This window comes from Fomitiporia mediterranea (genome assembly GCF_000271605.1).
Source record: "Fomitiporia mediterranea MF3/22 unplaced genomic scaffold FOMMEscaffold_1, whole genome shotgun sequence".
NCBI lineage: Eukaryota > Fungi > Basidiomycota > Agaricomycetes > Hymenochaetales > Hymenochaetaceae > Fomitiporia > Fomitiporia mediterranea.
In genome coordinates, this window is record NW_006760386.1 from 1,328,715 (window position 1) to 1,379,752 (window position 51,038).

General features: G+C 44.0%; 9 protein-coding genes across 9 annotated transcripts; 5 read left to right on the plus strand and 4 right to left on the minus strand.

The window, feature by feature from the left end:
- The first annotated feature begins 14,411 nt into the window (after positions 1-14,411).
- On the plus strand, positions 14,412-15,463 carry FOMMEDRAFT_16182 (ubiquitin-domain-containing protein). Its single transcript, XM_007261426.1, has 6 exons — positions 14,412-14,564; positions 14,622-14,705; positions 14,766-14,919; positions 14,982-15,116; positions 15,170-15,232; positions 15,286-15,463. The coding sequence occupies exons 1-6, from the start codon at positions 14,545-14,547 to the stop codon at positions 15,310-15,312; spliced, it is 483 nt and encodes a 160-aa protein (XP_007261488.1). The 5' UTR covers positions 14,412-14,544; the 3' UTR covers positions 15,313-15,463.
- A 358-nt stretch (positions 15,464-15,821) lies between these two features.
- On the minus strand, positions 15,822-17,033 carry FOMMEDRAFT_130698 (NAD-binding protein; the record flags this gene model as incomplete). The annotated part of the gene is made up of 7 exons (XM_007261427.1): positions 15,822-15,930; positions 15,996-16,207; positions 16,282-16,337; positions 16,364-16,554; positions 16,613-16,705; positions 16,794-16,889; positions 16,951-17,033. 7 exons carry the CDS (start codon positions 17,031-17,033, stop codon positions 15,822-15,824), a joined length of 840 nt encoding a protein of 279 aa, XP_007261489.1.
- Positions 17,034-18,177: 1,144 nt separating this feature from the next.
- FOMMEDRAFT_16184 (GDP-mannose transporter) lies at positions 18,178-20,433 on the plus strand. The gene is made up of 9 exons (XM_007261428.1): positions 18,178-18,610; positions 18,674-18,729; positions 18,782-18,979; positions 19,048-19,104; positions 19,165-19,233; positions 19,286-19,462; positions 19,539-19,684; positions 19,786-19,902; positions 19,962-20,433. Exons 1-9 carry the CDS (start codon positions 18,469-18,471, stop codon positions 20,167-20,169), a joined length of 1,170 nt encoding a protein of 389 aa, XP_007261490.1. The 5' UTR covers positions 18,178-18,468; the 3' UTR covers positions 20,170-20,433.
- Positions 20,434-20,797: 364 nt separating this feature from the next.
- Positions 20,798-26,340, plus strand: FOMMEDRAFT_137820 (pyruvate carboxylase). The gene is made up of 25 exons (XM_007261429.1): positions 20,798-21,184; positions 21,286-21,384; positions 21,437-21,549; positions 21,612-21,736; positions 21,800-21,895; positions 21,955-22,392; positions 22,455-22,702; positions 22,797-22,907; positions 22,979-23,047; positions 23,103-23,219; positions 23,279-23,641; positions 23,698-23,780; positions 23,832-23,875; positions 23,926-23,967; positions 24,022-24,026; positions 24,087-24,292; positions 24,355-24,712; positions 24,768-24,807; positions 24,866-24,900; positions 24,950-24,967; positions 25,033-25,466; positions 25,528-25,560; positions 25,619-25,865; positions 25,941-26,001; positions 26,091-26,340. The coding sequence occupies exons 1-25, from the start codon at positions 21,020-21,022 to the stop codon at positions 26,135-26,137; spliced, it is 3,597 nt and encodes a 1,198-aa protein (XP_007261491.1). The 5' UTR covers positions 20,798-21,019; the 3' UTR covers positions 26,138-26,340.
- Positions 26,341-26,345: 5 nt separating this feature from the next.
- On the minus strand, positions 26,346-29,263 carry FOMMEDRAFT_16191 (2-nitropropane dioxygenase). Its single transcript, XM_007261430.1, has 9 exons — positions 29,076-29,263; positions 28,931-29,011; positions 28,787-28,878; positions 28,562-28,710; positions 28,381-28,482; positions 27,862-28,251; positions 27,265-27,761; positions 26,872-27,199; positions 26,346-26,793 (listed from the first exon to the last, which is right to left on the minus strand). Exons 4-8 carry the CDS (start codon positions 28,587-28,589, stop codon positions 27,110-27,112), a joined length of 1,107 nt encoding a protein of 368 aa, XP_007261492.1. The 5' UTR covers positions 28,590-28,710; positions 28,787-28,878; positions 28,931-29,011; positions 29,076-29,263; the 3' UTR covers positions 26,346-26,793; positions 26,872-27,109.
- On the plus strand, positions 29,246-30,391 carry FOMMEDRAFT_115847 (Sm-like ribonucleo protein). The gene is made up of 5 exons (XM_007261431.1): positions 29,246-29,290; positions 29,353-29,661; positions 29,755-29,815; positions 29,885-30,041; positions 30,108-30,391. Exons 1-5 carry the CDS (start codon positions 29,288-29,290, stop codon positions 30,127-30,129), a joined length of 552 nt encoding a protein of 183 aa, XP_007261493.1. The 5' UTR covers positions 29,246-29,287; the 3' UTR covers positions 30,130-30,391.
- A 69-nt stretch (positions 30,392-30,460) lies between these two features.
- Positions 30,461-30,855, minus strand: FOMMEDRAFT_150075 (uncharacterized protein; the record flags this gene model as incomplete). The annotated part of the gene is made up of 3 exons (XM_007261432.1): positions 30,461-30,625; positions 30,782-30,803; positions 30,845-30,855. The coding sequence occupies 3 exons, from the start codon at positions 30,853-30,855 to the stop codon at positions 30,461-30,463; spliced, it is 198 nt and encodes a 65-aa protein (XP_007261494.1).
- Positions 30,856-42,495: 11,640 nt separating this feature from the next.
- FOMMEDRAFT_137822 (uncharacterized protein) lies at positions 42,496-45,277 on the minus strand. Its single transcript, XM_007261433.1, has 2 exons — positions 45,087-45,277; positions 42,496-45,022 (listed from the first exon to the last, which is right to left on the minus strand). Exons 1-2 carry the CDS (start codon positions 45,138-45,140, stop codon positions 43,820-43,822), a joined length of 1,257 nt encoding a protein of 418 aa, XP_007261495.1. The 5' UTR covers positions 45,141-45,277; the 3' UTR covers positions 42,496-43,819.
- A 313-nt stretch (positions 45,278-45,590) lies between these two features.
- On the plus strand, positions 45,591-47,121 carry FOMMEDRAFT_137823 (uncharacterized protein). Its single transcript, XM_007261434.1, has one exon. It carries the CDS (start codon positions 46,483-46,485, stop codon positions 46,648-46,650), a length of 168 nt encoding a protein of 55 aa, XP_007261496.1. The 5' UTR covers positions 45,591-46,482; the 3' UTR covers positions 46,651-47,121.
- The last annotated feature ends 3,917 nt before the right edge of the window (positions 47,122-51,038 follow it).

A 51,038-nucleotide genomic window follows, 5' to 3' on the forward strand; every position in this document is an offset into this window, starting at 1 on the left:
CAACTATTCTGGTTTAGGGTTCTGTCTGTATTGTATACTAGGATTGGAAGTGGAACACATTAAGTAGGGAGGTGGTGTTCTTACACAAAGGCCTTATTAATACACAAACTAGTACATTCACTATTTACTAGAGCTGTTGTTTGGATCTGGCAGGATCCTGAGAAGGGAGCCAAGAGGACAGGGATCTAGAGCTAGTGTCTAGAACATCCTTAGATGAACTACTACTTGTTCTAAAGGGAATGTACAGCTTGCACAGCCTTGTTGTCCAAGAGGGTAAGTATATACACTAACATTTCCTTATTAACCTCTCTCCTTCAACAAGGACAGACTGAAAGGATTTGGAAGGATTTGTAATGGTACACAATCAAGGAAACTAGAATTCACTATAAGACACACAGAGACTATACTAGAAATGTAATTATGTGACACAACTTTAAGAATGTGTACAAGTAATAATGACATATCAAATGTGTTAGAATCAACAAATCTGCAAAACAAGAAGTATACAAATAGAAAGAAATACTATGCAAGTAGTAGCATATCAAATGTTATTCAATCAACTGTAACATTGACTACAACATGTGATACACAAAGGAATAAAATGAGAAAGGAAAGAAGCATCATTTAAGATGCATATATACAAGATATATGACTCAACAATACACAAGGAATGTGAAGTAGTGCAATTACATCTATCAATGAAAACACACTGAGAATACAAAGAAAACACAGTACAAATATTTGCTTCAATATAGAGTACTATCCAAGACAACAGAACACACAACTGTACTGTATTTACAACCAGTCATCACAAAGGACCAACAAAACAATATAATATTAAAGTAATATACAGAGACCACCATCTGATAATACTAGTAGGACACAAACACTGTGGATCTATAGAACTTAGATCTGAAGACTCCTATGTACTCAACAAATGGTGTAAAGCAGGCAAGCCTTATACAAAGGTCATTATACCACACAGACACACAATGACAGAGCCACCCAGAACTCAGAACTAATAGCACTAATCATGAAAAGGCTAATTAAGCTTAGCTAAGGAAAAGAAGTACTACTAAGGAAGTAAACATAATGGCTGTGTAAGAAGCATGTGGTGCAAAAGATCTAACACAGATTGCTACCTCAAAACAGAAATGGCTAATGCCTCAAACACACAAAATCACTAATGCACATCCTATAGAGCATATGGTGACATACTAAAAATATTGTGACATAGTGTACAGACTATCTGATAAACAGAACCACTCAACTTGTGAAGAAATAGGAGGATAAAGGAATAATTAGAGTAGTATAAAAAGCACTTCATGTATTGTGTAAAGAGCATTGTACTCAATAACAGTTTATTTGAGGACAGCTTGTGAACTAGCTGTAACCTACTCATCTCTCCTAATAAACTCTTTACACAAAAAACACTACTCTATTCACTTTGAAATACAAATGTGTTAAACTACTCTTAAGAGCATTAACTCCCCTTCTGCTGAGTGTAAGTACTATCAATACTCCTAGAGATATACTCTTAGTTGAGTGAAGATAGAGGCTACATTTGGGACTAGTAGTTATGTGGTTAAGGACCTGCCTGTTGCTTGTGAACCTACAACAAGAGGTGTAATCCCTATACAGAAATATAGTCCATAACAACAGTTATCAAGTACAATCACTTCTTGTGTAAAGTATTACACTGTTGTGGCCTGTTTTGAACAATCTGCTAGAACATAATAGTAATACATTAAGAAGTATAACTAGCTTCACAAAACTAACAGGAATATACTGAAACAACTATCTTTACAATAGTACACAGTAGTATAGACTATCAACCTCTTTACTTAATAGTAACTATAAGAGAAGGCCCACACTACTATTAAGAACTACTCCTGGATCAATACACTGTAGAACTATTCTAATAGAGATTAGATCCCTACCTCTATCCCTAATCACTACACTACTTAGTAATGTAAGAATACCTAAGGAGACAGTAGGAGGAATGGAACAACAAATAAGGAGACTGGAGCAACAGCAAAATCTGGAACACACAGAGACACATAGAAACTTAGAAAGGTACAGAGGATTGATAATTGACTAGCTAGGCATATCAGAAAATTATGAACTAGGAAAAGTATATAATATGGTTTACAGGCTCAAAGGGGCACTCAAAGACATTAAACTAAAGTTAACAAGACAAGGTTATGAGCACCAACTAGAAAGCTAGAAACAAGTACAAGACCTAGAAGAAAAAGTAGCATTGTATGGTTAGAAGGTTATAGAAAACATAGTACAGTTTTGTGTTAATACTTAACAAGTAATGTAGAACACAAGACTAGTTGAACAAATGCTGGAGGCATTTCTATCAGTAGTAAACTTAAGGAATTCAATACTCATGACAGCAACCTTCAGACCAGCATTCCAAATGAATAAAGTCTTAAGACTAGTTCTGCTAGGAGAACCTATCAAAACACTTAAAACAGTATTAGAAACTATAGCTGAGGGACTAGCTACAGAACAAACAGTAGAAGTAATCTATGAAACAGTTACAGAAGGAACTAGGACATCCTTGCAAGATTCATTAGCAGACACTTAATGACTAGTACAAACCCACCAGCAACCACTCCCACCCAAACTAGTAACATACTGTCAACAGTACTAACATTAGTAACTATGAATGTAGCAAAATTAAAACTGGTATATTATTATGGAAAACTGAACAAAGGATTTGATTCTTGGCTCAGCACAAACATGATTAGACTAGAACTAAATGGAATAACAAATGAAGCTAAACAAGCATATTATTTGGTATCATCACTAAAAGACACAGCTTTTGATTAGATCCAAAGTTATGTACAAATTAAGGTAGAAAGTAATAGAACAATAACCAAACCACAATCATTAGTACTAGGCACGTTCTCAAACTTAGGAAAGTTTATAGCATTCCTGAAGAGTCATCAGACAGGTACAGTAAGAGATGAAGATACAGCTAACCTTCAGAAACTAGTAGGAATTAAATGTAAAGACTATTACTTAGAGAACTTAGCAAACTTTCTACTTGAATTCTAAAGATTAACTTTATTAGTACTAACAACTACCTACCCTAACACAGCTAGGAAAGCAAAGTTCATATCTTCCTTACTAGATTCAGTTTGCTATGGAATCATATTTGTAACAGACAAACCATACAAAGAAAATCTTAGCTGGTGGATAACAAGGATTCAAAACTACCTCCACACAATAAAAGTACAAACTCTTATACATCCTACCAACTACAAACCAAAATATAAATAGGGAGACACCTATGTTTATCAGCCAACCATTCAAGGGAATCATAGAAACCCAGATACAATGGATATTAATGCTCAAAGCTTCAGCCCAAAACCAAAACAAAACTGGAAAAATCAAAAATCAAAAACAGATAGGTAACCTTTAACATCTACAAAATACTACAATTGTGGACAACCAGGACACTAGGCTAGAGACTGCAGACTACCAACTATTTATTTAAAAGATAGAAACTAAGGAGGGAAACTACTGTATCAGAAAGGACAGCAACCAAATAATTGAATTCAAAAAACAAACTTTGATAAACAATACAATGTATGTAGTCAATACATACATTACAATCATACAAAATGGGTAGCAAATGGAGGTGACATACTAGGAAACAACTGAGGATACACTTGCCAATATAAAGGACAACACTCAAATGATTCAAGGAATCCACCTTTTGTTCAAGACTGTTAGTGATAGTCAGAACTAGAAAGGTCAAAGGAGAGTCTAGCCTACTAACACAGGGAAGACACTCTCAAATAGTAATATGGATATACAATGGAACCTAATGAATACAAACACTCACACTCATAGACTCAGGGAGCACCTGTTCAGTAATGGATAAATTATTCCAAACAGGGAATGGATTTAAAGCTCAAAAGTTGGACTAGCCTAGAACTGTCACCAATACTGATGGATCAACCAATTCAAATGGAAAATTAACCCATACAATTAAGGCAACAATCCACACAGAGGTGGATGATTGGGAACAAACAATGGTTATTACAAACATAGTATTAGACAATGTAATACTAGGAATAGACTACCTACAAGTAAGAAACCCAGAAATCAATTGGAAGGGAGCTAAACTAGAACAGTAAGGAAAAACCATAGGGATAACTATTAAACAAATCTGAGTAAACCAGAAAAGGAAAAGGAAAAGAAAGCCTAGAAAGAAGAAAAAGCTTAAAGAGGAAGAAATTAAAGTACTAGTGCCTAATGAGTGTAGGGAACCAATCCTGGAAAGAAGCAGACTATAGACAAGGACAGTTACTAGAGTTAGGAGACTAAGATCTGAAAGTAGAGAAAATATACTTATGCTAAAAAGGATACACAAAGTAGAAGAAAACACCAGAATGTAACTAAGAAAACCTTAGGCACAAACATTAGGAGAAAATGATCCAACAATATTAGTACCAGACAATTATAGAAATATACAACCCCTTAACTATTAACATAAACTAATAAAATCAACATCTACAGATGTCCCTATACACTTGTCTCCAACTATACTAATAGAACCACCAATTATTACTATGCCTGAAAAGGATGAAGAAATGAATATCAAAATTAACAATCCAGTACAACCAGTTATAACAACTTATGACAAGGCCTCTATAAAATCCCAAATCTATAACCAAATGAAAATAAAAAACAAACAACAGAATACCTCCTAGAGAGAAAAACTGCTGAACAAAATTAAAGACTTTACTAATGTCTTTGACTCAGATAAATCAAGACAATTACTAGAACATACAATATGGGATATGCCTATCAACTTAGATCCAGACAAGCTATTACCCAAAAGGCAACCATCCATCCTACTTGTACTAGATAAAGAATGAGTAGTAGACAAATATATAAAAGATATACTACAAAAAGGATGGATATGTAAAATTCAACCAGACAAATTATACCCAGTAGCTACACCCATATTCTTTGTAGGAAAGAAAGATGGAGGAGCCTGAATGGTGACTGACTACCAAGACATTAATGAAATAATAATACTAGACATATACCTAATACTAATCATGTACAAACTACTAGACAAATTACTAGGAGGAAAATATTTCTTTACATTAGACATACAGTCAGAATACAACAATTTACAAATATGAAAATCAGACAAATGGAAAGCAGCATTTAAAGTCAAAAATCAAATCTATGTACTACTTATAATAATGTTCAGAATGAAAAACTCACTATCTGTATTCTAAAAATTTATGAATAACAACTTCAAACAATGGATTCAATCATGTGAGATATTAATATACTTGGACAACATTATAGGGAAAGTAATCACCCCTCAAGATTATTAGAAACTCTTACAACAAGTCCTACAGAAATGCTGCAAACTAGACATTTATTTAAAAATCAACAAATACTATTTCTTACAACAAGAACTCAACTACTTAGGATTCATTGTAGGAAAGGACAGAATAAAAATGGACCTATACAAACAATTAGCAATAAAGGAATGGCTGACACTAACAAAATTGAAACACATAGAATGATTCCTTGGATTCTACAATTTCTATTCATGATTTATTAAAAAAATGCAAATTATTACTATACTGTTATCCAAACTTAAAAAGAAGAAGTAACCATTTAAGTGGGAGGAACAACACCAAACAGTGTTTGAACAACTAAAGAAAGCATTCTCTGAAGGAGAGGCACTGACTGTACTAGACCCTAACAAACTATATACAATAACTACAGATGCCTCAGTAGTAGGAATAGGAGCCACTCTAGAACAAGAAGATGAGACAGGAGTACTACAACCCATAGCCTTCTATTCAAAAAAACTTACACCTACAGAATGCAACTGGCAAACTCATAATTAAGAGCTATAGGCTATAATTGTAGCATTTAAGTTTTGGCAGTATCTAGTCTAAGGAACCAAGGAACTAGTAACTATTCAGACAGACTACTAGAACCTAATCTACTTCAGGAATGCTTAGGAGATGAACTAAAGGTAAACACAATGGATACATTTCCTCAGCCTTTTCAATTACCAAATAAGGCATATTGAAGGAAAAAAGAACTTAGCAGATGTGCTATCTTAAAGACCTGATCACAGATCAGAAGAAGAAATGGAAACAAAAGCTAAAATTATGATCCCTGAATCTGTGTGGTCCACCAAACTTTGAAACACTAATGTTGACAGAGAATACTTACATATCACAGAATCAACAATAATAGGCACAGCCTTGGGCAACTCTATCAAACACACCTATAAACAGTAACTGGCTGAAGAAGAACTTAAAGAAATTGAACAAACACAGTCTGACTGGAAACTCAATCATAAAATTGTAAACAGGCTCTATTATTATCAAAAACACATATGGATACCCCCTGACAAAGGAGGAATACTCTGAAGTACAATCATACAGAAGAAACATGACAATAAACTTGCTAAACATATGGGAATCAATAAAACATTGGAAAAAATACTACAAGATTATTAGTGGCCCAATTTACAATAGGAAGTAACAGAATATGTTAATACATGTGACATATGTCAACAAACTAAAACACTGAGGAGATATACACAACCTCCATTACAACCACTAGATACTCCTGAACATTCATTCTAATCAATATCATACAATCTAATTACAGATTTACTAGTAACAAACAAAGGTTTCACTACTATATTTGTAGTAATAGACAGACTTACAAAAATGGCTAAATTTATACTGTGCTAAGGAGTACCAGACACTCAGACAGTGGCTGATATGTTTATATGCTACATATTCAAAGACTAGAGAACTCCAAAATCTATTATTTCAGACTAAGGAACTCAATTTGTTTTAAGATTCATACAGAAGTTATTAGAAAACTTAGGAATCAAATAGAAGGCTAGTACAGTATACTACTCACAGACAGACAGACAAACAGAATGAGTAAATCAAATTCTGGAGTAATACTTTAGATGTTACACAGACTCACAAAAAACAAACTAGGCTAAACTGCTACCAATTGCTGAATTTGTGTATAACAATACACAAAGTTCAGCCACAAAGAAAACCCCTTTCAAACTAGTACTTAGAAGGAGTCCAACAATAGAATTAACACCTTATAAAGGTAATATCTTAATAGTACAGGATTATCTAGAAGAACTAGAAGAAGTGCAAGCTGAAGCCTAGGATGTACTTAAACAAGCAAAAACCACTATGGCCCTATATACAAACCTTAAGCAAGGGCCCATGCCTAATTATAAACTAAACAATTTAGTTCTCATTAATATGAAGAACTTCTCAATAGTATTACTCAAAAGGAAATTAAAAGTACAATACACTAGACTCTATCTAGTAGAATGAAAAATAGGGAATGTATCATATTGACTGAAGCTACCAAAAACAGTTACAGTCTACCTAGTGTTTCATACTTCCCTCCTAATACTTTACAAGAGTAAATCTTATCTAGGACAAGAAGTAATCACACAACTACCCTTAATAGAAGTTGACAGAACCCCAGAATATGAAGTCAAGAAAATTGAAGTAGTACAACAAACAAAACCAAACAAAATTGAATACTTGATCAAATGGAGAGGATACAGAGAGTATACTTGGGAACCAATTGAAAACCTACAAAACACTGTAGAATGACTCTAAGAATACTATCAAAATAACTCTCAAAGTATTAAACCTAATCTAGAACCTGAATGGTTCTGTAGAGCCCTAGGGAAGTGCTAAATGTCTAACCAAGTAATGGAAACACAAGACTAAACAACTACAATATAAAACAAGGGCAAAACCAATAATAAAGAGTAGTAATGAGCTACCCTACAATCTACAACTTAGTGTAATCATTAACATACACTACTAACAACATGCCTTGTCTTGTAACTGTCTACTGAGACTATCACCTCCCCTTCTCTGTATGACTCCCTCACCTACATTATGAATGGCTGAACCAAACTTATCTCTACCTGCTAGGCTAAAACTACATAGTGAATCACACAGGACAGTACTATGAATGACAGTTTGACACATTTGTAACTGTATATAGTGTGTCTTCAACACTAAGGTATTAATATCTACCACCCCCACACAACAGAGGAGAACACTTTCAATTTAGTATTGAGTAGGCTTTGACATTAAACATGGTAGAAGAATCAGACTTTCTATACCTCACATACAAACTTAGTCATCACTTACAGTATAGAAACATTCTTAACATTAACCACAACTATAGTATTAAGGTCTGCTTCAAGATCACATACACAGTACAGCAAATCTCTTTGTTCAGGTTACAATTCAGTACATTCATAGCCTTACATATGACTAGTGTACAAGCTACTCAAACAGTGTTGTACAAAATGTTATGCTACAACTAGTACATTCAAGATACAACAACTACCTACTAGCACACAGTTAACTACTACACAAGTATGATACAAGACATAATACAAAAATGGTACAATACTCATCCACTCATGCAACCACTCTAGCTACCCCCTCTAAACAAACAAAGCCCTTCAATTACAGAAATACAGGACTCAGATTAGGAACCAGAAGAAAACAAGTAAGAAAGGACTCTACACACACTAGCACTACTATACACCTTGCTACCACATATCCCACTGTCACCAATGAGTGTGCTACTTACAATATTACACTAGGAGCAGGATATTAGAATGCTAGAAGCTCTACATTTACCCACTATCCCATTACCTTAAGTACTACAATAAAATCTTTTTGTTGTAGAAGATTTGTCAAAGTTTGTTTTGAAAAAGACTATAGTAACTAGGTTCTCAAATACTTTGTAAAACAAAAAATACAAAGCTTAGAGCACCTAGTATGAAAGTCTCTCAGAAATGGACTTACAAATCCATATACACAAAAAGAAATTATTATCCAACAACAACAGCTGTCAAATACAATCACTAGAGTAATACCAAGAGGAATTCCCTACAGTTCTTGTATTAGAACTACTGTAACTCCAAATCTGTCAGTTGTATGAAAGTAGAAATTATTACTACCTACTACATTAAAGGTATGCAACCAGCAGCTGTAATATTACCAATCATACAACAGACCAAACTTAGGAATCAAGAGTATATTCTATTCAGATCTATGGTACACTCTATCCAGAACCCAAACCTCAACCTCAGTCTCAACTGAGAACTGCCAGAACACTAGTATTACACTGTCTGTAGTATTCATTACATTCAAGCTTAGACAGGGACTCGAATGCAGAAACATCCTAGAAGGGAAATCTTACAACTGATCAAGCTGTGTTAGCATACTTCAAGACAAGATCAACACCAAATACCTACTATATAAGGCTTGTGCTACTCTTACTTACACAAAAATATTTCAACTGTTACAATAGCTATCCCTAATAGGGCAAGTAGACTAATGTACAGGAATAGAATCCACAATTGTATGATGACACCCTAAAGCAGTTGTAAAGACTTTACCAACTGTGCTATTAGGGCTAACATCCAAACAAAACATTCTAAATGACATTTGTTACCTTAGAAGTAATGAGAGAAGTAATAATTTGCAAAACAAAAACATCTTTACTCACAAATACAAATCTGTCCTTATTAGGTGATCAACATTAGTTAATCACTTGAGAAGGGGGCAGTGAAAGGATTCAGAAGGATTTGTAATGGTACACAATCAAGGAAACTAGAATTTGCCACAAGACACATAGAGACTATGCCAGAAATGCAATCATGTGACACAACTTTAAGAACACATACAAGTAATAATGACATATCAAATGTGTCAGGATCAACAAATCTGTAAAACAAGAAGCATACAAATAGAAAGAAATACTATACAAGTAGTAGCATATCAAATGTTATTCAATCAACTGTAACATTGACTACAACATGTGATACACAAAGGAATAAAACAAGAAAGGAAAGAAGCATCATTTAAGATACATATATACAAGATATACAACCTAACAATATATGAGGAATGTGAAGCAGTACAATTACATCTATTAATGAAAACACACTGAGAATACAAAGAAAACACAGCACAAATATTTGCTTCAATATAGAGTACTATCTGAGACAACAGAACACACAGCTGCACTGTATTTACAACCAGTCATCATGAAGGACTAACAAAGTAATATAATATTAAAGTAATATACAGAGACCACTATCCAATAATACTAGCAGGACACAAACACTACAGATCTATAGAACTTAGATCTGAAGACCCCTATGTACTCAACAAATGGTGTAAAGTAGGCAAGCCTTACACAAAGGTCATTATACTATACAGACACATGATGACAGAGCCACCCAGAACTCAGAACTAATAGTGCTAATCATAAAAAGGCTAATTAAGCTTAGCTGAGGAAAAGAAGTGCTACTAAGGAAGTAAACATAATAGCTGTACAAGAAGCACACAGTACAAAAGATCTAACACAGATTGCTACCTCAAAACAGAAATAGCTAATACTTTGAACACATGAAATCACTAATGCACATCCTATAGAGTATATGGCAACATACTAAAAATATTGTAACATAGCACACAGACCATCTGATAAACAGAACCACTCAACTTGCAAAGAAATAGGAGGATAAAGGAATAATTAGAGTAGTATAAAAAGTGCTTTATGTATTGTGTAAAGAGCATCATACTCAATAACAGTTTATTTGAGGACAGCTTGTGAACTAGCTGTAACCCACTCATCTCTCCTAATAAACTCTTTACACAAAAAACACTACTCTATTCACCTCAAAATACAAACATGTTAAACTACTCTTAAGGGCATTAACTCCCCTTCTACTGAGTACAAGTACTATCAACACTCTTAGGGATATACTCCTAGTCAAGTAAAGATAGAGGCTACATTCAGGACTAGTAGTTATGTGGTTAAGGACCTGCCTGTTGCCTGTGAACTTACAACAAGAGGTGTAATCCCTGTGTAGAAATATAGTCTATAACACAGACCCATGTCCTCAGCTGTAAACTCAGCTGAGACCATCCCTGCTTGATACTATAGACAAACTACTGAGTAGTAAACAGGGCTGGGTAACATTCTGAACATTCTGAGATCTTAGAATGTAAAAGTAGTAGGTTAGATTGTACAGATTTAGACTCAGATAAAGTACAAAGAGAAGAATCAAAAGAATCAGAAGAAATAGGAGAACTATCTACTTTTGTTTTCAACTTTTTTCTTTCTAATAAATAATTTTGTTGATTTATTTTTTCTACTTTTTCTACTTTTTCTACTTTTCTTACTTTATTTACTTCTAATCCTATAGTGTTCATTGAATCAAAAGTGGCTATTAAAAAATCTGAGTCATAGCCCTTCAGTGTTACATTCACTGTTAGGCCTCTACAAAATCCTAGAGTATGTAGTTAGAGTCTAAGAGTTCTAAGGTGACTTCTAGATTTGTAGAAAAGGCTTCTTACTACAAATCCTGCTCATCACTCATTATTACTCTAATGACCTGACAGATATACTGTCACTTCTGTAGGCAGTCCTTAATTTAGTGCCCTGACTTTCTGTAGGCAAAGTATGCTCCTTACTTTCAGGCTTCTCTAATGTCTATCAGAACAGATTGATTACAAATTACAGGTGGATCAATCCAAGGGCTCAGAACTGTTAGAGCTAGATGCATGTGTAAGTATTCTACACAGACTTGATACATCCAAGCTGTAGCTTAGTCAAAGGAGATGGTGTATGTCTTCCACTCAGTGTAGGTGACTAGTTCCAGCATTATTCTAAGAATCTTATCAACCAGTTCTGAGTAAAGAGCTTTTTCAAGCATTCTGATGAGGACATTATCAAACCCAAGTATGAATCCTGCCTTCCAGACTAGGATATTGAACTCCTGAAAGAAGGCATTGGCAGAATGTTTGCCCTGTCACAGAGACACAAGCTTGTTCTACACATTGTGCTTCTCATTCAGATTAATAAAGGAAGTACAGAGCTGCCCTATGAATTCTGAGTATGACTTGTTGTTCCAAAGTCAGATCAGGCTTCCAATCTAATAACCTTCAATCCAGTTCTAGGCCCAGGTGGTTGTATTACCTTCCTTCATGAAGGAGAGGACAAATAGGACACAATCAAGATCTGAGAATAGATTGGTTGAAGCAGTAGCCACATATAGTTTAACTTGGTGCTGGAAGTCTTCAAAGTGCTGCCCATTGAAGTCCAAAGGGTGGGCTACATACACTTTCTTTCTAAAACAGGTTGTGACTTCCAGAACAATCAGAACAGGTTCTGAAGGGGCTGGGGGCACATGGTTGGCAAAAGCCTCTTAGATAGAGGTCTACACATATTGAGCTAGTTCTGCTTGTAACTACTGATCTGGCAGGACAGTAGGGGTGGTAGTTAGCATAGTAGGGTCTATGTCTACACTATAAAGGGATCAGCACTAAACTAAAAGGGGTAATGAATAGAAGAAGGGTGGCAAAAGTTTAAAAGAGTTTAGAAAGTTTAAAATTTAAGAATGTAAAAGGGTTAGGACAAAGGAAAGAGATTGACACAACAGTAAGTGCTAATGCCTGAAATGTAGGAGAGTTGTAGGGTAGTAATGGGTAGTCTTGATCTGATGTCAGCAACAGTGTAGAGGGGACCTAAAGGCTCAGCAAGGGGACCCAGGCTACAACTATCCTACACAACAGAAATATAGAACATGAACACTAGAACATAGTCAGAACTTGCAGAACAGGCAGAGAGAGAGAGTGAGACAAGAGTAGAGTATATAGAGTGAGTCTAAGAGTACAGGACTACCTAGAGTAAACAAGATCAAGACTACAGGACCAGTCTAATCTTGTACACCTATATATACTAAACTACACAAGAGCACTCAGGGAGTATGAGCCCCTAAGAATGATAAGCCATGAAGAATGAAAGAAAGGAATGTCAAAGATAAAGGTACAAAGAATGAAGGGATGGACAAAGGGTAAGAGACTATAGAATGTACAAAGAATGAAGGAGTAGCCAAAGGAATAGAATGATGAAGTAAGGAAGAGTAGTAGTAAGAGTCAGCACACATATAGTCTATAGACAGCACCTCTGAGGGATGGAAGTCCTGAGTTCTGGTACAGAAGGGTGCAGAACCCTTGGAACTGAAGGTAAGAGAGTAGAGAATCATAACAATTAGTACAGTCCAACCATCAATTATAAGATACACATTTCTTACACAATTCTAAATGTATTTAATTAGATGTAGAAGGAAAAAAGTATATTTGTACTTACCTTGAAGTAGTTCCTTACTTGAATTGACAAGCTAGTATAAATAGCTTTAATGTTGCTTGAAACAGTGTCAGGGCTCAGTAGAGATACACTAGGTCAGAGTATTACAACTTTAAGTACATAATAGTAATCCTTCACAAAATTGAAGGGCTAGTTACTTTTTACACAGTAAAGAGTAATGAGAGTACAATGAGTAGCTTCAGAATAAATAATAGGTGGTTGGGTAGTATTTGTTGTATGACCTCTTGAATTAGTACAGGCAATAGTAGAATTAAGGAGTAGTAATGTACTGTTCTTTGTACCCATTTGTACACACTTGATTTCTTAGTAGTTTGGACTGCCATACATACAATTGAAGATAAAGAAGATTTTCCTCATTCCATTATGCTTAACATGTCTGACAGAAATGTTATAGTGCTGATATGTTAGAGAAGTCCATTTGACACAGTAGGGAGCTGAATATACAAGAAGTTATTATTATTTGACCAATATTAACACATATACATTTAGAATAATATAATCTACATTACTAATAAAAGAACTACAATACAGAGTAAGAAAAAAGATAGAAAGGAAGAAAGGAAGAAAGCATACTAAGTATTTCCTCATTATTCATATCCCAAACCTCCTCATCTGTCATGTTATACACTGAACCAGTAGCCTTCCTCTTCCTTTTTGGAGCTAATAGAATAGTTGCTAGGGCTAGTGCTTCTACCAGACGTTTATGAAATTCAGCTTAATGTGCTGATGGCATGGATAGTGTGGGAGAAGAAGTACTAGGGGTAGAAACTAGAACTCTGGTACAATTATAATGAAACTGAGCATAGATACTAGTAGGAGATAGAGAAGAATAGCTTTGAGACATTTTTTTTAGGCTTAGAGTATGTATTGGAGTAAGATGTAGCAAAGTAACAAGTTCAAATGAGTGTCTTTGGTTAGAGTATTTTTTTTCCCTCAGCATCGGTGGACACACAGTAAACCACAGTAACCATGGGAATCCTTACCGTGGTACGGTTACTGTGAGAGTTTCCTTACCGCGGTATGGATCCACGGAAAACCCCATCCATTCTAGGGCCTAGCGTGTCATCTTCATCTCGTGACTTCAATTGTGGGACTAGCTTATGTACGCAACTGTACAATCGAGTCTGACGAATTTCGTGTTACGCGTGGACATCATCGACGCTTGTCAACGACTCCAGAGGTAACACTCGTTGGATAGACAAGGTCACCTCCGTCCTCACCACATCTGCATCAACTCGTACTAGCTACACTTCTTAACTGCTTTATCGCTTTTTAGCGATGCAGATTTTCGTAAAAACGTACGTTTTTGCATATGCAGAAACGCGCTGAGGGTACGTGCTGACTCGAATCCGCAGCCTCACGGGTAAGACTATCACCCTTGAGGTGGAGTCCTCCGACACCATCGATGTTGTCAAGAACAAAATCCAGGATAAGGAGGGGTACGTGAGCTTCCAACTGCAATCTGGGTCGAGGGCTTATTCAGATGGCTGTACATGTAGCATCCCACCTGACCAGCAACGTCTAATCTTTGCTGGTAAACAGCTCGAGGATGGCCGTACGCTTAGCGACTACAACATCCAGAAGGAGTCCACCCTTCATCTTGTGCTCAGATTGCGAGGTGGTGCGAAGAAGAGGAAGAAGAAGACCTACAATGTGCGTGACTCAGCCTTTGACCTTGATTACCAGACCACTGATAGTCATGTTGCGAACCCTAGACCCCGAAAAAAATCAAGCACAAGCGCAAGAAGGTTAAAATGGCCATCTTGAAATACTATAAGGTGGACTCCGATGGGAAGATTCAGCGTCTGCGTCGTGAATGCCCGAATGCGGAGTGCGGCGCTGGTGTTTTCGTACGTGCTCTTATACAGCTTGTGCTTTTGCATTGTGCTCAATCGTTTCATAGATGGCCTTCCACAAAGACCGCCAGTACTGTGGGAAGTGCAACCTCACGTACACCTTCCAGCCTGTATGTCGTCTCAATTCATCGAATTCTTTTACCCACTAATGGTCATAATGCAGGGTACCAAACCTCCAACTGCGAGGTGAACACCTGTCTCTTTCGCGCCATTTCCATACGCTTTAAGCTTTTATGTTATGCATCCACTCCATGTCGAACGATATGTTTCGCAATCAAAATACATTTGTAGCACTGGACTTTGTAAGACGAGTCGGATGAAGATCACCGTGTGAAGCAAAAACCAATTAACGAGAGTGAACGACTGATGAGATTTGTTGTTCTGATCATGTTCATTTAAGCTGAACACCCCGTTTGTTATTTGTGTAAAGTGAATACAATGCCCTTGCACTGCTGGCCCACTTCATTGAAAATGTCTTGCTCACAAAACGACACGATTTATAAGTCATCCGTCCAGTAACGCTAAACCTAAGAGATGATATTCCTTCGTCTTGCCATCAAGATTCTCCGGAAACATTAGGACAAAGTAACTGAACTCATACGTCAGATACACGACAAAAAAAAGCCTTTATTCCACTTTCTTTCAAGTACAATTATGGACCAAACGATGTGACTATCGAACCTAACTAGTCCCATAAACTTAAGGGTTTACAATAAGCAAACCACCATCAATGTTGATCTCCTGTCCATGGAGATAGGAAGAGGCCGGGGAAGCTAAATAGACAGCCAGGGATGCTATTTCATGTTCCCTTCCATCCAGGTAAACAATATCAATAATTTATAAACTTTTCAAACACAGGAGACAACTTCTCACCTTCCGGGACGACGAAGTGGAATTGGCTGCAAGCAGACCATAGGTGTCTTTGTGTATTCCTCGAGTTCTTCCAGAGAACAGTGGTTGAGCTGGGAGGGGAAGACGCCGGGAGCAATCGCGTTTACGCGGATCGGTGCACGCTTCAAGGCCAAGTCTGTGGCTAGTAGACGAGTCAAGTGAGCAGTGCCGGCTTTAAGGCTCGCGTAGGCGTACTTTAAGAGTGACACCATGCGGCATAATGTATTAATTTAGTTCGGGGTACAGAATTTCAGCTTTGTAGACTCACGTATCCGAATGGAAGCTTGGTCTGACCCGCACCGCTGGTGATGTTGATGATGCTCGCTGTTCACCCTCCTTACCGTATGTACTTTCGACGAGCAAATCTAGGAAAGCCATCGTGACGAAGAAGTATGAGGCTACATTGGTCTGAGCGAGGGAACCCCAGTCCTCAAATGACTGAATGTCGAAAAGCTCTCGTCCGTATGCACTGATGGATTGGTTCTGTGATGCATCTTCGCTGTTGAACGATGTGCGCAGTCTCGGGCCGTCAGTGGCTGCACTGTTGAATGAAAAGTTCGTCGGGAACTAATTGAAGTGTGTTTAAATTATATGCTTACTTGTTAATTAGGACATCTAGTTTTCCGTCGGATTCCTTAATCTTTTGGACAATGGAAAGAATGCTCTCCTTAACAGTGACATCCATTTGCAGACTTTTTTATAGTGTGACGAGCTTAAAGTGAGCTCATACGAAAGGAAGAAGGAAGGGCCTACGGCACTATATGACCTGCGCCTTCAAACTTCTGTTCTGCGGCTTTTTGAAGTACTTCGAAGCGACGACCAGTGATATAGACTTTAGCACCATTAGCTGCCAAACCTTTGGCCATCATGAAGCCGCTACACGAGAAAGTCTGTCAATATCTACTCAGGATATTGTAATTTCAATGAAATTACTTACATCCCGGTGCCACCACCAGTGATTAAGGCGACTTTACCGGTCAAGTCGGAGAGCTTGTCCATCTTCAGATGAATGTTTGACATATTGAGAATGGTCCTACGATGTCGATGTATGATGCTTCAAGCTGCTTTTATAGAATATCCACCAATATGTTTTTTGTGTATCTTCGTCATCGATGTCAGCTCGACTTCGTAAAAAGGCGTGTGTAAAGTGCAAGATGATAGTTCCTTGGTAAGACGCTGTACAACTGTTATATTTGATCAGATGAACAGTTGCGTAAAAGAGCTCTTGACGAGTCACTACGGTGACCTGCGGAGGATCTGAGCAGTGCAGAATGAGAGTGGGGTAGAACGGCGTTGTGATATATATATATATGTCTTGCAGCTCCGCGAGCAAGTATGCGAGCAAAACAGGAAAAGGCTATAATACGATTCAGAAGCACATCTGCAGCTACATGGGCGTGAGGCATAGAGTTAGGACATGGGATTGAGCCACCCTTCAGCATCACGAAGTGCTCACCAGAACTCGAAGACTGATGTCTAGCATAGGCTACATGCAATGATCCATTCAACTTCCACACAAGGAGTGACATAATGGGTATCCCGTCGACACAGCATATACCAATCTCTACTGGCATGTTTACTTCTGCGGAGCCGAGCTTGGTTCATGATCGTGTTCCGGATTCAGTCCAGCGGCCACCGTCATAAATCTAAGCAGTCCCACACGAGTCAGAGTTACGACGGCACCGAGAATCGGTGACTTACTGAGCTGCGTGAATGCCCGCGAATGTTCGCATCGCGTCAAGGTCACCCTGTAATCCTTCTACAAGGTCCGTAGTGCGAGCTGAATGCTGCTTAAGCAGCTGCAGATTCGCGGCGAATTGACCATAGAGACGGTCCTTGCGTTGTGTTGCGCTCATTGGCACGAATTTAAAGCAAGCAAGAGCAGTCGATTAAAAGCGCGTATGCTCTCTTGTGTGTTAGACGCGCACTAAAGTTGCCTTTGGGCCAACGCGTGATCTCGGAGCACGTGTGCCAAATCCCACAAGTCCGCGCCGACGCACTGCGGATAACCTCTCCAATAGATACACTTATAGAATTCCTCCAGCTCAGCAGCAAGGTGAGTGGTCTGCTGTCCTGTTGCTTCTGGCTGCGGATTCCCATTCTCTATGTTAATATCAACTCATGATATGTTTTGTTTTCCTAGCACTTTCTTTTTTCTTTTTCTTTCCAGCGGCCTCCGTTCGCCGACTTACGCCCATCCGGTGCGGCGTGCAACCTTCGACGAATAACGAATCTGCCAGCAGTACATTTGTCTTCTGCTTTTCACCAAGCTTCAAGACTCAGAGACACTCGCTACCGATCCAACGTCGGCAAACAGTTTGCCTAGTGACAACACGGCATTCCGCTTTGGACTTCACCGAGAGTTGAAGACTTTGCTATCGGTACCGCTGGTCCTTATCTGTGCCCAGTAGCCCTTGTTGGTTTGTTCTAAATCGGCCAACTTTTTGGTTAAAGGATGTCTGGACCAACGCCTCAACGTTCACCGTCTGCGTCGTATAAGCAACTGCCACAGGATGAACGAGGAGAAGAGGATATGGCGCAGTACAAGAAGGCTTTAGCTACGGGCGCTTCCTCGAAGGAAGGTGTCTCTACAGCTGGTAAGTGTCAAGCTCGTATGGAAGCTATTTTTGTCTGTTGAAATGTCTCTACTTTCCATTAAGTCCTACCTATCGTTTCCTACTGTTGCGCCTCGATACTCATGACAGTTGTCAACAAGGTATGTGTCTGTGACACGATTATTTCTTGGAAATTACTTATGGGTCTTGTAGTTTGTGGTGTCCGGACGAGACTTTTCTATGAACTTTTTGCTTCTGACGATCCAATCCACTGTCTGTGTTGCGTGCGTCATGGTTGTGAAGAAGGCGGGAATTATTTCTTTTCGAGATTTTGACATGGAGGATGCGAAGAAATGGTCTCCTATAAGCTTGCTACTAGTTAGTGTGATATACACGGGATCAAAGAGCATAGTACGTAGCCATTTTCCTTGCCTAACCTTGCTTCCATAATTTTGATGCTGATTGGTCACCTTCTCTAGCAATACCTCAGCATTCCAGTGTACACCATATTCAAGAACCTGACTATCATTTTAATCGTAGGTTACGCTTTTGAGTTTGCAGAGAGTTTGCAGAGAGTTTCTGATCGAGATTGTCAGGCTTACGGGGAAGTTATCTGGTTTGGCGGACGGGTGACAGGCCTCACCTTCTTGTCCTTTATAATAATGGTAACTCACCCTCTTAATTGGTATGAGGTGCACCTCAACCGACATTTCCTAGGTCATATCTTCAATCATTGCCGCATGGTCCGATATTGCAAATGCCTTGGATACGACCTGGTCTTCACAGGATCCAGCCGCGGCCATAGGCGGTTTACACGCTGTCCAGAGTGCGCTCACGAAGCTGAACATCGGATATTTCTGGATGTTCTTCAACTGCATCACATCTGCGGCTTTTGTGAGACTTTTCTTGGCAACCAATATGGGTGTCCTGTCTTCTGCGATGGGAAGTTGGCTGAACGATTTGCTGTTAGGTGCTTTCGATGCGCAAACGTATCAAAGTCATGAACTTCGGAGACTGGGAAACGATGTTTTATAACAATCTGCTGTCCATCCCTGTTCTTATCGTTTTCTCTTTCCTTGTGGAGGACTGGAGTTCAGAAAATCTCACTAAAAGCTTGTGAGTTTTAATTGAAATTACATTTTCTAATCTTTCGATCCAACTCACGCGCTACCTCTATACCCTATTTAAATCCGATACCAAACGATTCCAACGTCTAGCCCTCCAGAGACCAGGACTTTCTTGCTGTTTGCTATTGCCTTCTCCGGCGCGGCCGCGGTAGGAATTTCCTTTACAACAGCATGGTGTATACGAGCGACGAGTAGTACGACGTACAGGTATGTGATGAGTTCCATGGTGGGGAAAAGGCACACAACTGACTTGTATTGGTACCTAGTATGGTTGGTGCACTGAACAAGCTTCCAGTCGCGGCATCAGGCATGCTTTTCTTTGGGGATCTGGTCACTCTCGGTTCCGTGAGCGCAGTACTAGTAGGTTTCCTGGCAGGAGTTGTCTATGCAGTGGCAAAGAACAACCAAAAGAAAGCAGAGAGCGCACGGAAACAAGCTGACAGCATTATTCCACTTACACAACGCAAACCTTGATAAGACGCGTTGGTGAAGCTCTTTATATATTTGGTTAAGGAGTGAAAAGGTCGGATAATACCACGCGGGTGATATAATCAGTGCAAGATGAGCATGATTTTTACTCGGGAGACGTGTTTTATTTTCCGCGGTGACATGTGTTCATCGAAACGGCGGTGTATTCATAAGTATGAATAGCTTTCGGGACTGCTTTCGATGGTTTTTATCTGTTTAGATCGTTTACATAGAGACACGTTTTTTTATCTGTCTATATAATCACACGGCCTCGATTGGCGGATACTTGATTATTGACAGCTGTCTGATACTCAACAATTTTCCGTATCATTGAGCATGAAAGCGCGGTGCGTGGACAATCGAATCCCCAACGGGCGATACGCCTACGGCATGGCAGGAACAACGAGGGAGAGTGAGATAGAGCGGAAGTCCGCTTTATTCCCTGCGGGTGCATATAGTCTGCCATTGGCTAGTGACGTCGATAGAAACGCGACTGCCCGGGTTCGTTCGCTCTTCGCAAGTTTCCTACTCTTCATCGATACTCTAGCATCTACGAACATCGAGCACATCGTTCTCCAAACCGTAGACAGCGGACGACGCGTAAGACACTGAGATTCCATTGGCCGCCACCCCCAACCAGTATAGCACCAGGCGCACGTGTGGACTCCATAAGAACAGCCTCTGCTATCCCCGAACGAAAAGCACTCCGTGTTATCGTACCCAACTCACCTTCTCCAGGTTACTTACTACATTTCTCTCAACCCCCATCACACCTGCTAGCACACATAACGACCTGCTAGACGCGCTCCTGATTCCAAACCCGTTGCTGTAAAAGTCGAGAAACAAAGGTTCGACCATGTCGTCAAGCCAGACTGCGGGTCTGCACCCGCCACGCCTTGCGTCGATGTTCGCGAAGTCGCCGAGTGCACCGGGAACACCGGTGCATTCAATCCAGACGATGCGTCGCAAAGCTGCAGGCCATGGTGGTCCACTCACGAAGATCCTTGTCGCGAATCGAGGTGTAAGTCTCTTCTTTTCGTTGACTCGTCGCTCTATGCGCCGAGAACGCGTCAAAAGACGATCGCGAGAGACTTGTCAATGCTGAAATACCATGGTTTCTAGGAAATCGCTATCCGAGTGTTCCGTACCGCCCATGAGCTTGCGATGCATACTGTTGCTATCTACTCTTACGAGGATCGGTTGTCCGCACATCGTCAGAAGGCGCGTTCATGCACATTGATGTACGTGTGGCGACGTGCTGACTTTCCTTCAGGCGGATGAGGCGTATCAGGTCGGCAAAGGCTTGACCCCGGTCGCTGCTTATCTCGCACAAGATGATATTATCCGAATTGCTCTTGAGCATGGTGTAGATATGATTCATCCGGGGTGAGTTTGGCTTGCACAAATTGCTGTGATAGCATATATTCAATTACTAAATGTCGGTATAGATACGGATTCCTATCTGAAAATGCGGAGTTCGCGCAGAAGGTCGAGCAAGCTGGGCTCGCTTTCATCGGCCCCTCCCCAGAGGTCATCGATGCTCTTGGTGACAAGACCAAGGCTCGTACCATTGGTATTCATATTTCTCGATCAAAATCGAATGTGCTACAATACAGCTAAACTCATATGTCTCTAGCAATGAAAATTGGCGTCCCAGTTGTACCTGGTACACCTGGACCGGTCGCAGCATATACTGATGCAGAGAGCTTTATCAAGGAATACGGCTTCCCAGGTGAGCAATGCCAAACCTTGTATTATCTAGAAATTAGAAGTCAAGGTTCATATTTATAGTTATCATCAAGGCTGCTATGGGCGGCGGTGGACGTGGTATGCGTGTCGTCAGAGAAGAGGGCGAGTTCAAGGATGCATTCTCGCGAGCGGTCAGCGAGGCCAAATCCGCATTCGGAGATGGTACAGTCTTTATCGAGCGCTTCCTTGAACGCCCTCGCCACATAGAAGTCCAGCTGCTTGCAGATGGACAAGGAAATGTTGTCCACTTGTTTGAACGTGATTGCTCCGTCCAGCGTCGCCACCAGAAAGTTGTTGAAGTTGCGCCTGCGATGAACCTTCCGGAGGAAGTTCGCCAAGCCATTCTCGGAGATGCTATCAAGCTTGCTCAGAGTGTTGGCTATCGCAATGCGGGCACTGCGGAATTCTTAGTTGACCAGCTTGGTAGACACTATTTCATTGAGATCAACCCGCGTATCCAGGTTGAACATACCATTACTGGTGGGTGAATGTGTCCGTCTTTCCCGTTTTCTCGTTATACTTATATCCCTTGTATTACGCAGAGGAGATTACTGGTATTGATATTGTTGCCGCGCAAATTCAAATTGCGGCTGGCGCGACGCTTGCTCAGCTCGGTTTGTCACAAGAGGCCATCACAAAACGCGGGTTTGCAATCCAGTGCCGTGTAACCACTGAAGATGCGGCCCAGAACTTCCAGCCCGATACAGGTAAAATTGAGGTGTACCGCTCTGCTGGTGGAAATGGCGTCCGTCTCGATGCGTCCTCCGGCTTTGCTGGAGCACAGATTACCGTGAGTTCCATTTGACCAAGGATTATTCTACATTACTTAGCCGGATAACCCAACACACTCTCAACCCATCTTCCATTACATTGCATTATGACAGCCACACTACGATAGTTTGCTGGTAAAAGTCTCCGTTAGCGGAACGACTTATGAAGTTGCTCGTCGAAAGATGCTACGCGCACTCGTTGAGTTCCGCATTCGTGGCGTTAAGGTACGGTGTAGAACTCAGTATCCTGCACTGCTTTAATTTTGATATATGAATCCGTATTAATCCGAATTCAGACAAATATCCCATTCCTGTTCCGCCTTTTGACCCATGACGTCTTCATTTCTGGAAAGACCTGGACAACGGTACACTACTATCTGACCATTCTGCAACCGTGTTTCGCTCATTTTTCCCTCCCAGTTCATTGACGACACTCCAGATCTCTTCAAGCTTGTGCAGTCACAGAATCGCGCACAGAAACTTCTTGCGTACCTTGGGGACCTAGCCGTCAACGGTAGTTCTATCAAAGGTCAACAGGTAATTAGTATCATTGTCAACTTGATGCTATATCCAGCATACTAACATGATTTCCGAAGGGTGAACCAGGCCTTAAGGACGAGATCGTTATTCCGAAATTAGTAAACCGCGATGCTGGTGACGGTGGACCCCTCGACACCTCCGTGCCATGCCACAATGGCTGGCGCAACATCATTATCGAGAAAGGTCCAGAGGCATTTGCCAAAGCCGTACGCGAGTATCCAGGTGTACTAATCATGGACACAACTTGGCGTGATGCCCACCAGTCACTGCTCGCCACACGTCTGCGTACTGTTGACATGGTCAATATCGCGAAGGAGACGAGCTGGGCGCTCGCGAATGCTTATTCTTTGGAGATGTGGGGAGGCGCAACATTTGATGTTGCTATGCGTTTCTTGTATGAGGATCCTTGGGAGCGTCTGGTGGGTTGGCAGTTAAGTAGTTTCCATGAGTTCAGAGCTGAGGTTTGTCTTTGCAGCGCACCCTACGGAAACTTGTTCCGAACATTCCTTTCCAAGCTCTCGTTCGTGGTGCTAATGGTGTTGGTTACACCAGCTATCCGTAAGTTGGCCATTATGCAGCGAAATAACTGTTACTGAACGTGTCTGGCAGAGATAACGCTATATATGACTTCTCGAAGAAGGCCGTCGAGAATGGTATGAGATAACGGGTCACTAAGAAATTTTAGTACTGACGGATAATGAAGGTCTGGACATCTTCCGAGTGTTTGATTCGCTAAATTACTTCGGTAAGCACGATCAGTTACAAGGTCAAAGACATTGACTAACTTTTTTTTGAATAGAGAACGTATGTTCATATTTCTATACATATAGCTTCCCAACCTTTGGATTAATTGACTTGATTTAGTTGAAGCTCGGTATCGACGCTGCGAAGAAGGCAGGTGGTGTTTGCGAGGCAGTCGTTTGTTACAGCGGAGATGTAGCCAACCCCAAGAAGACGAAGTACACCTTGCAGTACTACTTGGACTTTGTCGATCAACTTGTTCATGAGGGCATTCATGTACTCGGTATCAAGGACATGGCTGGCTTACTGAAGCCCGAAGCTGCTAGACTGTAAATCCAATCATTCTTTACGGCAAGTTCTTCGGAGAGCTGACTTTCTAATCCTCCGACAGCCTTATTGGTGCAATCAGGCAGAAGTATCCGGACCTCCCAATCCACGTTCACTCACACGACACCGCCGGTATTGCGGCAGCAAGCATGCTAGCGGCGGCCGCGGCTGGTGCAGATGTCGTCGATGTTGCTATTGACAGCATGTCGGGTTTGACATCGCAGCCATCCATGGGTGCAGTGTGCATGGCACTTGAGCAGACGAACCTCGGAACGGGAATTCGTTACGATGACATTCAAGCTTTGAACTTGTACTGGACGCAAGTCCGACAGCTGTACAGCTGCTTCGAGGCAAACGTCCGTGCTTCAGACTCTAGTGTCTTTGCGCATGAAATGCCGGGAGGGCAGTATACCAATCTCATGGTGAGAGCCTCATTGTATCTTCATCTTCTTTGCTGGGGACTTATCGCCGCTGTAGTTCCAAGCTTCGCAGCTTGGTCTGGGAACACAATGGACAGGTGCGTATCGGCTAAGCCTGGTTCAACGTCTGTCTGTCTAACTAAATCGATCTCCCAGAAATCAAGCAAAAGTATATTGAAGCTAACGAGCTGGTACGTCAATGCAGTTTCCGCAGTACCACATTCTTATGCCTTGTTTTAGTGCGGAGATCTCATCAAGGTAATTTGGCCCGTCCAGAAGTCTCGGGAACAATCTAATAAATTAAATTTCTGCCACTCCATTAGGTCACCCCGTCTTCCAAGGTCGTCGGAGACTTCGCGCAGTTTTTGACTTCAAATAAGCTGTCAAAGCAGGACGTTTTGGACAGAGCCGAGCACCTTGATTTCCCATCGTCTGTTGTAGAATTCTTCCAGGGTTACTTGGGCCAACCCGTCGGAGGATTCCCAGAACCGTTGCGCTCAAAGATCATCCGTGATAAGCCTCGCATCGATGGGCGCCCGGGCGCAACTATGGAGCCTTTGGAGTTCAAGAAGATCAAAGCGGAATTGCGATCGAAGTTCGGGAAGCACATTACGGACTCGGATGTTACATCCTATGTGATGTATCCAAAGGTGTTTGAGGAATACCAGGGCTTCCTCGAGAAATATGGTGACCTCAGTGTTGTACCTACGCGTTACTTCCTCGGCAGGCCCGATGTTGGGGAGGAAATGCACATTTCGTATGTGTGATTACTCTTCGCTCAAGGTGAATTGATATTAATTTGTGATCAACAAAATTAGGATCGAGGAGGGCAAGACCCTAATCATTCGCTTGTGAGTAAAATTTAGCATACTCAATGGAAGTGTGGTCGACTCATGTGTCGTAACCTAGGATGGCGGTCGGACCAGTGGTTGAGGGTAAGGCGACCAGAGATGTCTGGATTGAGGTAAACGGCGAAGTTCGTGCAGTGGCTGTGGAAGACAAGAACAGTGCCGTAGAAACCTTTACCAGAGAGAAGGCTTCAAGTGATCCAGGCTCGGTCGGCGCGCCAATGTCGGGTGTTGTGGTCGAGGTCCGTGTGAAGGAAGGCCAAGAAGTGAAGAAGGGTGACGTTCTTTGCGTACAGAGCGCCATGAAGGTTAGTCCGCCGTTCCAAAGAGAGAATATATACATTCCGCAGCATCTCATCATTCAATCTTGTTTCCTCTCTCAGATGGAATCTGCCGTCAGTGCGCCTGTATCTGGGCACATCAAGCGTGTCGCCGTGCAAGAAGGTCTGTACTTCCATTCCACTCCCCCCATTTTCGTTCTCTTTCAATATTTAGTGAGCCGCACTATTGACATCCGTTTCCATTCCCTCTAGGCGACTCCATCTCGCAAGGAGACCTCATTGTCGAGATCGTCCATTAGAAGGCATATTACATGCTCCCGGTTCAACCCTGTGGCTCCAGATGTAGTTATATCGCAAACGAGTCAGATACCGAATAGCTACTATCGGCCTGCTGGTGTATTTCTCTTGTATTTCAATCATAAACTTGTCACATACCAAATGAAGTCATCTGTTGTAGTTAGTGTTCAGCCAAATACATATACATAGATATACATGACTCCTTAGCTTCCTTTACCAAATAAGTCAATAACCTAAGTAGATGACGTCTTGATCATCTGAGTCGTTTTGATTGACCCTCCCTGCATTTCACAAGATCCGATATATCCCAAAACGTTGATTCATACCTCCACTATCAGTCACCAAGCCTCGTTGCTCAGCAGGGAAAGCGTAAGTTATTGTGGCGAACTCATGTTTTTCGATGAAAGTAGACTTGCCGCTTACTTCGGCTCAGGACGATTAAACCACTACGAGTTTACTTTAAAGTCAGATGAGCGGTAGCCCCGAAGCGCACGCAGTAACGGCGCGAGCGCCAAGCTCAGACGTTCAACCTCCCCAGTCACCTACCTTGGATCACATTAAGATCGTTGCACCACTGAACGGAGTAGTCAGTGTTGTTGTCTCGGAGGGAGCCTTAGTGAAGGAGGGAGACCTTATTGCTACGCAGAATTCCGCGAAGGTTGGTTTACTCTTTACTAAGATATCGATTTCAAGATATTTATTATTCAAACTGTGGTTCGTTACACTTCTCGAATAGACGGAACTGCAGGTTCTCGCGCCAAGAGTCGGATTCATCAGGCGCATTGTCAGCGATAGAACGAATTTGAACGAAAACGATCATATCGCTGTGCTCGAAGTTCAGTAAATGCAAATGCAGAAGAAGTGGTGCAGCGGAGATTGATCGGTTTATTCGTGTACAATAATTCTGGGGGACGGGCAGAATATGAAGCCGTGACTTTTCTTTAGCGTTTAATTCCTTTGCATTGCAAATTGTGTCAAGCTTCAGAACCAAATTCTTCTGAGAGGAGGGTAGATACGGCTCGCAAGCGATCTATCATCTCCTTATGAATCTCTTTTACAACGTCCTGGACGAAGATCCTTTCAGGTTAACGAGCGATATCGATGTTCGCTTAGAAGCGAGTTCACTCACAGCTGCGGGTTTGATTTCGTTGACGAGTCCAATGCCTGTTCCCGACCAAGCTAAAAAATATTCGGGGTCGCCGTCTTGGACACCTTTATCAAACTGGCGACGAACTTCTTCTTTGTCCCAGCCACTGTCAAAGTGTTCTACTGTTTTGTTGTAAAGTGCACGACCGTTTATACCTTCAGGAAAGCCCGTAGTCTTTCGCAAGGCATCAAATGCCGTCGTGCGTATCGTGGAGGTGCCACACGCGGCAAGGAGAGCAGCCTTCTGTGCATCCGAGTATTTGGCCTCGGGTGTGAGAAGAAACCGAGTGCCGAGGACGACTCCAGAGGCACCAAGCGCAAGTAGTGCTGCAATGTGGGCTCCGGACGTTAGGCCGCCAGCAGCTACAACAGGAGGGCAAGGTTTCCCCCCTTCTTTCTCCGGAAACGACTTGAGAATCTCGGGAACTAGCGCAAGCAGGGGCGACGCAGCTCCATACCCATGTCCTCCGCATTCAATACCTATGTGAAGTGCAGAAATTTTTCAGAAACTCCATTGTCTTGATTAGATTTAGGGCGAGAATAATTTTAGAGCGCCAGAAGTATAGCTAGAAAGAATTACCTTGTGCCACGAGTACGTCGGCGTCCCATTCCTTTACGGCCTTCTGTGCATCTTGCAGGCAATTCACGAGTACGAACACTATCGTTGTATGCGGCTTCGACCTACTGGCGTCGAATTTTCGCACATGCCGGACCCACTTTCCTAGATCAGTCCCAAAGGCGAGCCAGACCGCGGCAACGCGTGCTTCTAGGGCAATGGAGAGCAGCTCTGCACTCTCATTGGACTGATCGAGCTTCCATCCGAGGTAACCCACGCCTATCTTCAAAGGTCCATCCCGAGTATCGGTTCTCGTTATTTGATCACTAGACTCGGTCATAGGCTTCCTTTCTTCTTGCAAAATCGAGCTCGCCAACTCAAGCTCCTTCCGGAAACATCCCGCATCCCAGTAACCTTCCGGGGAGGGGGAGGGGGGAGGAGGAAGCGAGGAGATTGGTTCACGGTGTGAGTAAATATCAACGTGCTAATGTTAGCTTAATCTGGCCTAGCGCTCGAAATAATCGAGAGAATCAATCCTTTTACCTGCTCCTATAAATCCAAATCCTCCTGCAAGAGAAACTTGTGCAGCTAGCGCACCACCACTTGCACCAGCCATTGGAGCACAAAGCACTGGTGTCTTTATGTCTAGAAAATAAAATAAAATTCCGGCGTATGGACGTTCGTAAGGTGAAAATATAACTAAGCAAAGAAACATAATGCATACTAAGTAGTAGAGTGATTGGTGTGCTCATTGTTGTCTGGGAGGGGAGGAGTGTTCTCGTTGTGAGCTATGCCACAGATTCTCTTAGTAATTATAAATCGCCTGGCCCATTCCGATTCCTTCCATGAATTGCTAATACAGAGTGATTGACCCTTCTCAATTCGTTGGCAAGGCAGACTTGCATGTCAGCATAGTGGTTCGAGGGTACAAAAGAATGATCGCACATACCTTAATGGCTACTAATGTGGACAATGTCTGTACAAGTTTGAGCAAGTGCTGATTATCTCCTTCCGATTTCTTCCGCGGATAGCTAATGAAGCCTTCTCATTCATTGGAGAGGCGGGCTTGCACGTCAACAATGAGCGCACATACCTTATGTGGACAGAATCTGTGCGAGTTTGAGCAAGTCTGTGCAAGTGCTCGCTGTCTCCTTCCGATTTCTTCTATGAATAACTAATGGAAATTAGTGAAAGACTCTTACTGGGCAATGAACTAAATTGAATATTCGACAACTGACTCATCTATGCTAGCTAGTGAAGCAAGTCAAAGCCGAAGGCACCGATGAATCCTTTCGTCTTGACTCTTGAGTAGAAGCCACGTGATCGAGTCATCAGAGCCGGTCTCCATTTATAGAAGTATCTTCTCAGGATTTTGGCAGTTACCACAACAGTCGGTGTTCGGTATTCCTTTAGCTCCTCTTTGTCGTGTTGTTGTCTACATAACACAGCCATGGTAAGTAGCTTGAACATCTCTTGATAGAGCATCACTTTGACCGTAAGATCTGTCTTTTACAGCCTCCACCAAAATCTAAGGGCGGGAAGATGCTCTCGCTCATCAACTGGCGCCTAAAAATCACACTCAACGATGGCCGTGCTCTAACTGGCCAGATGCTGGCGTTCGACAGACACATGAACCTTGTGTTGGCAGATTGCGAGGAGTTCCGACGTGTTAGGGCAAAGAAGAAGGCAGGAGAAGAAGGTCCTGCTCCAGAGCAAGAAATTAAACGCTCATTGGGCCTTGTGATTCTGCGAGGGGAATCGGTCGTGAGCTTGAGCGTGGAGGGACCGCCTCCAGTTGTGGACGAAGACAAGAAGGTTGCGGGGGTACGTACAGTTTCGGACCAGAGCCACTTGCCGACCTTGTGCTTCACACGGGACTTCATGCACTGACGCACTGTTAATGTTTATCTGCAATAGATCCTCCCAGGACCTGGTCGTGGAATGCCTGCTGGTCGTGGAATGGGCATGATGCCACCAAGTACGTGAATTTTGTTTTCTTATGTGAAAGAAGTTGCTGAAAACTGCTTTGCTTCTTGCCTTACTACAGTGGGTGCTCCCCCGTTTGCTCGACCGCCTGTACCCTTTGGAGGACCGCCCGGAATGCCTGGTGGACCACCGCCTGGGTTTAGGCCACCGGGCTTCCCTCCGGGTATGCCTTTCCCTCCCCCACCAGGTTTCGGTGGGGCCGGCGCTCCGCCGCCTGGGTAAGGATCATCGCCCCTAGTCTTAATAGAAGCCCTCAACTTACTGACAACCATTTCCCCCGATAGCTTCCAGCCGCCTTCGCAATGAAGTGGGAACGACCAGCAAGAAAGTTTCCCGGTGCTGCGAGGAGAAGCTTGCAAGGTTTTCTGGATTCCATGCCTTGGAAGATCGTCATGAGTGTCCGATTATGCAAAACTTACGACTTTCGACATGCCACCTCGGTGTCTGTGCGATGTAGTCTATTTCTTTGATTTCTGTACTTTCATTACGCATTGAACAAAAGGAGTTCAGAGATAATAGCTTTAGGACTCGGATGCGAAGCTTGCTTTCAATTGACAAAGGATCTACCTGCAATGAGTCCATCGAACTTCGCACATGCAAGGCTACTCCACTTCCAAAAGTGAAGACTCGAATGCAGCTACGCCAAAGTATCTGGTGTATTTCTTACGAGCGCCATCGAATCTCGGCATCTCCCATCAACAGCCTCTTCCTCGCAAGTAGCCTCCGCATCCAAGTCTGTACCATTGGCCGTTGCTCTTGCATCCGCGTTTGAAACGCGCACTGCACGTGTTGGATTAGCCTCCTGTGAATTTTGTGAGGTTTGAGGTACTAAACATGAGCCAAACTGCCGTTTCCAGATCCAGGAATGTGAAAGTTCAAGTGAAATGGAAAAGAATCTCCCCCTGTTACTTCGCGGCTACCAGAGGTGCTCAATGTTTGCTGTTCCCATGTCACTCACGTTCAACCTTTCCTTGCCACTACTGCGTCAAGAAGGTCAATTGCGAGGACAGTTAGAACTTACCTCAGAGACATACTTCTGAAATTGGCCTTGTATCTTGCTACTTACGCCATATCCATTAATACTCATCCTTCCTCTCAACATACATTGAGGAGAAATATGTTCAATCTCTTGTACTTCGCACAAAAACATTTCAAGAAACGTGACTGAATCCACGACGGTCAGGGTCGGTAAAAAGTTACTTTGAACAAACTGCGCCAGGTGGGTGGACACAGGCGGACAAAGGGTCTTACCGCCGGAACGACCTGAACGGTTGGAGACAATTTACTCCTAGTTTGATATTATTTAATTGCATTTATAATTTATATTCATTTTTATTTTATTTTTCCATAGGGTTACGAATTTAATATGTCATTTATAGAAATATCTCTCGGAGTTCTCCGAATTAGACGTTTAATCAAGATTTTTCAGGACTGGAGCTTAGTATCATCCCCTCAACTGAACTGGGCTGGCCGACTTTACGCGAGGTGAGTCCCGATCGCTCAACTGATGAAGGTGAGTTCGAATGCCTCGAGCCCTGATCACGGAAGTAAAACGACAGCTCCGACCTTCAAACGACTGTGTTCAACCTTGTCGCTTCGCGACCTCCGCATTGTTGCTTGCATCTGTTTCTTTGGAGATTCAAAGTACTCTATCGTGCAGGTCTCGCATATTTGATTACGACTTGACTCTCGGCTGCGATAGTCTATTTTCGCGTGCTTGTTCTCGCGTCCTCTTCTCGGTGTCAAATATTCAAGAGATAAAAGCAGCTCAACTATCTACAGCATCTAAGCAAGACACCAGGCTTATCACGACCTTCCTTTTTTCGCGCTCGCATACTGCCGGAGTCATTGGACCAATTGGGGAAGAGGATAATCGCTCAACATGCGGGAAGCACATCATGTTACCCTGCATGAAACCTTACTCATGCTATGAGGTGCCTTATTCTCGATCACCAGCCTCAGGCTGAGTAACACGCACCTGCGTTTATCTCTAGTCTATTCCCTCCCGCTTAATAAAACCGATTTTCGGCGGAAGAAGACGTGGTTATTGAACACGCCTTGATCGACATTAAGGCCAGCCTCCGGATCGCTCAATTTACTATTGTAACGTCCCGCCGAACCGCCCGCCAGGCAATTTGCGGTTCTAGCCTCAATGGGCGAACAAAGGTTCGCTGTACCTACTATGCGAAGGCACTGTTTCTGAATATGACCATCGCACTTAAGCTACTGTGTATTACAGGATCCGCTATGAACGGAAACACCGAGTAAGAGTTACTCATAATCGGTCCCTCGTCCACTGCGCAGCTGGTAAGACACCAGGTGTGCCCTAATTAATCCTAGCCGACCCATATCTATGTGAAGCTGACTTGACCGACTTCACCTCAATCGGCTACGTTCGAGCTGTGCTTGTTTCATTTCCCCTCAGATGCCCGAACCAATCCAGATCCTTCAAACCTTTCAGAGGATCGTCTGCTAAGTTTAGTTGAAAGAAGCTTGGAATAGGCGCTCAAGATACTCATACAGCATAGCCATTGGATATGGTATCCCTTAAGAATACGCCGCCCTTGCGTGCTGCGCGTGGCAGCGATCCGGCGATATGTCTCAACGCTCAGGCTAACACGAAATAATGCTGATTAAACTTCGTTTGTGGACAGTCATTACATTGTTCATTGAGCGAACCGAATACACTATCTCTCGGGGACGGCTTGGCCTGGGCCCGACCGCATGCATTGGTGGCGCTCTTAGCAGACCTAAACTACTTGCAGACTTGCTCCGCGCGCTCAAGCATTTCACTGGAGGCGTTTGTAATGATTGAAGAAAAGTTGTATTGCGACATTCCACTAGGAAATTGTTACTGTCCTCTTTGTGTCATATGGATCTAAATGCACCTGTAAGCACCATCATATCCAAGCACAGTACTAGTCCCTTACACAGCCCTAGTGATAACAGCTGCGTGCCATGCGCGGCGTATTCCGTACTAAAGAACTAGTAAGGGATCAGTCGGTCGGAGCTTCGTATCCAACGGTGTCAATCATAATATAGTCTGTTTGAAATCTTACTGTACAATACAGTACTACGTATAATACAAATGTCTGGTTCCCCTTTCTTTAATCAGACGTTGACTTTGCGGATAATCGATATCGGGGAACTGCGACGCTTTCGTGAAGCAGTATGCACGCAGCGCGCCGAACCGCGCCACATGAATGTAGTCGCGGTCGCTGTTGATATATGCGATTGCGGGGAGTTGTGAGGAAGAAGCTCGCCATCCTTTTTGCCTTCCGGTGTCTTGACAAACGCTCAAGTGGTCGGCTCTGTGTACCGATGAACCGAAGAGACTTCTACCGGGATTTTATGGTGGCATTTAAATAGTAAAGTGGCGCGGACCATCTGTTGAAGTTACTAGTAAGTATGTCCGTGTCTTAGTAGCCTAGTAGCAAGATCCATACAAGCGCCGGGTTGGCGTTCAATAGGCACTGATTAGTAGGAATATCATTTAGCAGAATGACAGTCTCACCGTCGCCAAGAAGTACCTGAGCATAGTTGCATCATCGAACACATCAAGCAAACATCTTCTCAAAGATTTCAAGACTTCAGACACATCCACAACGAAGAAAATAAAGTCCGTCCTATTCAGAGTCGATCCCGTTCCGGTGTCCGTTCTGGATCTTCAGCCGATTTGACATGAAACATCCCGCAGGACAAATTTGTTACACATCAGTCGGACTCCTTCATATCCAAACGACAAATTAAGGTCGATTTGTCGGGAAACAGGACCGGTACCCGTGTTCTGCCCTATGTCTTCTGGCGTCAGTAGTAAAGGTCAAAGAAAAGGCGCCAATTAGGAAAATAAATTTTAAAAAAACCGTATCATGGAAGAAACACCACAGAAAACTGGTTTCTTTGCAGATGTGCGACAAGAACGGATCATTGTCTATTAGACGACAAGCATTCTCGACCGGGACTCGGGATGGCTGTGTCGCGAGGCTACGCGTCGGGAATCTACGTGTATGGTTATCAGTTGCGGGACCTTCATGTAAGCACCACTGTATTCACTGGAAGTTCCCGAGTACTTACTTAATGAGGGAATTATTATTATGATAGGTGTTGAGCACGAGACTGTGCAAACACCGTCCAAGATCCGAGTAAGCCATAGAAAGCGGAGTAAGGACGCCGTGAACTATTACTCAGACGGTAACAGTGCGAACAAGACTACAGAAAGAATAATTCAGTAGGTCACGAAATTTAACTCAAGGTCTAGGAAAGTGAACACGCGACCTCATCTCATTTGCATATGAACGTTGGGGAGACCTTACCAGTAGCTTGCTAAGTTACGGTTGGTGATGCAGCAACGGTGGAAATAAGATTGCAAATGGCTCAGCAGGCACAGTTTGTCCAAGGGAGAAGATCAGACACGCATGATTTACAGTGTGTTGGTTTCCTAATTTGTTTTAGCTGCTGCTGCCTCGTTGCACGGAAAGATAATAAAATAATCGATTCTCCCGTGTCACAGGTTATGACGAAGAAGGCGGATGAATAGTACGCAGCACGCGTAATGAAAGTTGACCACAGAAAAAGCAGGGATAAAGAATCCGGTTGAAACACCGACACTGTCTCAGTCAGCTCGAGAGCCAAAGAACCTTTACATCTAGAAGCACTACGAGCATGGAAGACCAACTAGGTTGTGATGCGGAGCGTCGGTCGCACAACATATGTGTCGTAAAGCCGCATGCAAAATCGCATTCCGATTTCCGAATCTGCAATAAGGTGCAGTAGAAACGGAAGGACATCTCCCGCGAACGTTTTCGCAGTGGGTAGCCCCGTACCTAAAGAGCGCTAGAAACACACGTGAGGTATACTTTCGGTTAGATCGTCAGTCGCCGCAGCACGATACAAGAAGCATCAGGTCCTTAAAAGCGATCGACGAACCTGATAAGAAGATGTGGGAAGTTGATTACCTTGGCCGGTGCTGTTACAGAGGACCGCCGATGAGTCGATAATGGACGGGTAGTTTCGAAGGATGGTTGCTGCTGCAGAGACTTGAACGGGGAGAAATCCCCGCAGGTGGAATACAAGTACTTTAGCTCCATGATAAGACGACTTCTACATCTTTTACAACGAATTTGTATTTCAACAACCAGAATTAAGATATCCTCGGCGTCGTTGAGTCTGTTAAGACCGTGGAGTGACACTGATTTTGGCGAAGACATATATTTATATGTCGTTCCTGGGTGTTGGGGTAAGTTCAGAAACCTGATGAGAAAACGGAAGAAATGCAGTGCGAATGAGCTGGAAAGTTGGCGATGGGCGTTGAGTATGAAATGAGGTGTATCATCTGGGGTCGTTCTCTGATTTTCGACAGAGAAATGAGGGGCTTAGAATCTGCACAATGACGAGAAAAGAGGATAAGCGCAAGGGTGAACGCATCACATATCATCATAAGGCACTCCAGCTCCCCTGACCCAGCACAGTCTGTCGATTATTGCCTCCGCCTTTTCCGTCCTCCGTGGACACTCTCGCTTGTTTTCCTGAATGATATAGGAAAGGAGGTATCGGCGTCGGAGGAGGTTGACGTGGGGCGAAAAATTCATCCCGCTTGACGTTGCGACCCCTCTTTTTTCTCGACCAGAAGTAGAGAAGCAGGAATGATCAGAATTAAATGACCTCACTTAGTAAAGCAATTGAACCCCGTGAACTTGGCTCCCTATTAGTGCGATGTCAGACAGTGGGTATCCTGCAATCGAAGTCCGTTAAAAGAGTTAGCTGCACACCACATGTTATACTACAAGCAATTTCCTTTGCTGTGAACAAGAAGGGAAAGATGAAAAAGAGAAACAAACGAGTCACGGAAGCAAATCTCGGCAGAGCCTGACGCCACAATGCCGCAGGGCAGAGTTCCCATATTAGGCAAGGTGGATAGAACACTGTTCACCTAGGTACGTTTTGAAGACGTCTTATTCTAGTATCATCTCAGGTTCTCTCTACATATGAAAGTTCGTTTCTTCATCTCTATCTTTCTCTATGCGTTGAGCTCCGCTTCGAATTTCAGCGTCGAATTGTACAACTCAGCCGTAACTTTCGAGTCTAAACGGTGAAAATATCAAAACCAGAGACCCGTGCCTTGGCCTTGAGCATGTAAAGTAGCTCATTGAGGCCTTGTCCAAAGAAAGGAACGAGCAAGAAGAGAAAAGTCTTAGAGAAGATAGAAGTGAAAAGAAGCTGAGTCTGCCTTTGAATCTATTCCTGTCTCGCTCACCCATTCTCACAGGACTCTATTGAACCGCATTGCGGCTCCCATGGGAAGCCTGAACGGGAGTAGGCGCTGCCGGAGCTTCTGTGCATCGCAAGCTGAAAGCGGGATGGCCTTGTGAAGTAGACGTCACTCGTCGCTGGGCGTGGTGATATGGAACTTTAGAAGCCCTTGGACATGAACTGAACTGTTATTGTAGCTGCCCCTGTCAAGCATCTTCGTTGCGGCTCCCCGTCTCCATCTCGTATGTGGCGTCGCCAGGTCGGTGCTTTTGCTTTTCTCAAAGAAAGAACAATCGCAGCACAAAGTTCATGTACTCTCTTCTCTTCAAAAATTTCCCTGCCTTAAACTGGCAGGCCAATTCATTTAGAAGACTGGGTTCGATCAGGCCACGCAGAAGGGAGAAACTCAGAACCGCGCACCGAAGCGTTTTGTATGCACATGTGTATACACCGCGGCAGGCTCACACAGTAGCATGGTATATGCCCGGAGTCTTGTCTTACACACGTCGTTTTTCCGCCAGTTCTCGCTGATTGTCGGTAGCTGTACTCTGTTTTGGGATGCTCCAGACCCCACAACTGGTGAGGTTCTCAGTAAAGGACGTATAGATGTAGCTCTGATAGGCATCCCTTCTACATTATCATCTACACAATGTTCCATACTAGTGTGCTAGTGTAAGATTGCTGAACTATGCTTGTTCTTCCTGCCATCCTCGGACTCTTTGTCTTTCATCCTCTGGTCTGTATCTTGCTGCTTACTTACTCCTTCTATTTTTCTTTGACTTCGGAGACTGATGAGCTGGCAGTGGCGCAGAGCAGGCAATTTGTCTCTTACTCTCTTTCCGTACTTGGCCCTTTTGCGGCGTTTTCTTCGTTCGAGCATGTGGACGGCGATTTTATTGCTACAGCGGCTCCGCATGGAATAGATCAACCATCTCCGGGATTAGAAGAACATATAGCTAATACAACTATGTGGTGTGAGCTGGCAAAGATATTTGTTCGGTGGCGCACACGAGCAAGTTTTTGTGTAGCACAGTGCCCGAGCATTGTATATGTATCTAATCCAAAACGTCTCACGACGATATCGAGGAGAGTTTTATTATATTGAAGTAAATTAATAAAAAATAATTATAATGTTGCCTATATGCACGCCGATCATGATCCTCGCGAAAGGCACCAGTTTGGCAGATCGTCATCAATGGGACCCACACTCACTCAACGAGTATAGCGCTCGTCACTGATACCCTTCAGTGACGGCCTGGGCTCATGATCAACCAGTTCATTAGCGAGCGCGCCCTCATCGAAGCTGAGGTCGGTTTTACGACATTGTTGAGGGAATCATAATCATAACGACATCCCACCTGTACCCTTAATCGAATCGGGGTTGCTCTAATATAATATCGCGCATAATATTAATAAAACTGACTCGGTCGTTTCAGTTCACGTTGCTCTCGCCTTCCTTTTGAAGCCGCCGGCGAAGTACAGTGAGGTTAGTGTGACGTGAGTGCTGAGGGGCACCCTCACCAACTTGCATTGCCGCAAGGGGTGTCGTCCGTTTAGGAATGAAATTCAAATTCGCTGAGCTTCGCGCTCAGGCAAGACCTGCTGTCTGGAGACACGGCTTACCCATGAGTCTTGGTATTAATAACGCTCATTTCTTCGCGTATCGATAATGCGATTTCAAAGGAGATACTGCCGTCCATTGTTTATATGTAGCTCTGGAATTTTTGACACCCGTGTAAGCAGCCAGGAAATTTCTGGATACGTCTTTAACGGAGGAAGGAGATAAGACAAGGTCTTCTTATGCCAAGAGTTCCAGTTGTTCTTAACGTTCAATCACTCCCGTTCACATCAATACCAGTCCTGCCTGTATGAATTGAACTTTGTTCTCCCGCCGAATAAGTATTTCTGAGAAAACCCTAGCTAGGGACATCCGGGCACGTTTCCCTCGCTGTCAAGGCTTCCTTGTAACACGAAAAGGTGTAATTCAATACTCTGTCTTGTTGTTGCTGCAGCCATCATCACACGACAAGTTTGAAATGTCGCCAAACAAATTACGCGGGTAAAACCACGGTTGAAAAGAATGTAATTTACTTGGTCCCGTATGGAAATAACGGATCACGGAGAGTGTGAGTAAACTGCACATCGGATAGCGTGCCTGAGTGGTGACGACGGAAACGGGATGCATACACCTAAAGCCCGAACCCGAGAACTTCAGTGAAAAGTTCTTGGAAGTAAGTAACGTCAAGTGTTAGCACAAATATTATCAACTCTGTTGAATATCAGGGAAGCCCACCTGGATTATGCATTCAGCACGGCACACCTCATCTTGTATACAGGCGATTTACTAATAGGTCATTAATTAATGTACATACATCCATGTCGTGTCTTAATTAACGGGGCACAAAAAGCTTTGCGTTATGCATGACGAAAGCACCAAACTCATCTCCACTTCACCCCAACCAAATTCTGCATCACTTTGCCTTTTCTTCGTCCGGGCGCCGTAACGGAGAGTGCGGCGGGAAGTCGGGCTCAGACTTGCGTAAATGCATATTATAAATATTCATGTGGCCCAACATCATTTCTGCCCGCAAAGAAGTAGAGGTTCGAAGTGACGGATATGCAATACAAAATATATGAAAGCCACCCCATGAGGCAATGAAGACGTTCGGAGAAGCTGGACGGAAGATATGGATGATAACGGATCAACTCGCGGTGGCGTTATAATAAGGGTAAGGAATATAACGACGGACACAACGGCCTTGAATTCGGATAGAAAAGAAACGGCATTCGGGCATTGTAGGCTTACCACGACCAAACGCAGTAAGGCCGCCGCCGACTTGCGCGTTGTCGTCCCCGCCCGCAGGAAGAAAAGGGGGACTAATATTTCGATCATCTTCGTAGATGACGAACGGTGTACGTGTCTAAAGCGTAGTATTAGTAGCCGTTTACCCTGTAGAGTGCGATGGATGCGATTGAGCTTCTCCTGGCCGGTCAAGTCCGCATATGCGTCGCGCGGAAGGACATGCGTCCTTTGCCTTACCTTGAACTTTACCTTACAAACTGAAATGTCTGCCCTGAATCGAGGGAGAAGCTCAAGTGCTGAGGTCATCCCTTTCTTTGCAAATTCTCCGCTCAAAATCAATATCTGTTGAAAGAAGCATGCTATTGGGAAGATCGTAAGAACCACATTCTTCGCGTCCTTTGTGCGTCACAAATCCCCAGAATTGAATTGTATGCAGGTCCAATTCGAGGTTGTTCTTCCATTGAGGCGTTGAGGACTCTAGCGCGCGGGAAGTATATCGAGGTCCAGTACTAGCTGAAGTTCAGAGGTCGGGAAACCTCAGTGTGAAATTCGAATGCTCGAGCTATTGGAAGTAAACACCAGCAAACACGCAGTCAAACCCCAGAGTTACCCCAGTTAGTAAGGTACAATCTGAACTCATCACTCATTCGACGTTAAAGGCACCACACCACAGGTCGGAAGAATTGGAATAGGGGGAAGAAGGAAGGACCGACTGTCGATCATGGGACACACAGAGATCGCCGGAAAAAGCGTGCGCTCAAGAATGGAGAAAAAAAAGCACAGCTCTGGTCTGGTTAGTGTAGATCTGGGCTGGTGGGGTTAATATGTAGTAATGTTGAAGCCATATGCTACACGTACCTGACAAGATGATCATGATGAGAGCAAGCACGTATCTATGCGTTCGGATGTGTAATAATGCACTGTGGTATGTGCAGAATGTACTGTGCTTCGTCATACCACTGCATTCGTGTCCGCTGTGATCTTGTGCGGTTCAGATTTGTGGAGATGTGGAGATGCACTACAACGCAATGAAATCTGGCATCTTTTGTCTCAGGGTACAAACTGTGTGGTAGTGCGGGGTAGAGCACGGAGAACACAAGAGCACAGACATGTATCTGCTACCGTCTCTGAAATCTGGAAGTCAAGAGACGTTTGCCGAGATCAAACAGATTGCAATCCAGTCCTGAATGTTAGGATTGCAAAGGCTAAATTGTATGCGGGAAAATAAAACTGTGCGACAGCACGGCGCCGCAGCATAGAATGCTGCAGGTGGGGAAACGTGTGTGCGGGGTAGACTTTGCAGTGGATCTGAGACACTGCAGTACGGACCCATCTTGAACAGTTTTCCTTGCGTCTAGATTGTCTACACCAGTCCAGAATCTAATTGTCCACTCTAGATATATGCCAGCTGTCGGAGGTGATCTCGGAGTATCTGGAAGGAGAGTAAACAAGTTACACAGATCGAGGTCCGGAACGAAGTTCATCCAGCGATCGAATATACAGGTACAACTTGAAAAATTAATCAATATTAACCCAAGTCTGCATACTGTAAGTTATTTTTTATATAGCTTACCAAACAATATAACAAGTTCCCATGACATACTGCTGTGGTGTGGAATCTGTGGAATGCACTACGTTGACCTGCCTGTCGCACGTTACTCAGTCGTACACATGCTCATCTGTAAGCAAGTAGTAGCATATCAGACGGCAACCGATTTAAAAACACTGGAGAATTGCTAGCACTAGTTCTAGAAAAGTCGAAATGCCCATTTGCCAAGGGACAGCATGACGTTGGACGATGAGATAAATTGCAGACAGTCGCTAGTGCACGTGCTGTGTACGACGACCTCGGGAAGTTGCGAGCCTTGCGGCTTGGAGGAACAAGTCCGCCGTACCCAACTGCAAAATCAGAATCAGAAATCAGAAAAAATGGCTGTACGATAGAGCGCTAAACAGACGAGCAGGTGAGAACAAAGAGAGCTTCGGACAAAAACGAGTCTTTTACCCGCAGTCGACAATGAGTCAGTCAACAAGTTACGCGCCTACCCACTTTGAAAGCCGCGGGCGGGAAGTCTCTCGGTTCCGAATCGCAATATCCCGCGTAATATTCTCAGCTTTTACCATCTTTCTGTCCCCTCTCTGTTGACGGAAAATACTATCGTTCCCTCCGGCGGTGAGCGGCGGCGGATGCAGACCCGCGGTGCCCGTGGTTCGGAGACTTCAACGACTTGAATTTTCAAAGTAAAATAAAGTCGTGCATTTGACACCGATTCCGAACCGACGCGAGAGATTGGATGCCTTCTATGGATGCAACCGCCACAGAGGAGATAATAATCACAAGACCTTCATCATGTTGAATAGAAGCCAATCAGACTGAAAGAACTTCAAAGAATAGCGGAGAGATGCGAGGTCTGAGAACCGCCACTGGAAAAACTCTGTTGGCAACGTTCCTTGCAGGTGAGGATTCCTGACTTCTCAGTCTGAAACCGATCGCATTTAGAGCTTTGACAATGTTACACATTAGACAGTGGTGTGGACAAATGTGAGCATTCTTCTGTTGCGAGACGGAATAGGGTGCAAATTCAAGAGTTCGAATGACGGCGACATACATGTCATCCTTCCTCAGAAATACGCCACCACCGTCCTCCGTCTATTATGCGTACGTACACCCGTTTTCTTTAACAAATCCAATGCAATCCACTCTGACACCCTCCCTCGAATCCTATTCACCCAAAGCGACACTTCAATACCTCAAAACCCTCAAAACCATCAACCTTGCACTAACTTCACCTTCCCGCATCACAGCATCACAAACAATGACACAACAATAGCATCAAGAACCAGACCAGACAGTTCCTCTTGTCTCTTGTCAGGGCATTTGCCGGCTTCTGCTTCTGGCGCCTGCGCTCGTGTTTGCGTTATGTGTCCGTTTTAACGCACTCTTCTTCTTCGCTTTTCTATTAAATTTACGAAGCTTATCGTCGGCTGGGTGCAGGTACCTCGCTCAGGCGTCTCGCGGGTACAAATCACAATTGAATTGAATATTGAGCTGGGATACGCTAGTCCCTTCATACAAAATATTTAATCTTCCTCTGATCACAATCGATGGACAGGTTGAATTGCTCCCTTTTCATGTATATTTAATATTAATGAAGAACAACGTTCTAGGGCATTGCGCAGATCAGAAATCCACTCACCTAGATGAATAACAACGATCTATTAATTTATATTATGAACTCATAGTGTGCCGTGTAGAGCATTGAGAACATTAAAGGCAGCTACGGAAGGAAGGAAGACTTTCTTCCCAACGTTGTAAACGGGAAGGGAAACAGAACGGAAATTGATGCGACTTCACGGAAGAATCATCGAACTCGAGAGAGCGGAATGCGGATAAGAAACGGGCTAAACGCCGAGCGTCTGTTCTATCTACGTTTTATTTTTACATGTCTTCGAAAGTCGTCTCCGTCGAACATTAGGAAAAACATCCGTCGGTCGCTTTATGCACGATTGACTATTCTCCCATAAACTTTTTCGATCCCGCTCCCTTATTACTCTGTATTCACGCACGTTCGATATTTTGGTATTCAGTATCAAAAGCCGAGGCAATAGTAGTAGTAAATGAAATTCTATGCGGTAGACAGTAAACAACATGAGGGAAACTAAACTAAACTATGGAAAACGAGTGGAGTGATGTGTTGTTGAGAGAGAGATGATGCAAGAGGAGAACAGATTGAGCGAGAGACATGTATATACGAACTGATATTGCAGTGGGATGGGATTGGGATTGGGATTGTATGATGTGATATGAAATGCAGAATACAAGGGATATCAAGGCATGCAGCCTATGCAGAGTGCGGAGAGTGGGCGACGAAGACAGTATCATCGCCAGAGTGGGAATGAGAAAGAGAGAGAAAAGGAACTGATACGTTAGTACAATAATTGTACAAGCACAAGCGAAAAAGGAGTAATAATCGAGTCCGCTGGTGTTTTTGGTGGCTGGTGAATTTTTGTAGGTAGTAAGTGAATAAGGTTGAGATGGGATAGAGAAGAAAAATTGACTTGGCGTCAAGGCGAGAGGACGACGTTTAGGTCGGTGCGTAGGGTCGATAATGTGTCGATGGGCCGCGTAGAGAGGAGAGGAATGTAAAACAAGGCAGGAGAAGAAGAATCAGGACTTCCGTCGTCGTCATCGCCTTCGCCAAGTCAAAAGGTAATTGAAAAGAAAATAAAAAGATGGAATTTCAAAAACGTCAAAAATCAAGCGTGATCAAATGGGTGAACAAAAGCCAAATTTTTGATGTGCAAGGGGGCATATGCATGGGAAAATGACTCTGGGGAGAAAAACAAGGGGAGGGAAGCAAGTGTAAGGGAGATCGAGAAGGGACAGTGGGAACACGTCGGAATCGGTGTCGGAATAGACAGGAACTTGGTCGACTCCGAAGAGACATTTGCGGAGCGCAACGTCGAGTACGGTTCACGGAACGAAACGACCGTTATTTCCAGCTCTCCAAAATTTGACTTCAAGAGATCAATCAATGAATCATCTCCAAGTCAATCCATCAACGAGTATATCCGTGTGTTCCATACGAGACACCGTGAAACTGCTGCGCTTCGCCTTCCGGACCTGTCGTCAGTGGCGTCCAGGTAGCATGGAAGAAGTGACCAGCTGGAGATGGGATGAATGTGCGATAGAAGATCGTGAAAAGTGGCATTTTTTTCCGGCTCCTATTCCCGGTGGTATGTGGTGGAGATCAATGAGATGCGAGTAAGGGAAAGTGGCCAAGGCCCGTCTAAGTGCTGTATGTATCGGCGCGTGCAGAGAAACAAGTCGGAAGGAGTCGTCGTCGAGAGGAAACTCTATGTAGTCGGAAATCGTGAAATAGATTTTGCTGAAGTGCCTCAGTTCAACAATCGCATTAGATCGCGTCGGCTGCAAACACGCATTCAACGCCTAACAGGCTTGCGGCCCCTAGCTCTCCACGCCTCGTGCTCTCTGAACTCGCGCTCGCGATCGTTACGCTCATCATCGCTGAACAGGACAATTGGTCGGTAGTTTTTCTCATAGTGGGCTGGGCCAAAACCTGCCCATCCCTTGTCTGCCTTCTCGCGTCCCGTGATCCACACTCCACGCTTCTGCTGTTCTCCAGCACCCCGTAATGTAAGTGATTCCTTCAACTCAGCATCTCCGATCGCAAGAGGAGAGCGTGCTCCTACGAGTGGAAGACGCAGGTCGAACACAGCAGGCTCTCGCTTGAAGTCGTCTTCAGCGCGAACGGTAAATCCTGAGGCAGAACCCTTCGAATTCGACTTCGTCGTGTTTGAGCGCCGAAGAGGCGAAGTGGGTGATGAAGGAGAGGGCGAGGCAGGCACAGTGGTCGTGGTCGTCTGCATGAAAATTTCGGCAGGCGCGTCATGCTTTAGAAGGGGAGGTGCCCCGGTTCCCGAACCCCACGAGCGGAAGCGGCGGGCGATACCTTCAAAGACTCCTGGCCTGCCAGAGCCGTTACCCGTGTGGACACGGGCCTTGGTGTGAGGGCGTGCTGAGTCGGGTGTGTGGATCGACTCAGTGAGGGCACTGACGAGGGAGTAGCTGCTCCTGCTGTAGCTCGCGTAGGATTGAGCATCGCCAGCACGCGGAGATGGAAGGGAGATGGGGGAGGATGAGCGCACGCTGGCGCGTTGCGGCTGCGTCGAATCGGTGCACAGTGCAGGTCCTGCTGGACGTTGGCGGGACAGTGGGAAGTCTGGTCGTGCACAGGCGGAGGATGGGCCGATGCTTGGTGACTCGACAGAGGCAGAGCCTGCTGGAATCGCACTCGCCCAAGCACGGATGCCTGCGTCGTTGTAGCCCGGCCATCTCGAGAGGGCAGCGATCTCATCATCGAGGAACTGCTGTTGTGGGGCGTGATGATATGTACGAGAGCGCCTCGACGAGGCATTGTCGTGGCACATAGCGGATGCAGAGGGGTGAGTATGCCGCCTCGGAGACGTGCGCGGGTGGTGCGGGTTGTTGACGAGGAAAGGTTCGCGGAGGACATCGGAAGAGGAGGAAGCGTCGTCGGAATTGTAAGCAAACTCGCCCGCGACTGCGTCGGCGGCCTCGGCGGCACGCATCTTGCACGTCTTGGAGCAGTATGGCTTGCCATGCTGCAAAGGGACGAAAGCAAGTTAGACCGGAGGACGGATGAGATGGCGAGGGAAGGGAGCTCACTGTTGTCTGTTTGTTGCAGGTCAAGCACCAATCTACGTCCATTGCGTCCATCATGAATTCAAGTGAGGAAAGGTGGAAGGAAATCGCGGAGATGAAGAGTACGGTGTCGCCCTTGAAGAATGAGGCGAGCGAAGGTGAGGAACGGTTGAGGATGGAGAGACAGGCCGTACTTAAGGGGAGGAAGGGAGAGTGGTGGAGAGACGCGAATTTGAATGAATGGGATAGAGAGCAGGTTCAAGAAGCGGATCTGAGATCCAGACCGGCAAGATGGCTCGCCCAGCTTCAGCGAGAAATGGCAAGTGGACCCTGAGAGGACCCTGAAATGTGAACTCTATTTTCCTTCGCGTTTCCTCCTAACCCCGCCACATCCTCTTATGGGGTCTACAACAACTGCTACATCCCATTCCCAAACATGGCAGGCTTCGCGTAGTCACTTTCTCTCGCTTGCTTTCCCCCTTGCCTTGCCTTGCCCGCGGACACACACGCCCTCCTTATGCCCCGTGGATCACACTTTCCTCTCCTTGTTCGACACATCTCTCTGAGTCACCCACACAACACGCAAAATAGAAAAAATGAATTTCGAAATAGAGTCCTGTCCAGTGTCCACGGGCTCAACTGATCGTCATCCGCGAATACTCTGTCTCTAACAGCCTGTGAGAATTATCCGTCGACTTGTTGCCATCCTAGCATCCCGCCTCCGCGACACTCTCTTTCATTGTCCTCGTTCCACTCGCGCCCTTGATGTCGGAATACGGATGTGATTGTCTAGCGTGAATTCCTTGAATCACATACAGTACACTACGTTTTCGACAGACAGCACCCTTGGACGCCGTCTGCGTGCGTGTACGGCGGCGCACTCTGATCTAAATCGAGTGCGAACACAAGAAGCCCAAGGCCCGTGTCAATTCCAAACGCAACTCTCTGTGTCCACCAGCTCAGTAACAGCGCTGCGTTCTCGACCGTTCTTCGCGTCTTTTTGCACTTGTACTCGCCCCGCTCCCATCACCGCCATCGCCGTCAACGACACTCCTGTTGGTCCTCTCGACAATGTCTTCTCATCGCACGATATCCCATCGCCTTTCTCAAGACAGGGAGGGATAGAACGCTTATTTCGGCAAAGCCACGAACAAGGATGCAATGCACATCTCATGCCGATGTCCACGTCCCTGGCACGGTTCCCCATCTCCACGATTGTACGAATGATCCATGATCCATCGACAGAAGTTCACCCGCTTCGGTGCTCATTCCACTTCATAACTTCATATTCCGCCGCTGGCCGCTGATGGCGACCGGAAACTAGCGGTAGCTGAGTCTTAATGTCCGTGCATCTCCCTCTCTTCGCCTATTCCATTCAATCGCCCACCCTCTCCCATCCAGTGAGGATATTCAAGCTCGCATGCATCCCAATCAAGCACACACTTACGCAACCTCGACCTTCGCAATATCAAGTTCAGCTTACAGTTCGTTATTGAGCCAAATTCTCTTCTGTATTATCTGTTCGCCCTGCTGTTGCTGCATTCTTTGGGTCCAGCGCTTCCCTGCCCTTTCCAACCTTCCACCCTAACCTTGCATTCGCAACTTCCTTCTATTCTTTTTGTTGGGATCTCACACGCTTCTGCCCTGTCACCCGGGTGCAACTTTCCTCCAAGGACTTGTACCTTCTCTCCCTCGCTTCATCAATTGAGTCCTTTCTTTCGACGTGACTGCCTGTTGTTGTGACTATCCAAGCTGACGAACGTGAATGTCTTGTGCTTCCGCCGACGGCCCTTTGACCTCCGCCAAACGTGTCTTGGCCCAGCTTGGCCTCGAGCTATCTCTCCTTCTGTGTCTTTTGTCGCTATTCATACATGTTCTCCGTGCAGGCAAGCAAGCATGAAAAAATTTCTCCACAGAACATAGGTCCAGTTCTCTCTTCTCGCGTCTCTTCTCCATCACTCTTCGACTCTTCGACGCTTCAGTAACGCAACCCTGTCTTCCTCCACTGAATCTACTTATTATACCTTCTCCGCGTCCCCAATACAATGTTATGCACATCTTACACCTTACACACTCATTTTTATTCACCACCCCCGCGCCGCCACCACACCTTTCCGAGAGTCCTTCTGTCCTAAATATAGGATGCACCCCAGTCTCTTTGAGGACGAGTGATGGTGATACGGGGACACCCTCGTTCATTGCTTTTCTATGTGTAACTCTGATGTGTGTGTCGGAGAAACTGAAATTGCCCGTCCGCCTTCCACGCGCCTTCTAATGTTCCATCCCCGCCGCCCCTCCGCGCCCTCTCACCTTCCTTATTTCGTACCCACGCCCTACCCCCGCGCTACCATCTTTGAGTCGTTGGACGCCACCGGGTGTATATATGGCCTTGTGTTTCTGTAGTTTCTTTCATGTGTTTCGAGTTCGAGAGAAGAGAGGTACTGGCTATTATTGGGTCGTTATTGAGTAGATGGCTGTATGATTATATGTTAATAATGTATGTTTGTCTGTCTTCCTTCGTTAATCTCCGTGTGCCTGTTTGTTTTCGGATGACATTTGAAATCGGATGTTTGAGTGTACATGTCCGCATGTCTATACATGGATTCGGGTCAAGTGATGAGAACCCGAAAGTTACTTGAACTAATCGTCGTGGGTCGTCCGAGTCTATACATGAAGTTATTTTTACTATTGGACATTCCTTGGTCCCTCTTTCCCTTGTTCTCTTCACGAGTCTTCTGGGATTTTGCTATGCTTCGGGAAGCCTGGCTGATTACTTCTTTTCCCTTTTCATTTCATCCTCGAACCCCTGGATTTTTTTCTCACTGCTCGATTCATACGCTCGTTGTGTGTTTCGGATTTATCCTGCTCTTTATCCGTTTGTTGCTTGTGCCTTCCTCTCTTGTTGGTCATTGGACGACTGGATACACTGAATTCCTAGTGTTTGATCTCTTTCTTCCTGGCTTTCTGATTCAAGTCTCGTTGGCCTTGTTCCAGTATATATCAATGCTACCTTGGATACTATTGTAATAATTGTATATACTGTTCAATGCGTATATGCGATAATTTATTTCGAAGGGAAAGGAAAGTACAAAGCAGCGATAATCGTTGTCGTTCAAATGTACATCAGGACCCAGGTTACTGAAATACAAATAGAAATTAGAATCACGAGCCTCTTAGTCCTAGTATCTCGACTGAGCATTTAAGGCTATTCGCTTGCCTGTGTCTGATCTTAAATCATACATACGTCGAGATGGACATGGGATACTTGCCAAATCAATCAACTAGCTAGCTAGCTTTGGTTGGTGGGCTATAAATAAAACAACTGTATAATAAGTTGAGAACCGGTGACTGAAAGATCTGGATTTCCGACCGCCGCCACCGTCCACAGGCGTGCGGGATTGTGCGAATCCGTGACCCGGCCTGTTGTATAGTAATATAAAGCGGAGAGTTTCTGTGGTGAGTTTATAAAGTGCATTTATTGATGTAGACGTAGATGGTTTTGTTTATTTGCTTAACACCACCGATATTGATCATGCACGAAATCCAATATTGATGGTTCTGACATGTTTCGCTTTGTCGTGGCATGACGACTGACAGTAACACAAGAATACGACTAGGCGAAGTATTACAGTTCAAATCATACAACAACGCGAAAATATTAACTGCACTGCAAAATAAAAATGAAACGAGATGATATGTATATGCTGTGTCAATTTCGTCCAGATTTATTAAGAGAGAAAATCTCAGGAGGTGGATAGGTAAATTCATATTTATTATTCCATTTTGAGGGAGAGCCTAGAGCCTAGATCTACATTGCTTTGTAGGTACGAGTGAGTGTAACTGAGACTAGTGCGAGTGAAACCGACCTGATCATGATCAGGTGTAGATCTGGTTCCGAGACAAGAGCTCAATACACTAGTACTTACCCGAATCCATATTGACGACCACATCAGTATTCATAATGAATATTCAAGTTATCTCATCTCTTTTAGTCAATCCGTCTGTAAGGGTAAGGATACACTCCAAATGCAAGGCAATAGAACGGCAGGGGAATATCAGTTCGGGGTCTCTAATCACGTCTCAACGCGCTGGCGACACGAGAGCCCAAAGACCAAGAACCCGGGCCAGCAAAGCAGGGAAAAAAGCACAGAGCCAAGCAAAAGAACCCAGTGCTAGAATGCATGTTGGACGATAGATAGAGAGGAATTGAATGGCCATTATTAATGCCGCCGGCGCGACGGTGACCGCGCAACCGTCCGCTCGTGTTCGCGTGATGGAGATGGCGGGATGGAGAAGGAGCCTCTCGAGCGACGCGCACGCAGTCCAGCAGATCTAATTCAATTAAAAAAATTCCTATTGTATTTCCATTCTGTGCCAAGTCGAGGTCGAGGCCGTCTCGGGCTTCGGGGCAACACAGGGCTCGCTTAGTCTCGACAACGTGTGTAATCCGTACGGGAGCGGGAGCGGTACTTGGCCTAAAGGGAGAGCGGGAGAAGCGTATACCGAGATCTCGTGTTCGTTGCTTGTCGATTGTGTTTGGATTTTCTTTTCGATCATTCCCTGCGCCCTTTTCTCTGCACTTCTTCTTCTTCAATTCAATACCTATTTGTTGGAAGCAGCTAAACTGTGTAACTGATTCATACTGTGACCTGTCTTTGATGTGCAGGGGTGCATTGAAGCGCCTCGCTTCCCCTCAGCTTCTTCCCCCCCTCTTTAAATGTCTCAGAAGAAGGAAAGTTTTAGTATAGGACGGGAGAAGCTTAAGAGCACAATACCCTCACTTGGCATAGAAGGTGTATCAATCAAAGTCCGTATATCAAATGGAAATACTAATAATGCAAGTTGGGGATCCAGCAAATGAATGCATTTCTTTGCGCAGCACAGCCAAACTTGATCATTTTTGATCGTCTGTTTCGATTGCGCGGGAGAAGGGGAGAAGGACGCGTAGGCACGGAGCCATTCGCTTCGTAAATGCGAAGAATCGCGTGTTAAGCAGAACCCGGCAGGGGATTGGAAGGCGCCACGAAATCATTTGTATCGTATCAGCGAATGAAAGACGGTCGGACGAACGGAGGAATGTTATTGATAATAAAACGACATTCCCAAGCCAACGTCCTCCGAGTTCGCCTCTTTACTCAGTATAAATGACTATATATCTATAAGCAGGAAAATTAGTGTCTGTTTCATAGCCAATCCGAGAAGCATGTATAGTATATACACGGATTGGAAGATAAAAATATCGGTTATGGGGCTTTGCCTCAGATTCGTCGCCGTCGATGAGTACTGTAGTTATCAGAGTTATCAAACTGTCTCCAGGAGAGACTGAAAGAATCCTGACAAGATAGATGCAAACTGATTTCCAATCGCAGTCCAGAAGATTAGATTTGACATTGAAATCAAAGAAGAGCAGTAGAGTATCATGATCAATCTGTTATGTGCGATACCCTTAAGCGCGCAAATGAGCGTTAGTGGCTGTGATGGAATATGCCGAATTACACTCACCTTGCCTCAGTCAGTACATACATGCACAGTGGGTACTCCTAAGTCAAGGCCGTTGTGCTACTCTCCTCCGCAGGAAAGGACACTCAGTAAGGACGTCTTTCAGGCCTATTTACACACCCACCACTCAATCCCCTCCGCAGCAACAAATTTACGAACATAACAGATAAATAACAGGGAATACACGATGGAAATAATGTATAGCTCTCAGCCGTCAGTGGCGCCTTGCCTTCCCGAGATCTAAATACAGCAGCAGGCGGGGATTGCGGGACTGCGTAAGCACGATCGTAATCCCCAACTACATTACACTGCGCATGTCTTGAGAACTTGCAATACCCCAGCACCCGAGTGCCCAAGCAAAGGAAGACGTAAGTAAGATAATGCACTTATTCCATATCAAACACACAGTACTAGTTCTCCTCATTCCAGCTGCCAAAGTTAACACATTAATATTAACGCGGGATACATACATATACT

Coding starts and splice junctions, on each gene's coding strand:
- FOMMEDRAFT_115847 (XM_007261431.1), top strand. Junction 29,662..29,754: donor AAGACAAGAAGGTTGCGGGG/GTACGTACAGTT, acceptor TATCTGCAATAG/ATCCTCCCAGGACCTGGTCG. Junction 29,816..29,884: donor AATGGGCATGATGCCACCAA/GTACGTGAATTT, acceptor GCCTTACTACAG/TGGGTGCTCCCCCGTTTGCT.
- FOMMEDRAFT_137823 (XM_007261434.1), top strand. CDS start 46,483: ATGCATCCCAATCAAGCACACACTTACGCAACCTCGACCTTCGCAATA.
- FOMMEDRAFT_16184 (XM_007261428.1), top strand. CDS start 18,469: ATGTCTGGACCAACGCCTCAACGTTCACCGTCTGCGTCGTATAAGCAA. Junction 19,105..19,164: donor ACCTGACTATCATTTTAATC/GTAGGTTACGCT, acceptor CGAGATTGTCAG/GCTTACGGGGAAGTTATCTG. Junction 19,685..19,785: donor GAAAATCTCACTAAAAGCTT/GTGAGTTTTAAT, acceptor TCCAACGTCTAG/CCCTCCAGAGACCAGGACTT.
- FOMMEDRAFT_137822 (XM_007261433.1), bottom strand. CDS start 45,140: ATGATGGACGCAATGGACGTAGATTGGTGCTTGACCTGCAACAAACAG. Junction 45,023..45,086: donor CCTGCAACAAACAGACAACA/GTGAGCTCCCTT, acceptor GTCCCTTTGCAG/CATGGCAAGCCATACTGCTC.
- FOMMEDRAFT_16191 (XM_007261430.1), bottom strand. CDS start 28,589: ATGAGCACACCAATCACTCTACTACTTA. Junction 28,483..28,561: donor ACCAATCACTCTACTACTTA/GTATGCATTATG, acceptor TTTATTTTCTAG/ACATAAAGACACCAGTGCTT. Junction 28,252..28,380: donor ATTTGGATTTATAGGAGCAG/GTAAAAGGATTG, acceptor CCTCCCCGGAAG/GTTACTGGGATGCGGGATGT.
- FOMMEDRAFT_137820 (XM_007261429.1), top strand. CDS start 21,020: ATGTCGTCAAGCCAGACTGCGGGTCTGCACCCGCCACGCCTTGCGTCG. Junction 22,393..22,454: donor GGTTGAACATACCATTACTG/GTGGGTGAATGT, acceptor TGTATTACGCAG/AGGAGATTACTGGTATTGAT. Junction 22,908..22,978: donor TCCGCATTCGTGGCGTTAAG/GTACGGTGTAGA, acceptor ATCCGAATTCAG/ACAAATATCCCATTCCTGTT.
- FOMMEDRAFT_16182 (XM_007261426.1), top strand. CDS start 14,545: ATGCAGATTTTCGTAAAAAC. Junction 14,565..14,621: donor ATGCAGATTTTCGTAAAAAC/GTACGTTTTTGC, acceptor TCGAATCCGCAG/CCTCACGGGTAAGACTATCA. Junction 14,706..14,765: donor AAAATCCAGGATAAGGAGGG/GTACGTGAGCTT, acceptor CTGTACATGTAG/CATCCCACCTGACCAGCAAC.